General features: G+C 42.0%; 1 protein-coding gene across 1 annotated transcript; it reads right to left on the bottom strand.

Moving 5' to 3' along the window:
- Positions 1–23,757: 23,757 nt before the first annotated feature.
- Positions 23,758–35,286, bottom strand: LOC148028537 (TCP-1/cpn60 chaperonin family protein). The gene is made up of 11 exons (XM_087688819.1): positions 35,117–35,286; positions 34,940–34,996; positions 34,645–34,710; positions 34,165–34,276; positions 33,900–34,028; positions 33,524–33,595; positions 25,549–25,664; positions 25,391–25,467; positions 24,811–25,296; positions 24,171–24,486; positions 23,758–24,087 (listed from the first exon to the last, which is right to left on the bottom strand). The coding sequence occupies exons 1-11, from the start codon at positions 35,126–35,128 to the stop codon at positions 23,941–23,943; spliced, it is 1,590 nt and encodes a 529-aa protein (XP_087544945.1). The 5' UTR covers positions 35,129–35,286; the 3' UTR covers positions 23,758–23,940.
- Positions 35,287–72,089: the final 36,803 nt, after the last annotated feature.

Genomic DNA, 72,089 nt, shown 5'->3' on the forward strand with positions numbered 1-72,089 from the left:
ACCCCCTTGGCACAAATGGGGTCCTCAGGTGTGGGACATCACCCAGGATCGCCTGTGGTTAGACCCACCTCCCCATTCCACTAGCATGAGCACAATACACCAACACGCTGAGGAAAGCACTCCCCTTAAGTAGAGTGCCGCACCTTGTCCTTCAGGCACCCCAAAAGCGCCAAACCACCAACATCGGAGGCCCTCGTCCACCCATGACATCCAGTTAGCTGCTTCAACAAACATCATTCTTAAGCTTCCACAAGCACCTGAGTTTATAGGTGGCCATCATCCTTAAACCAACCCAACACCGAAGTGCTATGGGATTGGCACCCGTTTAGGAGGGGGTAATGTTAACCCCAAATCGAGATGGCCCTAGGTCGAGATGGCAGAAAGAGGAAGAAAAAAGCAGATAAACATGGAAAAAGAGCAAAGACACGCAAGCAACCTCCAAAACCAAGCCAGGGCAAAAAAGCGCAATTTTAAATGAAGAGCGCCTCAAAAAGCGCGGAAAACTCTTGTAAAAGAGCGCCAAGCTCCCTCTTGCGCCAATCGAAATGGAAAAAAGGACCTTGCCACAATGGCCGGTCATGTAAAAAAGGGATGGGTGCCCATGGGATTTTAGGGTTTGTATATATAAAGTTCAAAAAGTGAATGAGAGCTCATTCTTTGGTGTGTGGCAATAAGAGTCTCCTTCTTCTTCTCTCCTTCTCATCTCTTTGCTTGTGTGTGCTCTTGAGAGAGGGAGTGTGAGAGTGTGAGGGAGTGAGTGTGTGAGAGTGAGGGATCAAGAGGGTGAAGCTCTTCACCATATTCTCTTCTCTTCTTCTCTTCTCTTCTCTCTTCTTGTGCGCACGGCTATGGAGGATGAAGCTTGGAGGTGGAGGAGGCTTGAGGATGTTTGAGCTTGCATCTAGGATCGTGGAGCTACCAGAGTGTGTGAGAGAGGAGGCAACTCATATCGGCATCAAGGTAAGGTCACTACACTCATAGGATCGATGACGCGTCGGCTAGGTGAGAGATAGCCATTAGAGCTCGCTTGGAATGCTTGAAACAATAAGCGGTCCATAGGTCTTGGCGGTAGAGCGAAAGCTCCCACACATGTGTATCAAGGTTGTAGTTAACAACATGCCTTCGTGGGTAGGGTAAATGCACAGGATCTGCTCTTTCCTTAGGCAATGCTCCATAGAAGGCCATCTATGCCTCATCACTCTCCTCAAGATAGTATGTTCCTAAGCTGGCTATAACTCAAAGCCAAGCACAAGTCTAGGTTTTTCAAACATCTTATTCTACTAGTACCTTGCCTCCTCTCCTAGACATGAGTCAGGATCTTGTAGCTTTTGATCAAACCAACACTGCCCTAATCTCAGTCACCTACTTAATGATGTTCATCGAGAGTATCTGCTTGAGCTTTGCCATTCTATTGAAAACAAAGGTCATCGGTGCGTTCCATGACTCCATTCTTTCTAGATCTAAGAGCTCCTAGTGTATGCTGACTTCTTGTGGTTTTCTTGAGAAGGACACATCTAGCACTTGTTGTGGCTCCATCCTAAGATTTAGCTTTCCACTTCACCTAATTGTTTTTGCTTCCGCTACTTTGGGTCTCCAAGTGCACCTAAAGAGGATGACTCTTTGGGTGAGCACTCTAGCTATTGTTGTGTAAGGGATGGTTCAGAGCATCTTGCACATCCCAATCAATTGGTGGCAATGAAGGGTTGGACTCCTTATGAATCACAAATCCCAATCTTACTAATTGCTCCCTTGTGAGGCCTTCTTGTTCAAGCTACTAGGGCTCGTACTCTGGTAGTTGTGGTAGTGGATCCAAGGTGTTCTAGAGGGCTTCCCTGGCCACTTGGAGTTTTCTCTTCAATCCCTCCATTGTGTCCTCTTCTTTTGGGTTGGTGACTTCTATGAGAGTCTTTACAAAAATATTCTATTGGATTCTCATTATCTTTTTTGCTATCTTTGCTCAATCTTCTGCTACTTTGTCATGCTTAGTCTTTGCAAGTTTGCAAGCAAGGTCTTGCATAGCCTTGAGATTCCTTCCTCACATTGGTTGATCTTTTTCCTTGCTTGCTCTGTTGGAGGTGCTCCTTCTCCTGGGTCAACATGGCTATAGTCCCCTTGAGATCTTCCTATCCTTTAGTGTATTTCTCCCATTGCTCTACCAATTTGAGGGTTCTCTCCTTCATCTACTTCACTTCTTCATCATCTAGCCGTAATTGTACAATTTGCTGGTCTTGCTCCCTCAGCCTCTCTTCCATATTTGCCATCATTTTTGCGGTTTCCTCATGGAGGGATTTTTCCTTTTTCCTTTTCCCTATTCTCTTTCTCTTGTCTATATTGTGTGAGTAACTCCTTATACCTGCCATTATCCATTGTTTCTCTAGCCAAGGTGGCTAGCTCTATTCTGAGAGTGTAAACCTTCCTAGTGTATTGCTACTTAAGCATTACATAAACTTCCTTTTCCCATTCCAGGGCTAATACAATCTGCTTCCTTTCATCTTCCTTCTAGTCCCTTTGCTCTTCCAAAGTCTTGAGAAGGTCATCAAAGTCCTGTCCATTTTCTTGAGTGATATGGGGAACCTGAAACAAGGTGTCCTCAAGCCATGGCACCTTCTTCATCCTCCTTTTTGGTTTAATTTCTTATACTACTGCAATCCTCTTTGACCCCATAAGGGAAGATCTCAAAGACATTCTTAAGCATATGATAAGGCCGAGAAATCATGCCTTCGAACCTATCTGCAACCATTTGCCATGCAAGTTTGACATCATTCACCAATGCATTTCTAATATCCTCAAAGTCAAATTTCAATATCACTGAAGCATCCACTTCAACTTCAACATTGCTCAAAATTTGATTTTCAACTTCCTTCAATGGCTGAAATCTCTCCAACAACATTTGATAATCAACTTGAAGTTGAACATGTTTCCCCATAAAAGACTGCATCTCCTCCAAGCATTTAGTCTTAAGTTCACTAGTCCATTCTTCAAAAAGTGCAGTAGACATTTTGTTTTCATCCAACATCTATTGCATATCTACAATTTTACCCCTAAGATCCAATTCTAATGCATCATACGCTGACTACTTGTGATGCAGCTCTTTTGACTCAAGTCCGCAATTGCCTTCTGCCTACATATCAATAATCCGAACAGCAGTCTGGGCAGTCCGCTTATCATAATCCTGAAAGTATGCCATGAGTTTCTACATAACTCCAACAGCATCAAAAAGACTATCAAAATTATCATCATGCATCCTAGAACTAGGTAAAACCAAAGGTATTTCTGCTGAACCTTCATTCACCTGTTGATCACCAAAGACATTGTCAAGATGATTCCGAGCATCAAGATTAGCATCTTGCTTCTTCTCTTGTGATATAGACCTACTCCTCAACCATATTTTCCCAATTTTCTTCTTTTTCTTTGCATAAAGATTGCCATCCACTTTAAAAGAATCCCCATCACCCTGCTTACCAACATGAAGTGCATCTTTAATACCTACACCTTTATGATCTCCCTTAACAAATTCGAAATCAACCTGCTTGGCATATGCCTCATCATATCCAACCTATTTCAAGTCACAATAAATAGCTTATTTTGCAGCATCGCCATCAAACATATCATGAGCATCATTGACATTTTTAACCTCATGAGAAACATCAACCTTATGATCAGTTTCCAATGCATCTTCGACCAAAGAAGTAACATCCATTTTCAGCAAATACTCAGTTGTAAGCTTTGGATACAAGACCTGTGCGCATACTCATACAAACCTACTAGAAAGCAACCCATTCGAGATTTTTGAAAGATCTTTTTAGTTTTGGAAATTTTTATCTCAGCCTTTAGCCTATTAAATCCCCAAATGCTCTGCATAGTTGTCACCTCAACATCATGGTATTTAGACCATTCACACATGTAACTACCAATAACTGATTTTGTTGTCCCATTTTGAATGATAGCATGAACATTTGATTAATAAAGTTGTACTAACCTCTTAAGCCTAAATCCATTCACTGCAGGGTGTAAAACCTTCCCTTGCAAGTCCTGCAAGTACCCTGACCCATGTCTTTGAAAATGACAAAGGGACCTGCATACCTGAGTTTCAACTTACCAGGAAACTTGCCAAGGCAAGAGTTATAAACTCCATAGGAACTATCGCTTCCAAACCATAAACCATCCTAAAAGGTGTAAGCCATGTTGCAACTTTATATGCTATCCTGAAAGCCCACAATGCTGAATCAAGTTTAATATCCCAATCTTCTCGATTATCTTCAACAATTTTTTTCAAGATATGAATCAAAATCTTGTTGGAACTTTCAACTTGACCATTAGCCTAAGGATGATAAGGAGTAGAGTTCTTGTGTAGAATCATATGCTTGATAGTGAGTTCTCTGATCACTTGATTCAGAAAATGCTTGCCCCGATCACTGATCAGCTCAATAGGATAGCCAAATATGGTCATAACATTAGAATACAAAAACTTTGCCACGCTTGCTGCTTTATTATCCTTTAATGCTTGGGCTTCTACCCATTTAGTAGCATAATCGATGCAAACCAAAATGTATATGTTACCTGTCCTTTTTGCAGTTGGTTTGATGGGACCAACGAAGTCAATCCCCCACTTTTGAAACGGCTCAAGTGGCAACACAAGATGATCTTGCATCCTATCCCGGTCAAGTGGTTGACCTTCCTTGAGACACTGCAAACACTCTTTAGCATACTGATGAGCATCTTTCAACACAGTAGGCCACCATAACCCTGCTTGCAGTATTTTCTTGCCTGTAATCTCTCGTGAAAAATGACCTCCTGATAGTCCGGCATGAGCTTCATATATCACTGCTGGTTGCTCAAACTCGAGGACACACCTTCTCAAGACATTAACAACTCCCCTCCTGTACAGTGTGTTCATAATAACCTGAAACATTCTGCTCTTCAGTGCCAACCTTCTCAGATCTGCTAAAAGGTGTGTAGGCATAATTCCTAACTTTAGGAAGTGTAGCATCTGGTCATAATATGAATCAGGATCAAGGACCTAAACCTCAAAAAGTTTAGCATCATGTAACTGATCAAAAACTCCAACTTCAAACTCATCATTTTCCAACCTACTTAAATAATCAGCTATAGCATGCTCTTTCCCAGGGGTATGCACAATCTTGAAGTCAAACTCCTGTAACAGCAACATCCATCTTGCCAATCTACCTATCAATTGAGGCTTATTTATCAAGAACAAGAGTGCTTGACGGTCGACATGAAAAATGAATTGATTTCCCAGCAAATAATGTCTAAATTTCTGCACTAAAAAAATCATTCCAAGTTCTTCTCTTTCAATTATTGAATAGTTCTTTTCAGCATTGCTTTATCTCCTGCTTGCATAATAGATTTGTCTATACCAACTAGATACCTTATCCTACATTAGAACAGCTCCCACAGTCAAGTCAGATGCATCAACAAAAATCTAGAAAGGTAAATCCCATGCTGGAGGTTGCAAGATTGGAGCCACCACTAACATTTTCTTGAGAATACTAAAGGCTCTCTCCTGATCTTCCCTCCACACAAACTATATCCCTTTCTTAGTGAGAGTTGTAAGAGGAGAACAAATATGTGATAGGTACCTTAAATACTTGCTATGCCACTTAACTTGGCCCACAAACCACATGACTTCCTGCACATTACTTGGAGCTTTAGCTTTTTGAACAGCTGCAATATTTCTGGGATCAATACTCATGCCTTCTTTTAACAAGATATGACCTAACAACACACCCCTTTTGGCAGCAAACACTGACTTAAAAGGATTTAAAGACATGCCAAACATTCTGCATCTTTGAAAGCAGAGTCTAAGGTGTTTTAAATGTTCTCTCCTGCTACCAAACACACAAAAATCATCAATAAAGACCCTCATAAAAGTTGTTAGATAAGGCTCAAATGTCTCAACCCAAAGTTCATAACTGTGCCAACATAAGCTCCCCACTCTGTGATAAAAGCTATCTTATCCATGTCTTCCGAATGCATCCTAATTTGATTGTATCCTAAAAACCCATCCAAAAAACTATATATCTCATGGCCTACCACATCATCTAGGAGAGAATCAGTAAAAGGAATCGGGAAAGGATCAGTAATAGTAGCTGCATTTAATTTCCTGTAATCAACACAAACTCTAATCTTCCCATTCTTCTTTGGCACTATAACAATAGGAGATAACCAAGTAACCTCATTGACTGGTTTAATGAACCCCACTCTCAAGAGCTTGTCAATTTCTTCCTTGACCTATTTGGCATAGTTAGGATTCATTCTATATCTCTTCTGAACAATAGGCTTAACATCTTTCTTCAAGTTTATCCTGTGCTGACACACAGTTGGATCAAATCCTTTCATATCTGTATAATCCTAGGCAAAAATATCTTGAAACTCTCTGCACAACTGAATTAGATCCTGCTTGAGATCGGTCCTCAACAAAAATACTGACCTTGATGGGTTTAAGCTCTCCTCCAATATTCAAGTTAAGCTCCTGAACCTCATCTTCAACAACTCTTGCAGATCTTCTCATTGTATGCTCATACCTTAATTCTACACAATGGCTTTCTGCCCTTCATCATCCAGTACACTTGAACTATCGATGAAACTGTCCATACCAATTTGCTGTTTTTCACGTCCTTCTTGCTGCAAAGCTTCAGGATGAGTAGTGCCTTGGTCCTAAAATAATTTATCATGTTCATTCCGTGACCTGTCCTGAGATTCAGGATACTCTTGACCTTCAGGAAGACCCTCTGATTGCTATCCAGAGTGATTTTAACCTACAGTTTCAACAGCTTGATGCTCCAAAAGTTCATTTCTAGCCACATTGGGCTATTCTCGATTCCCTTGTATAATACCATCAACATCTATCTCAAAAATTGGAACCACGGAAGGATTTTCCTGAAGAAATAATTCATCCTCGTCATCTTCTACTTCATCTGCAAGGTTAATAGTCTGAGCTACTATAGGTCTAGCTGAACTTTTCAAGATAACCTTATTAATTGTAGATAACCTGATTTCCTTGAGTCCTCTTGGAATACACACATAATCATTTCTCCAATCCTTCTTGAGTTTGGCCAATCTAAACCATGGTCTCCCCAAAAGCATTGCATAAAAGTCTCCAATTTTTGACATTCTCAGCACAACAAAGCTCACCCTAAACTTCAAACCAGCCACTTAAATTTGTTGATTCATTAAGATACCCAAAGGTTGTAACCTCCTTTGATCTGCCATCCAGACCTAAAATGGGGCTAGTAAAAGCTCCTCTCGCTTTGTTGCCAAATATGTATGTTCAAGAAGTATATTAACTCTGAAACCCCCATCCAACAGGACATCATCATGTTTTCTTCCTGCATACTCAACTTGAATGGTGGGTACTTGGTAATCCACAACCTCATGTTGAGTTGGTATGATTGCCTAACAATTAGGAATTGCTTGATCTTAAACTGTTGTACTTTCAAGGACTTCTTGTTGCTTCTGCTTGATCTTCAGGAGTAACTTCTCCTTAAATCATGGTATCAAATCCAAATTTTGCTTCAAGGTCAACTGCAAAGAACACTTGGCCAAAGCTTGAAAACGCTCTTTTGAACCTCCTTGTTGTAATTGTCCAACAATTCTGCTATCAAGAAACTGATTCTGCTATTCAGGAACATACTCCTGATGTTCAAGAAATTGATCATGTAGTTCAGATTGTTGTATGCTTAAAGTCCCTACATCATCAACTTGATCAAATTCCAATTCTTCAGCAAGTTTTTGCAACTTTCTAACCTGTTTTGTTGTCTTTTTTCTTGTCTTTTCTTGTTCCTACCAATCAAGCTTCTTACCAGCTTGGCTTCTAGTTATTGCTAATACCATTGGTTCCTCTTAACATTCCTCTACTTCAATACAATTAGAACAATCACAATGAACATGCATACTTACAGCATTAGTGTTACCTGACACCTCCTTTGCCTCTTCATGAACCACCTCTTGTTGAATTTCCATACAACCAACAGTTCCTGTACTTTCAGGAGTCTTCCCTTTCTCATCTTGATCAGGTAACTCTATAAGTACTGCTGCAATTGGGGCAAGTGGATGTTGTTGATGAGATGCTCCTGCAGGTCTTTCTTCATTGCGGGACCTTGCTACTGGCATTCCTCTTTCAGTCCTATGCCTTTCCCAAAGCTCACATTTTGGTCCAACAAAGTGTCCTTGACCTCCACAATAGTGGCATACTCCCGTTTGTGGAGTTTCCTACTGTGCCTGAAAATTTCCCCAAGGTTGTCTAGCGTGCATTCTTCTAGGTCCTCTGAAGGGTCTCTGTGGTATGGTGTCCGGGGTACTCTAATTTACTGTAGTTGGTTGGATAGGTCTCGGTCTAGCCTGCATCACTAGCATCTGTTGTGCCATCCTGACATTAGGATTATACCAGCAAGTCCTAGTTTCATGGCCCTTTCTCTGGCATATCTCACAATGCTTTTCCTTCCTCTTACTTTTAGAAATACCCAAATATTTTAACTTATGTTTTATCATTTTATCTAACTTGCTATCCACTGACTTCTTCCTATCTTTGCTTTCTTCTTTTTGGTCTTGGATGATCCTGATTTCTTCTTCTTCTTTTTCTTATGCCTCCTTCAGCTAGAATTATCTTCATCAGAGTCACTGGAATCATCATCAGAATCCGAACTGTAATCACTACCGTCACCATCACTATTTGTTTGTGAATCTGATCCTGAATCTGCATCAGAATCTGAATCCGAAGAGTCCTCATCTTTACTGTTCTTAGATCTAGATGTACCAAGCCTTTTTTCCACTCTCATAGCTGCCCTGATCAATGTGTCCAATGTATCATTCTGGCCCATCTCAACATTGGCAATGGGATTCCGAATCTTACCTCTCAAGCCCTTCATAAAGTAGGTAATCTGCATTTCAACTGAAGGTATATCATCAACATGCAACCTATTTAACAGATTCCTAAACTTCTAGGCATAGTCCTCCACCAACATAGCCTTTTGCTTGATCTTCTTGATCTTCCTGAGAATGTCTCCCGCAGTTTTATCTTTACGGAACCTACCGAAAAATGTTGTTTTTAAAGCATCATATGAATTAAAGGCTGCCATACCAAAACTGGCAAACCAGTCCATAGCCTTTCCCTGGAAGGTGGCAACAAACTATTGCATTTTAACCTGATCCCCGTACATTTGATTGAAACCACTGGCTGTCCATCTGGTCTCAAATTGTGGCACATGGCAATCAGGGTCTTCTTTCTTCTTGCCTAAAAATTTAGATGCACGAACGTTTGGATTAACCAACTGATTCAGATTCATTTTGGGTCTCTTCTTGGGCTCCCTTGGAGGTGGTAATGGATTAAAATTCAGAACCCTCTGAGGTGGAATTCTAGCAATTCTTAACAAAAATGTTCTCACAAGACTGCATACTGTAACCTCTCAAATGCCTACCTAGGAGGAGTATCCTGCGCTGGTCAAGAGGTAATATTCCCTCATCATCTGACAAATTTGGAGAGTCTATGAAGTGGCAGGAGAATGATAGACTGTTGAGGTAGCTACAGAGGTGCGCCCTTCCAAAGAAGTCTGCCCAGCATCAATAAACTGCTCCTCATCCAGCCTATCCAAACCTTCTGATCCACCCCTATCATCTAGCCCTGCAACCTGGTGTTGCTATCTTGTCAAAACCTCCCTGATTTCCCAAGACCTGCTCCTGGTAAGGATAGGATTGGATAAATAAGGGTAATTGGCAGACATAAATATGGCCCATAGAAGGCACCTTACCCAATCCCAATGCCATCGGCATTTCTGTCCCCTGAATCTCTTAGGACTTGATTCCAGAACTGCACCTAAATCAAGAAATTATTTTCCTGAACTTGGAAGGGGTCGCCAAAGTGTTATGGCCTTTCAACATGCCATAACAGTCACCAAACATCATTCTGCCTGAATACATAACAGTGTTGTAAAGGAACTTCCTGAATGTATTTCTAGCCATCAACACTACATTATGTTCAAGAAATACATTCAAACCCAAACCAAACATCATACTCAACAACATAGAATTGTTGTTCATCAAGTGCGACATTGTTTTCTATCACCATAATCATTATCGATTAAACAATGTGAAAGAGAATAACACCAACACACAAGAAACAATTAAAAAATAATGGGATCAAACATCAGCAGCCATTTCTGGGGTTTGTGATCAGGAAACAACTGCTGGAATACAACTACCTGACGTTTTTGACTTGCGCCCTCACTTTTAGGTGACACATCATATGAAGTATAAGGACTGCTTTACATAGGCTGATCCATAAGACTACATGCATACTTATACTAAGGTATGAAATAGTACTAAATAGACGGTGAAGTTCAAGTCTTAACAGGTACACAGTGTGATATTTCAAGAGGAGCCTCCTATTACTATACACCATGCAAAGTAGTGGTTGATGCTCTAATGGCCTAGGTCCCTGATGCTCCACAGGATGTCCAAGTCCCCCTAGCCTATTTTGAGGTGGTCTACTAGAGATAGATGATAGTCTGTGTGGTTTAAGCTCTCTATGGGTTATGTTATGGTGACAGATGATTTTAGCCTCTTACTTATGATGAGGCCATGCACAGAGATGATAGTCACTCTTGGGAGAGGGCTATGCAGTCAAATTATGACTCACTACAAAAAAATCGTACATGGAATTTGGTTCCTTTGCTAGTGGGAAGCATACTTTGCCATGCAAGTGGTGTACAAGTTGAAAAGTACCCCTAAGTGCCCCAAGCGGACATACAAGGCTAGATTGGTTGCTAAGGGTTTCAAGTATGAGCATGGTGTGGACTTTGATGAAATATTTTTTGTTGTTATGCAGATGACTACCCTATGTTTGGTACCGGCTTTGGTTGCTCAGCTTGACTTGGATCTTTATCAAATGGATGTCAAAACATCTTTTCTTCATGGGGACTTGCATGATGAGATTTACATGGAGCAGCCTAAGGGCTTTGCAGAACTTGGCAGGGGGACTACCTAGTGTGCAAATTGAGAAATAGCCTTTATGGCCTTAACAGGAACCTAGGGAATGGTACCACAAGTTTGATGCTTTTTTGCATTCACAGGGATATTCCCACAGTGATACAGATCTATGTTTATACATAAAGAAGGCTTGTGATGACATCCTTACGATTTTGATTCTCTATGTGGATGATATGCTGATTGTTGGGAGTGCTCATGATAAGTTGGATGCCTTGAACAATCAGCTCAAGAAGAGCTTTGAGATGAAGGACATGGGACAGGCCTCACATATTGTTGGGATACACATTATGCACAATCGCTCTAAGGGGATCCTTTACTTGTCACAAAAGGAGTACATCTAGAATGTCCTTGAGCGATTTCATCTCCACGATTTTAAGCCTATCGGTTGTCCTTTACCTTCTCATGTGAAGGTTACCCAAGCCAATTATCTGCAGTCTAATGAGCAAAAGGTCAAGTTGGACAATCTCCCTTATGCATTCGCAGTGGGTAATTTGATGTATATCATAATAGCCACTCACCCTAACATAGCATTTGTAATGGGAGTTGTGGTATGCTATATGGCTACACCTAGCCGACGGAATTGGGATGCCATCAAGGGTATCATGAGGTACGTGAAGGGTATAGTAGCTATGTGCATCAATTATAGTGGCCAAGATACAGAAGTCATGGGTTACATTAACTCTGATTATGCAGAACATGCGAACAGTAGGAATTCCACCTCTAACAATGTATTCACCTTTGCTAGAGGTGTTATTTCTTGGATGTCCAGGGTGCAAAAATGCACTACCCTCTCAGAGGCAGAGTATGTTGCACGGCTTGCAAGAAAAAGTCTCTTTGGTTAGGCCCATCAAACCTTGGCATTACTGATGTGGTCCCTACATTGCATTCGGATTCTATGAGTGCTATTTAGTTGGCCAAGAATCCAATCGTCCATGCGAAGACGAAGCACATCGAGGTGTGTTACCACTTTATTCGAGAGGTCATTAAGGACAAGTCGATTGAGCTTTTCAAGATCTCAACTGACTAAAATCCTACAAATCTGCTTACTAAAAGTCTCTCAATGGAGCACTTTACCTTCCTTAGAACGATGGGCATTGGATGAGATGACATTTTTCCTCATCCTATTGTACTTATGTACATTTGTACTTTGTCACTATTTTATTGTTCTCTCCTCACTAGGGGCACATTTTCCTTTAAGTGGGAGGTTGTTGAGGGTAAAGGCACCTATGCCTAGTCGCCCGTGTATTAGTTACACACTGACAATAACCACACCATGTATTAGTTACCCACACACAAGTACATTACTGCAAGTGGCAAGCACCCATCATTGTCACTTTATTCTTTATTCTTCCGATGACATTTGAATGAAGGAAAGGCCGGTCACACATTGTGACTGTTGGAGTTCCCACATCTTGTGTCTCTCTCTCTCTTGCTCTTACTCGTTTCACCATAGCTCTTACTTTCACTCCATGCTTCCACTTCAAGGCTCACCCCCTTCATAGACTAGCTTCAAGGTACAGTAAACTCACCAACTTATCTTCTTGCATTATAGTCCAAAAGCTTGAAGACTCAAGAACAGCCTAAGCTACCCAATCTAATGTCGTCACTCCTTTGCATCCACCACTTAAGTACACCAACAAAGAGAGAAGAAAATAGAGAATAAGAAAGAGAGATAGAAGATTTAGAAGAGCTTCATCTCACTAGATTTCTCACAATCTCACATCCAACTTTAAACTCAAACATTTTACCATAGATGGGAAGAAGAGGAAGAAACGAAAGAAGAATATGTAGAGCTTTACTATCCCAAGTCTCTCACTCAACACACCTCTTACTCTCAACAATGGAGACAAGATAATAGAATAAAATAAGTGAATGGAAAGGTTCAATAATTGCATTGATAACGCTTCTATAGTATGGATGCACCAAAACAGTAAATACAAACTTCCCACCCTTATATAAACTAAGATTAGGGTTAGGGTTAGATCACTCCTCTAGAAGGTGGTATCCCATTTGCATTTTAGAGTTTATGCCCTTATGATTAGGATTTTCATCTCACTTTGTGTTTTATGGTTTCCATAACTTTGAATTAAGATTTCCACCTCTATTGCAGATCCTATCCACTTTGTGGAAGCTAAACCGGTCAATCTTTAAAGTATGCTTGTACTAAGCCTAATTAGACCTAGCCTATGTTATTTATTACATATGCATGGTGGCTCTTACAAAATAGTACATACATGATAAGAACATGTCCCTAAAGTACCACAAGTATCCCAATATAATATCCTAAAGCTTTGAAAAATAATATTCTTTCAAAAATAATTATGTCGTTTGTACTTTAACCTTGCAACGTTACTTTTAATTGTCTTTGACTTTCCTTGACTTTGCCTTTGAGTGTAGCCTTCCATATTTCATGTTAACATTATCTCCTTCCGAGACAAGTGCCACTCCCATGGCACTCCGTCAAAGGTAGATGTGCAATACTAGGACGGTGGATGAGGTAGTAGTCTTGGTGAAGAAGTAATGTGTGTTATTAATGAATAGCTAGTTCCAACGAAGAAAGTGATGTTGTTCCTAATAGTATAGATGACCGATATGTTGGCAAATGGTGTTTGATGTTGTTGTAGATGAGTGGTATGCTAGCACATGGTGGTTGATGTTGTTGAATTGCAATTGTTAATGTCAATACTCTTAAGATTTTTTATTCTTCTTATTATTGGATAAAGTTTGAATGGCTAGGGAGAAGGAATAAGAGGTTGCAAGAGATGGGAGATTTGGTTGTCATTAACAAGTAATGGCTCATGGTTCTTCACGAATTTTTATACTTGCAAAGTCAAACCTTACATGCATTTACTTTCTAGGGGAAAGTGCTAGTCGTTTATCTTGTGCACGTGACATACAATGTTGTTGGTTTGGGAAATGGGTCACAAGCCTAAAGTGTTGTCCCACACTTGAGGAACCAAAACTATATATAGATTATGGTGCAAATAATATGTGATTGTATGTGCTTACATAGGCTAGTACTTACTTAGAAGTTTACTCCATGGGGTGTTCTGATGATTAGGGTGCTTTACGATGCCAAAAAGTTTGAATTAAGAAGGATTGGAAGAATTTTTGTTGAAAGAAAGGGGGGGGGGGGGGGGGGGCGGGGGGGATGAAAAAGGAGGATGAACCAAAGCTAGATTCCAATCCTATGAAGTGCATGGTTCTTTGATGGATCAACCACTATTGGAAGAATTAGTGTTGTTGAAAGAAAAGGGTATTGTTGAAGAAGATCTTGGGGGGGGGGGGGGGGGGGGGGGGGGGTCAAGAATCGCGTGGTGGAGGGGGTTGCTCAAGATGTTGCGCCGAACACACACAGAATGCACAAGGAGAAGCTCACTCAAGAGACAAGAAGAGAGGTGGAGGCCAAAACGTTTTCTTGCTGATTTCTTCTTCTTCTTTTACACACTTCACAATGTACACAAAGTATAGATAAGATACAAGATAAAAGGAAAGTGGCCTACTAAGTCAAACAATGCATAACCGACTACACTAGTCTACTGGCGCTATAACTATGCCAGCTGTAAATAGGTGTAACAACCTGAATATAATAAGTAATGAGTCAATGGCCATGTGAGAGTCATAATGACCACCGACGTGCTAAGTGTAGACGTGTGGACCCATCTAACCAGGCGGTCCATCATCAATGTCCACATGTGTTGAGCTTGTCATCTCAACACTCCCCCTCAAGCTCAACTGCATCTCTGCAACTCCAAGTAAGCTTCGAAACTTTTGAAGCTTCTCTGTACCCAATGCCTTCGTGAAGATGTCAGCTATCTGATCCTGTGTGCTGACATACACCAAGTCAATCTCACCTGCTAGTACCTTCTCTCTCACAAAGTGGTAGTGTACCTCAATATGTTTTGTCCTGGCATGGAACACAGGGTTCCTAGCCAACTGTATACTGCTCATGTTGTCACAATAAATGACAACTGGACCTTCCACCTGCACATCCAAATCAGCCAATAACTTTTGCAGCCATACTACCTCACATGCTGCAACAGCAGCACCTCTATACTCAGCCTCTGTACTCGACAAAGCAACTGTAGATTGCTTTTTGCTGCTCCAAGCAACTGCTGCACTACCAAGAGAGAACATGTATCCGCTGGTAGATCTTCTATCCGACATACTACCAGCCCAATCTGCATCTGTGTATCCAAACACATGTACGTCTGTACCTGCCTCATAGAAAAGTCCATAATGTAATGTGGACTTGACATATCTCAATATGCGTCTCACTGCATCCAAGTGTGGTTTTCTAGGTACTTGCATAAATTGACTCACAAGACCAACAGCGTAGCTCAAGTCTGGCCTTGTAATAGTCATGTAAATCAAACTCCCCACTATCCTCCTGAACATAGTAGGGTCTTCTATCTCATCCCCAACATCAGCACTCAGCTTTACATTCTGCTCCAAGGGGACTGAAAGTGGTTTGCATGCTGTTATACCATACTTGGACAACATATCCAAGCCATACTGTCTTTGGGACAGCCATATACCATCATCACATCTGATCACCTCAATGCCAAGGAAGTACCTTAGCTCACCTAGATCCTTCATCTCAAACTTCATCTTCAAACAACCCTTGACTTCAGCAATCCCACTATCACTATCACCTGTAATAATCAAGTCATCCACATAGATGACTATGATGACCAAACCTGCATCTCCTTTTCTCACATAAAGTGAGTGATCAGCATCAGAAACATAAAAACCAATATTGACAAGATACTCTCTAATCTTGTCAGACCATGCTCTAGGTGCTTGCTTGAGCCCATAGAGTGCCTTCTTCAATTTGCACACATACGTGGGATGCTCTAAATCTTCATAACCTGCTGGCTGATCCATATACACTTCTTCCTGCAAATCACCATGCAAGAAGGCATTCTTTACATCCATTTGCTGCAACCTCCAACCTTTGGCTGCTGCCAAAGCAATCACACATCTGACAGTTGCCATCCTAGCAACTGGACTGAAGGTTTCATCATAATCTATGCCATATGTCTGGGCATAGCCTTTTGCAACCAGCCTAGCTTTGTACCTGCTAATAGAACCATCTGCATTGTGCTTAATCTTATAAACCCACTTACATCCAATAGCTTTCTTTCCCTTCGGCAATGATACTAGATCCCAAGTCTTATTAGCCTCTAATGCAGCCATCTCCTCATCCATTGCTGCATCCCAATGAGCATGACCAACAGCCTCCTCAAAACATGTAGGCTCAACATCCTCAACTAGTTTCACCATATAAGCATAATGGTGAGCTGCATAACCTTCAAAACCAAATCTTTTAACAGGGTATCTCACCCTGCTAGACCTGCGTACCACTGGATCACTCAATGGAGTCTTTGCATTAGCCCGTGCTCTCTGCACACCTGGAGTTCTCACTGAAGGATTGCCAAGCTCATCATCTAAGCTCTCTGAGCCACTGGAGTCTCCATCAAGAACTGCATCAATGCCTTCTGACACTTTATTCTTTCCTTTGTCTTTACCTGTAGTGCTACTAGATGCACCTGAAGATGTAGAGGTACTCCTTAGTCTCCCAGACCAAGGACTACTAGATGATGTCTCTGGTCCACTAAGAGTCCGTGATTCTTGCTTTTCAGCCTGCACATGAGTGTCATGATCATCATCAACATCCAATGCATCACCACTAGATGCATACCAGCTGCTCATTTCATCAAAGATGACATCCCTGCTCACTCTGAACTTACATGTGACAGGGTTGTAACAGCGATACCCTTTCTGCTCTAAAGAGTATCCAATAAAGACACACTTTTCAGCCTTTGGATCCAGTTTCTTCCGCAACTCATCTGGCACATGAACATACGCAATGCAGCCAAATACTTTCAAGTGTGAAACATCAGGCTTCTTACCTGTAAAACATTCTTCGGGGGTCATACCATGAACTGCAGCTGTGGGAGTTCTGTTCATAATATAAACAACAGTATGAACAGCCTCAGACCAAAAATGCTTAGGCATATTCTTTTCAGCCATCAAGGCGCGTGCAACTTCTGCAATATGCCTGTTTTTCCTTTCTGCAACCCCATTTTGCTGTGGGGTATACCTGCATGTGAAATGTCTCTTTATCCCATGAGACTTCAAAAAATCACTGAACTCATTTGAGAGGTACTCTCCCCCTCCATCTGACCTCAGGCACTTTACTTTCAAGCATGTTTCTCTTTCAACTACAGCCTTGAAAGTTCTAAAGTGCTCAAACGCTTCACTCTTTTCCTTCATAAAATATATCCACAGCTTTCTAGAACAATCATCAATGAATGTGACAAAGTATGAACTGCCTCCAAGAGATACATTTTGTGTAGGCCCCCAAATGTCTGTATGTACAACATCAAGAATATTTCTGCTTACATCTCTATCATGTGAAAAAGGTTGTCTTGCCTGCTTACCAAACTGACATGCTTCACATACCTTCTGAAATTCTGCAACTCTAAATGTAGGAAAACCTGTAACCAACCCTTTGGACTGCATTAGTTTCAGCCTTTGTACATTTGCATGTCCAATGCGTTTGTGCCAAATTTCAATGTCTGCAACAACACCTTTTCCTTTGGCATACATAGCAGCATTCATAGTAGGAATTTCGGCATCTAGAGTGAACATACGTCCAACTCTACTTCCCTTTGCTACCAACCTGCACTTGTCATTGAAGTCTTCTACAAAGCAGCCCTTTGCATTAAATCTGACTTGCAGCCCTTGCTCTACCATTTGACCGACTGACACCAAATTCTTTGTAATAGATGGCACATGTAATACATCTGAAAGACTCTTTGTCTTACCATCATGCAAGGACAAGGGAACTTTTCCAATGTGTGAAATTGGGTGGCATGAGTCATCACCCGTCTACACATAACCTGCATTCTGCAAATCCTGCATCTCCCCAAACCATTCTGCATGGCTGGTCATATGATTGGATGCACCTGAATCAACATACCAAACATCTTCATGTGTTCTCTTTCCTGTAACAGCATTCAGCATATGCTGCATAACAAACAAACGTTCATTTTTGTCTTTATTCTGTCGTGAAGACGATGCATAGTTTCCTTGCTGCAACTTACCACTCCGAATATCATCTTTCTTGGCATAACATTGGGCTGCAATATGACCTGTTTTGCCACAGTAGTGGCACACAATACCAGAGTTGTTAGAACCTCTGTTCTGCCATCCACCTCTTCCTCTAAAGCTCCCCCTGCCTCTAAAGTTACCACGACCTCCTGAAACCTGCATATCGCCAAATTGCTGATTCAATCTGTTTTGCTGGTTGTCACTACCACGTCCTGTACCACGGCCTCTTGAAGAGAACCTGCCACGTCCCCTTCCTGAACTGGAGTAGAAAGCCTGGACCTGTTCACCACTTCTTTCAGATGTCTCACTCTGCATGTTGATTTCTTCAGTGATCATTAGAGAGACCAACTCATCAAAATCTGGAAATGGCTTTCTGACATATACGGAAGTTACAAAAGACTTCCAAGCCTTTTCATTGTTAAGTCCACCCAAGGTAGACGACACCAAATCATCATCATCGGGCATTGCATCAATCGCTGCCAATGCATCTGCAATGCTCCTTACCTTCAATGCATACTCATTGATAGACATCTTCCCTTTCTTCAATGTATTCAACTCTTGCTTGAGTTGAATCTTTCGTGCCTTTGTATTTACAGAAAACATACTTTCAAGTATGGTCCAAGCTGCATATGCATTCTCTGCATTTCTAATGTGTCCCAACATATTATTGTCAATTACTGCAGACAACCAATACATGACCTTCTTGTCTTTTGCATTCCATTCCTTTCGTGCCTTTATCTCTTCTGCAGTTGGAGGATCACTCACCTCCGGCTCCTTTTCTTCACCTGAAACGAACTCGTAGAGGCCTTTTCCAATAAGAAAGTTCGTGACACGGAACTTCCATGAAGGGTAGTTGTTCTTGTCAAGCTTCTCAATGATGGGGCTTCCACTGTTCTCTGCCATTATCACAAGAATAATACCAAACAGCAAGCAAAACTTCTGCAATCCTCGACCTGTAGTGCACAGCAATACACTAGACAGCCTATTTCACTGTCTGCTCAACAATACATGCAATCTGCAACTTGTTTGCAGATAAACCTCGTGTTTACTCACTGGTAAACACCTTTAATCTTACAGATCTGAAATCTGTAACCTGTGCACCCACTGTCGGTCGATACAGCTGAAGTCACAGCGTACCCTGAAACTGCTGTCCGCAACTTGCGGCTCTAAAACGGGCCCTGAAACGGCCTCAAATGCCCAAAATAACTGCGGGAAAGCCCTAAAGGGCTAATCTGCAGAATATACAGTGCTCTTCGCGCACACCAAATCTCACTGCAATCTGAGATTTTTGCTCTGCCCTGCTTCCGGTGCCTCCACAGGCACTATCCAAGAGAAAGAGTGGAAGGATGGGAGAGCTTCTTACCCGTGGCTTGCTTGCTTGAACCTTGCTTCTTCCCCTTTGCTTCAACCTTCGAAATCAGCCTCTCTCAGTGGTGCGGCTCTGGTACCATGTCAAGAATCGCGTGGTGGAGGGGGTTGCTCAAGATGCTGCACCGAACACACACAGAATGCACAAGGAGAAGCTCACTCAAGAGACAAGAAGAGAGATAGAGGCCAAAACGTTTTCTTGCTGATTTCTTCTTCTTCTTTTACACACTTCACAATGTACACAAAGTATAGATAAGATACAAGATAAAAGGAAAGTGGCCTACTAAGTCAAACAATGCATAACCGACTACACTAGTCTACTGGCGCTATAACTATGCCAGCTGTAAATAGGTGTAACAACCTGAATATAATAAGTAATGAGTCAGTGGCCATGTGAGAGTCATAATGACCACCGACGTGCTAAGTGTAGACGTGTGGACCCATCTAACCAGGCGGTCCATCATCAATGTCCACATGTGTTGAGCTTGTCATCTCAACAAGGGGGGGGGGGGGGGGGGGGGGCGGGTGGAGGGGGGGAAATGATAAAGGAGGATGAACCAAAGCTAGATTCCAATCCTAATAACTCTTGAAGTGCATGGTTCTTTGATGGATCAACCACTTGTGGTAGTTGATGTGATTAATCTCTTTGTGCTTGAAGTATCCTTGCCATAAGCTGATGAAGGTAACTTAGGGAGACATGTATAACCTAAGTAAGCTAAGGCTCCCTATGTATGTCTTGACACTGATGTGCCCTAAGTAAATGTGTAGGAAATTAGGAAAAAGGCTAGGGGATTAGAGACAAAGTTGGTTTGAGGACCAAGGTCACCCGATGCATCCAACTTGAGGAACCCCAAGTGTGGTGCAGTGCTTGTAAGTGAATATTTCTTTTTCTCTCTTTTTTCTTGTGTTTTTTTTTTTGCATTTTTACTCTCTTCTTTTCTTTGAAATTTCTCTTTTTTCCTTTGATTTTTCTTTTTCTCCTACTACGAGTAATCACATGCCCATACAACTAGGAGTGCAATCTTATAAAGACAAATAGATCTATGAAATATCTAATGGCTAACTACACATTAACAGAGTTTACCCGAAGAGTGAAGTTGTAGCACTAAAGTATGCATGTTAAGGATTGAATACTAAGCCTTGACATTAAAAGCACAATGCCTCGTTATTATTGAAGTTAATTTTTGAAGAATGATCAAATTGTTAATGCCTTGTTATTTTTTAAGTTATTTTTGAAGAAGAATTGAACTATTGATAAAGCAATTTGCTACTTCTCATCTGGAAATGGAGGATCATTGGATATTGTCATCAAGATATGTCATGGTTGAAGATATTGGGATGTCGTTGTCAATGGCTCTCTGATGTCTTTGTCTCTTGTTGGAATCTCTCAGATGATCTTGGTAGCTTAATGTCATGATGATAGATACTTCCGAGACTTGAGATTTTGAAGAAATTTTTTTGTGCTAGTACCATCTTCAAGTCTTGGACGTTCACTGATCTATCATGTTTCTACATTCACTTTGTGAAACTTTGCAAGTACTTACAGCGAAAAAGATAAAAGTGATGACAACTTGTGTTTTACCATCATAGATACAACAAAAGTTTAGAGCATGTATCTTTGATCTTGCCTCACATAAGATGTAGCATTGTTCCAAAAGTTGGAGGGACTTTGGCTCTTACCAATGCAACACATTGAGCAAAATAAAAAAATATGTACAAGGTTAACTAGCGTTAGTTGCGTACAAGAGTCGGTGTTCTATTGATTTGAAAATCCACCAGTTGTAGAAATTCAGATTATACTCCAATTCAATAAAAGCATCCAAGTCAATTGGTTTGGTAGCCAATTCACAAAGGTAAATAATTAAAATACTAAGCAATGAAGGTCCTACAAAGTGACTAGCTATATATAATTCCTCTTCCGTCAGAATCTTATCAATCAATCGATGATATTGTAGTTGTGATAGCATGTCTAGATTCTGAGCCAAGTTGATAGAACATAGTGAAGTGGTTCTATAACAAGTTGAGTCAGATTAAAGAGTATTGACATTGTACATCATTGCTCAAATGTTTTCATGAGACCACTATCGTGAGCAAGCTCAAGTTGATGTTAATGAGAAAACTACTTTTATGCAAATGGGCTCAAGGAATGGCAATTTTTCTCAAGTTGAGCAGATAATGAGTGGTATTTGATTTTAGTCACAGAATCATAAGAAGAGATAAGTCGACATGACTACAATTACTTCTGAGAGAGGGTCTTATCATACTCAACCAACTCAACCAAGAGACTTTTGTCAAAGAGGTGTTCACTCTCCTCCCAAATGGAACCCCAAGTGAAAGGGACTTGAATCACCTCATTGTCCACAAGGCCTAAATCAATAATTGTAAACAATGACATAAGTAGTGAATGCATAGTTAAATTGGAGTAGTCATTCTACTTTAGAGTAATTATCATTTGCCAAATCAACAACCATGCTATTCAAAGATTGGCTGACTAGCAAAGATTTCATATGAGCAAGCAGATCAAGTTTTGTGACATTGATCTATAGGTGAGTCTAAGTAACCCCATCTGAAATGTTTTGGGATTCACTTAGCTCAATTTGGATTTAGTAGGAACATCAATAGCTTTGGACTTGGAGTCAAGAGTCTGAAGTGTACTACTTTATACTACTATATCATTAGTTCAAGGTTTATATACATCACTCTATTCCACAATATTCAATGAAGATGCATTCCACAAGATAACAGAAATAAAGAAAAAATTTAGTTTTGTGTCGCTCAACCTTGGAACAAACCAATCATTAGAGGTTGAGATTACATTAAAGTGGTGGAGCATACTCAAGTATGGTACTTTGCACAACAAAAATGTGTATACAATAACACCAAGTACAATACTCTCTTGGCTTATCCTACTAATAATGTACAATTCTTCCTCCATGACAAAGCCTTCGACTGATTCAATAAGCTTAAAATCTCATACAGTTACAAACACTTTGAGGAAAGTAGGAGCTACATATGTAAGATCATGCATTAAAGTCTAGAGCACCCTTCTTTGTTCGACTGTCCTTGTTAGTCAATAGTCAATTCTACTACTAAATAGCAACTAGAACACCATTTCTATCCAAACATGCTTTGTCTCTCCCGCCTCTGTGCCAATGCTTCAACTTTTTCCTTGTCACTACATTGTATTAGTGAGCTTCCATTTTCATACTTTTACTATCAAATTGAATTTTTCAAGCTTTTTAGCAAGAAATTTGTTTCATCACATGAATACTATGCTTTACAATACAAGTTGAACAGTCACAAACACCATGTTTTATTGCTACTCACTCTCCTTAGCTATTGTTCACTTCCCTTCTCAAGGATCTGCTATTGCCTAAAACCCCTAAACCCTATATCCTTCATTCAACTGCCTAATCCTTTTCCTTTCATATCCACACTATTTGCAATTATTTTCCCTTAAATTCGCCATCATGCTTCATTTTTTCTAATAAGCAATAAAGTTCTCCCTTTTTGAAGTCTGTATAACGTAAGTAAAATGATAATGAATAAGATCTCACTGCTAGCATCATCATTCATGCCATACTGCTATCTTTTATCTCAAGTCACGAGTCCTAATCTTGAAAGTTTTTGACTCCTGGATTGTGACTTCACAATCTTATTGCATTTGGTTACCGATAGAATCATGTATACTCATCAAATCGTTTCTAACATTACATGTATACTCTATATTGCTGAGGAATTCAAGTGTTTGAAAGTTTTTCGACTCATGGATTGTGATTGTACAATCTCATTGTCTTTGGTTACTGGTAGAAGAGTTCTGATCGGGACGTCTTTCAATTATGCTGTAACGTTTAGGATACAAATAGCATACAAATATAAAGGCTTGTATCAATCTCTGCACTGAATTCTCGCTATGCTATTCAAGAAAATTCCTATGATGCACCAGGGTTGCACACGTCAATACTTGTGTGCATCGTCTCTCCCAAAAAACGTCCTTGTACCTTGCACATCGTCTCTCGATAAGCCTACTACATATAAGCATATGTAGCAGAATTCTTGAAAAAACATGATTCAGCTTGTTCGTCAACCCAGTGTATTGTGTGCAACCATAGCCGAGCCTCTTAAACTCTGCAGGAAGGAACCTAAAAGCTGCACCTGCCATTTTCTATCAGAGTTGCAAACAGCTAAGCAGAGACGCAAAACTATGAAAATGAGAGTGAGAAAAAACACTTGTACGTTTTCTTCAGGACTAATGCAGCCAGCTGCTAACCATCAAAAAACTGAATATTTGTACTCCATTTCATCTATTAACCTTACAAAATTGTCAAGATCTACCAGGAAAGGGTATTTCCTCAAAGTTCCTCTCTGAATTGGCAGATCCACGAAACATGCACAGAAAGGAAACGTCTCTCATTAGGGCAGCTTCTGATCTTTGATTCCGATACAACTTTACATTCTATCCTCCCTTTGTCTGGGAGCACATTTAATAATCTCATCGACTCTCAAGATCATTTCTGCAGCTTCAGTTGCAGAAAGCAGCACAGCCTGCTTCACTTTGAACGATTCAAAAATACCAAGCTGGTCCATGTTGCCAACCTACAAGGCAAGTGAAGAACCCTTAAAACAATTGATTCTGTACCCAGTAAATGCTGAATAATACAAGTGAGAAAAGCACTTACAGCTCCTGTAATGACGTCTATCCCTGCAGTACTATCCACTTTGTGATGCTCAGCCCTAAGCTGAGCTACAAGGTCGGCACTATCGAGCCCAGCATTGTCTGCAATGATAGTAGGTATTGCTCGGAGAGCTGTTGCAAAAGATTCAATGGCAAGGGATTTCTTTCCAGGGGTCTTCCTGGCCAATTCATCCACATGACTGGCCATGAGCATTTCTGGCCATCCCCCTCCTAAAACAACACGGCTATCAGCAACAGTTTGTTGAAGCACACACAACGCGTCATGTAACGATCGCTCTGCCTCATCCAAAACATGTGAACTGCCATCAAGATAATATTAGCTGTAGAAGCGAGTTGCATTGCACCTCTAATTAGCACGACCATTCAATCATGTGCTGAAGGTTTATGAAACAAGTTAGATCAATCACATGCTGAAGGTTTATGAAACAGGTTTAAAGTTGAATATGTACACTCAACTTACAGATCTTTCTACTAAAGAATGCAAGCAAAGAGGTGGAGCATGTTAGGAGTCACATAGCAACAAAATATTACAAATCAGAGAGCCCCATCGAGCATACAAGATGCATGGTAAGTTTTGCCTGCAAAGCTAATCTGATATTCTGTTGCAGAGTAAGTCAGCATACCTTGCACCCCGGAGGACAATGGTACAGGCCTGTCCCAGTTCAACCCCTGAGAAATGTATCAACTTATCTTCTCCAATCATGATCTCCTCAATCAATTTACAATGACCCAGCTTTACACTCTCTGGGTTGTCAAAAGTTGAGGCAATTTCACCACCTGTAACTAAAGCTAGCCGCTCTATACCATCAAAATCTGCATGTTCAATGGCTAAAATGCCTGCATCTGCAAAGAGCTCCTCTGGGAAGTTGTATATTAGCTGTCTATTAACAAAACAATTGATGCCATGTGCTATTATTTTCTGCACCTTTTTTCTCATCTTGTCCTTCTCTGCAGCTTCTATCTCCCCAACTTTTGCCATTGAGTCAACCCTGACACGGGCACCATAGATCTTGATTTTATCAGTGTCCATGGCTGTATTTGCTACCAAAATATTTGCATTTTCTATCCGTTTTGGCTGTCCAATACCAATCTTCTTGTCCAAAATGAACCTACATGAATAAAACAGATGTTTTATTATCTCTATACATCACTAATGCCACAAAACTAGAAGAAACTGATAGCAACTAATATAAAAAGGTTTACCCTTCATCCAAGAAAGAATCTTTTAAGGATCCACCGGCCTTTTTGATAATCTGTATAGCTTCCAGATTGCCACTTCCCTACATAACTAGATCACTGTTAAAATCTGACCGAATAAACCTACCATAACCGTTAATGCAGCTACAGAACATAAAGAATACCTTCAGGCGCATGATTGCATCAACTGCCAGATTTGCAAAATGGATTTTCTCCTGTGATAAAATCTTGGAGCTTAGAGTTGTCATCGCAATGTTGAGTAGATCCATATGAAAATGGTCTGCCAAGAAAAATTATCACAGCAGATAAGGTATAAGGATGATCAACAGACACAATAAAAGAAAAGCCAAAGATTTGCTATGTTCCTGCCATTAAAAAAATAAAGAGTAAAAATATACCGTGAACAAACAAGAAATATTACAAATAAAACAAGCATTGAATGAAAAAGAAGGTGCACAAGAAGACATTATATGAAAGAGGCATTGAATGCACGACCTTGTATCTAAGAAATGATTGTAATTATTCTATTAATCTTTAGCCAAATAAGCAAACAATGTAAGCAAATAACCACAAGGGGAAGCCAAGAAATCTTGCATGTAAGAAATGATTGTATTCATTCTATTAATCTTTAGCAAAAAGCAAAAAACCACAAAGACAAGCCCAGAAATCATGATATATGTTAATCTTCGCCTCTGGAACAACCAATGTTGCAATTGAAGAACCATTTAAACACTAATCTCTACTTACATCAATGGCATTCACTTAAAGCATGCCAAAAGCCCTCTACACTGAGCTGATGTCAGATGTTCACGTGCCATAAAACATTTTTTAGAAAGGAAGCCGTCAATTGTCATCCTACTTTAGCAATAAAAATAAAGCCCACAAGACAACTTCAACTAGTAAAGTTTTAGTTTCGGACCACCTCAACAAAACATCCTAATTCTAGCATTTTCCCTTATTAAGATGTATAGAATTTTGGATTGGCACATATCAACTGTTCATGATGCAAATAAGGCCTAAGTCCATACTCCGAAGTGCATGAGGAGGACTAGTGGTGAGTATATGAAAGAGGGTTGGCAGTACCTCTAAAGCCTACCCAATCGATTTCCTCTAGCCTCTACATAGTCTTAATGCAACTATTTCATAATCGCAATGTTCAAACCCAATGGTAAGCTTCTTGACTTGGTCATGATTCCTCAGCTCTAGCATGAAGAAACCAATTACTATGCAATACACCCCAAAGGGACCTCTATGGCAATATTTTTTGCTAGACAGTATTCTGAATCATGCAATGACCATCTGAAACAGCTACCTGTTATGTAAGTGGAAACTGGAACATGAATTAGCACCCTACTCAAGAGTTTGAATTGTGGTCTAAGGGTGGCCTTCAAACCCAAGTCCTTAAACAAACACAAAATTGAATGAAAAATACTAACAAAGCAACAGATGGATTATCCAACAGATGAGACTGCAATAAAGACAAAGGAGAGTCCTTAAATGTCATCAACCTAATCCGATGCCCTCACTAACACCTTCGACTGCATCCAAGAACTGATCAGTCTTCTTTACATCCAATGTTCTTTTGGAGTTCAGTGTAGATTTTCTCCTTACATTCTTTCTTTCATTACAACCTCTCTCTTCTCTTCTCTTCATGTTCGTGTTTGCCCTTCTGTTGCACACTCTCACATGGTATCATCACCAAAGTGTGGGCTCACATTTCACAAAGAGAAGGCACGCTTAGCTTACTATCTAGAGCAGGTCTTTCAAAAAGAACACAGTTTCTATCTTGTTCAAGCTTTCTACAGCCTAACACCAAAACACGAGTTTTTTGTATGTTTGCAGCTCTATTTGAAGAGTTATGGAGTAACTACTTGATAGACTTGATGATACCAATGTGGAAGCCATTATTCCTTCGCTAGGCAGTCCCATCAATTAAACAATCATAGAGCGTGCGAAGATTGACATTTGGAGCCTCGTTCTCCTTCTAATAAATCAAATAATTGATACGGTCTCCATCCCATCTTGGTATGCTGCCATAACACGTACTTCCTTCTCTCCCCAAAGAAGATCAACTTGATGGTGCAAACTACTCCCTTGGGGATACAAAGTGGAGTGTATCCTTGACACCTTTGACTTGTGGAACTTTGTTACTACCCCAATCCCTTGTCCCATGGAGAATCCCTGCATGAGGACCAAGCAACCCTTTGGGATCATCTCAATTCTAGAGCATGATTTTTTCCTCTTCATGAGTATAGGATTTTGTCCTTTTGCATGTGCGCCAGTTTTTGGGCCACAACGAAGGCGTGGACGAAGCTCTTTTCTTTGTTTTTGTTTTTGTTTTTTGAGCCGGGTGCCTAAACAGACTCAAAGGCGAAACCCTGTGCCACTAGCTTATGATTTCGCTACTTCCTTCAGAACCAAGGTCCTTGGAAGCTCTTTTCTCTCTACCATTAGAAGATCTTTGCCCACCATAGAGAAAAAAAATTTGAATACTTATTGATGATTTCTCTTCTATGCAAGATCACATCAACAAGATGGACATGTAGGACGAGCTTGTATCCCTTGACACAATGATCTCATCAAAGCACATGACGATGATTCTCATTACTTAGTTGCCATCTCCCAAGTATAATGTCTTCTACACCATCTAAGGTCCGAGAAAGTCTTCTATGGGAAGAGCTAACTCCGCTTGTTTTGGAGCACGAAGAGTATTGGGTAAGGAGCTCACGAGTGACCAATATGCTACAGTGGATGGAACTCCATGGAGGTGTGAGAGAGAGAGAGAGAGAGTACTCTTGCATGCACATTTACAAACTAAAAGATAGATTGATAATGATAAATAAGTGAGATGTAAGTACAAGTGATAGGACCTGAATACAAAGACTAGGCTATGTAGCTAACCCTTTGACCCTTATTTAATGCTAAGTGGTATAAAAGGTGTTCACACCTAAACACGCACTTTTACACACAACAATGTGTGTTCACACACGAGAATAAATAAAGCTAACAAACCTCCCTTTAAGTCATGGGTGACTAAACCCATGACACCAAACATATGAAAAAGTAAAAGGAAAGGTCTTACCTTGAAGAGATAGTGTCTAATCTCATACAATGATTCTGGAAAAGGAGATACATAAATGAGAGGTGCAACATAAGGATGATCACTATATGGTCTACCAAGAAGCTCAAGGACCCAAAGAAAGACATGGTTCAAAGTTGTGTGTGCATGGCTCAGAGACTGATCAAAAGCCAACATGGCTCAAAGGCGCTAGGCACATGACCAAAGGTCAAATACATGGGTATAGCTCTCAGGATCAACTCAAAGGTCACACAAGAAGCGGTTATAATCCCCCTTAAAATATAGCTCCATTGTGAATTGAAAGAAAGAAAAATAAAAAGAAACACAACTCATTTTGGATTAAAATCTGAGCAAAGAATCCCACACAAGTATTTATTGAGGGATCAAAAGGTCTTGATACATGCGTGTGCATGGCCAATGTCTAATTCCAATTACCTAATTTTTATTTTTATTTTTATTTTATGTTCTTTCATTCTTTTTAATTTTAAAAATTGTTTGTCGATATAAAAATTCCCTTTGATGTAGATGTCAAGGATATCGCAATCAACATTGATCACTTGCAACAGCGTTGCAAGCACTAGATACTTGGCATGTCAATTTTTTACTAATGTCAAAGGTGAGTATATAGGTGGTCTTCAACAAATTGATGGAAGTTGTGATTTGATGGCCGAGTGCTCAAACATGAAAAGCCCCAACATTTGATAAAGAAATTTGGAGAAATTTCACTTTAAGTTAAAAATCCTTAAATTGTGTGCAAATTGCCTCTTAGAAGCCAATGTTTGAACTTAACTAATTAAAGTTTAATTGATTAAACTTTCATTTTAGTTACATGGTCAATGATCAACCAACAGATAGTCTTATAAGTAGCACATGTAGCTACGCTACAAGCAAGGATAAGCAAGTGGGAATCAATGAACAAATAGCAACCGTGCAAGGCCAACAACTATAAGATGTGTTGTTGCACAAGCAAGGCAAGTCGATTGGCGAGAGCAAGGTAACTGGCGAGCACAAGGCAAGTGCATGTTCTTTTAAAGGTAAATAATAGTTACCCTAAGTGCCGCCTCATTAAATTTTGATGACGTGGCTTGTAAGTGTAGGCATCGATAATCATATGCGATACAAGATTTGGTATGATAGAGGACATCTAACGACAGGTAATCACTAGGGAGTGCGCAAGTCTAACAAGGTACAAGGCACGCGAGCAAACATGAAACACCATACTTCACTTCCTTCTCTTCTTCTTCTTCTTCTTCTTCTTCTTCTTCTTCTATTGCCGCTCTTCTTCTTCATTAGGGATGGGATGGGGGGAACTCTTGCACATATACAAACTAAAAGATAGATTGATAATGATAGATAAAATAAGTGAGATGTAAGTACAAGTGATCCCAATGAAAAAGATATAGTGCACTCAAAACATGTAGACTCATCCTCATCAAAAGCATATGCTTCCTTATGGTCCAAAATGTGCTCCCCTTACATTTCTAGCATCCTAACATGTACATTGAGGCAAGGTAACCGCAAAGTGTTTCACCCTTGAAACGTTGCGTTTCACCCCAAAACATTTTACCTTCGGCAAATCCCAAGCAAAACGCCTAGTGAAACGAATAAATAATACATATGAGGTAACTTTTTTGCAAACAATCAGTTTCAACTTACACATTTATACCATGCAAATTCTCTTATCAACAAATAATGTTTTTTTCATGAACATTGAATCAATAAGGATGGGATCCTATAAACAGAGTGTGCAAAAAATCCTCGAAAAATCAAGAAAATATATTTTTTCCCAACTTAAAAATCATGTTTCAATCAACTGTTTCACTCAGGGCGTTTCACATTTCAATGAAACATTTCAAGCACTCTATGTGCCAACACTAGTTAAACGTGTTTCACAGTTAACATGCACCAAGGCAAAGGAGCAAATATCACTTCTTTTAAGACTCTGCAACCACCACCTAAGGACTATTTTGGTTATATGTATAGCAGCCCTTTCACGCACAACTGCCTAGTTGACTAACCTAAGAAAGACTCCATCAACTAAAGGCTAATTTGAGGCAAAGTGAGGCAAATTCAGCACGTTGTGATTGTTGATTTATTGCATGATCATCAACTTCTGAATTAGTAGCATACGAAAGAAAACCCTCAAATACATCCAAAGAGTCTAATGTGGTTGGCATTTCAAATTCAACATGCATATGTGTTGAATTTTCAAAGAATATACCATCTCTCCTCACGAAAATATTGCATGTGAAAGAGTTATACAACCACTACCCTTTGCTTCCCACACATTGCCCAACAAAAATGCATTTTATTGCCTTGTCACCAAGCTTTTCACAAAGCTCTTTGGATACATGTGCATATGCAACACAACCAAAAGCAAGAAAATAATCCACACTAAGCTTCTTGCCATACATGCCTCATATGGTGTGATTGTCTTCAATGCCTTTGTAGGAGCACGATTCAAAACATGATTTGCACACATCAAGCCTTCAAGCCAAAATCTTAGGCAACCCTTTGCTCTTCAACATGCATCTAGTCATTTCCATAAAAGTGTGGTTCTTGTGTTCTACTAACCCATTTTGTGGACAAGTCATCCTCACTGTAAATTGATGTGCAATGCCATTGTCCAACAAACAAGCCTCAAAGGCTTTAGACACGTACTTCCCTCCTCTAATTGTAGGAAGAGTCTTCACTTTCAACCCAATTTTAGTTTCCAATTTGGCAACCAAGTGTTTAAAATGGATAAACACATCCAATTTGACCTTCAAGCCATACACCCAAGTATTCCCAAGTAGTCATCAATGCAAGACAAAATCAAGATCACCCCCAAGAGCATAGGTTTACATTATCATTGTGTATAAGCTCTAATTTTTAGACAGCAAGCATTGCACTATCCTTTTTAAAGCCAAATCAATGCATTTTGCCACGAATGTAACCCTCAAAGCATGCAAAGGTGGAGTATCGAAACTAAGCAAAGTATTGACCATCTAGCGCCTCTAAAGAGTCATGAGATTGCCAAAGCTCATGTGCTCATATCTAGTGTCCCACAACTACACATTTTTTATTGCAAGAGTAAGTGTAGCAACTAAAAATGCATTGTTTGATCTCTTTACATAATCATCCAAAAGAAAGAGACCTTTATATAAAGTGCCAAAAACCCTCAATGCAACATCATCCTCTCTCTCACGCACAACGCATTTGTCATCCTCGAAGATGAACTAGAATCTACTTCTATTGAAAGTAAACAATAGAAGTAGAAAGTAGACACTAAAAGCAAGTTCTTTAGAATCCCTAGCACATATAAAATATCCAAAAGTCAAAAATTGCACAAGGAAGTTTTAAATCACGAAAATCTGAAGCAATATTCAATTTGTATGCACTACTGAAGATGCCAAGAACATCATTGATATTCCCTATCACTCCTAAATAAAAGCCCCACATTTTTTGCGCAACTATTGATAAAATTGCACAACTTTGGCGTTTCAACTGCAATTTTATCATTTCGATGATGATGCATGCAAAGGACCTCGTATATATGGGAGATGTGTTAGAAGGTCAAAGACAAGCTAAGAGTGATAGGCAAACCATGAGCACCACTAGGACAAGATGGCAATGTTGCTAAGTAACCAAGCAGTGTTGGTGAAGCAAGAGCCACCCACTATTCTCCAACAACAAGGTCCAACAAAGTAGGAGGGCATCTTGGCGGCAACAATGACATGCAAAAGCTAATGACAAAGGTGCAATGGCAAAGAAGATCCAAGTAATGCGCAATTCAATGAAAAACTAGCAAAGCAAAGCCAATTGCACATGCACTAGTGGTGTACACAAGACTAGGATGCTTCTTGGAATAGGAGATATAGTGAGCAACAAGCGACATGGTGGGCAAACAACTTGTGGTGGCACAATGGGCAAACAATAGGCGATGAAATAATGGGTATAATTGTTCTTCAACAACTTCTCCAAAACCTATGGCTCCTCTCTCTCAAGCTGCACAAGTGGAGCTAAGCTAGCAACAACATGGACTACAAGCAAATAGCACCAATTAAGCAATAACAAGACAAAACCCATTGTATGAAGCTCTAATACCAATTGTTGGATATGGAGGGGTGTGTAAAGAGAGAAAGAGAGAGAGAGAGAGTTTGTATATGTGTGTGTGAACACAAGATAATGCAAAAAAGCGAGTAACAATTTCATGCTAAAAGCTATAAGTATTGGAATCAATGAATGAAAGTACAATAGATCTAAAGCAAGTTAGACCTATACCTAACTCAACTAGAGTCAAACTGACTCTAGAGATACTAACACAACCAACTTAGTTTTATCTATACAACACACTTAAACATAGGGTGTTGTCCAAAATATGCAAATTCTAACATGAATCATCTATACCGCTAAAACAAACCACGATTCAATGTGCTTTTGAGGAATTGCAAGATCCTTATAGTTGTATATTGCTTATGAGTTTTTCTAGGTTCACTTATAAACCCTGTAAGAAGGGCAACCAAAAAGCATAGATCTAGTATTGTATTAAGAGGCCAAATGAAAAAACCCACTAGCCTTTGATAACTCAAAGTATCCACAACCTCTGAATCTCTGAACCAAGAACACCAATATCATATGCATAATCGAGTTGTGAAACAATTCTATAACAATTGCTAAAGGATAGAAGCAAATGTTGAAACAAGGCCTACGTAACCATGTATGATGATACCAAAGCAATTTGTCAAAAAGATGAGAAATGGGGTTGCAAATTTCCAACCATTCAATCAATAACTTGGAGCAACAAAAACAAAGCCATTGGGCAAGTTTTGTGATAGAACTATCCTCCAAATATGTTCACAATTGAATATACAAAAAAGTAACAAAAACTACAGTTTTAAGTTCCCAAGGCTAGATAGCCACATAGACTCCACCAACAATGCTTGTAGCAGCAATAGCAATCCTCAACAACATCACACAAAAACCAAAATAGTAAACAAATGCCTAAAGTGATGATGATTTTGTATCTTTGAAGTGACATTCAAAATAAAAAGACACAAATACATCGAGAAAAAATATACCAGGATTTGCCTTGTTGTCACGAACTCGCTTCGCAAGAATGTCACGAGCACACTCAGCAGCCACTCTATATCCTAATTCAAAAGATAGACAAAAAAAAAGAATTAGACAACATTATCATACATTTCTCATCTTTCAAGCACACTTGGGAGCAAAGTAAGGTGTCTAATGGTTTGAAGATACAAGTGAAAAGTATGCTTTGGACTAGGAAGCAATTGATCACTTTGTTGTGAAGATTCTATTTTATTAATTATCACGGGAGTCAATGTGCAACAAGAACTCAAGTAATGCTTGTAACAAGGATTCCTTTTGACTTCATAGAAAGAACTCACATTGATGTATCATTAAACACCATGCCAAAGGAAAATCAAAATTTACCGTCTATTATAGTCATAGGATGGATGTTCTTAGCCACAAGTTTCTCAGCTTCTCTCAATAGTTCACCAGCTAAAACCACAACAGAAGTAGTGCCATCCCCCACTTCATCATCTTGAACCTTCGAAATATCTACAATATAGACATATGCAGATTTTAGGCAAACGTATGTCCTAAAGGAATGATCTTTTCTAGTTGGTATTACATGAACTAATGCATCATATCCAAGAGCCAATATAGCAAAAAAGTATCGTTCAGAAGGTTATACCAACTAAAACCTTTGCAGCAGGATTGTCAACATGAAGCGCCTTTAAAATCGTGGCACCATCATTTGTTACAGTTACACTGTGACCTCTTCCGGTTGATTGCAAAATTTTATCCTACACAATATAATACATCGAACTGAAAGTAAAAACATGACATTGAAAAGCTCATAAATGTAAGCAACAAAATCTGGTTAGATGATTGTGGTATCCCGACAAGGGGTAATTTATAGATGCTTTGTACTCTTGAAATTCCCATTTACATGATAGGAGAAATTATGTTACCAATTATGATTGAGAAGACGTTAGTCCATTTGAAGCAGCCGGATAGTAATTGCCTTGAACTTTTGACCATTCATAATTATTACAAAAGGGATCATATAAGCAATTTGATCGAGTTAAGTCCTTAAGAGTAGTGTTCGAGTACACCAAGTTCATTTTCCTCAATAACCTCATACATCAAAACGAGATTCTGCGGCACTGACCATTCCTTTTGGTCCTAACGTTGTCTTCACCAGATCTGCAATGGCGATGGCACCAATAAACGATGCCTGCACGGAAAATGCGGCAACCAACAGTTAGCAAAAGCAGGAAGCAAAGACTGCTGTTTCCTGCGCTCTAGCTAGTATTTCTCTAGAGGACGTAAACACGTCCGAAAAATAGAACTCCACACTGAGCAACCAAGTTTGCCATAGCCACAACCGATGCAGACTTTTACTCCCACATGAACACAGACCATATGCAGGAGCTTTGATAATGAATTTTTTATCAGGATCTTACCATCCTGGCTCGCTCTCCCTTCTCTTCAGAGGCCTCATCTTTGAATAGCCTGTCTCCCTGATAAGAGCACATCGACAGGTAGTACAGTGAGTGCGGCGAAGCTACTTGACAGACATAACTGCCGAGGTTAGCATGGACAGGAAATATCAAAGGTAAGCGAATAGAAGAGACACATACCCCTACGGCCATGGCAAGACGACGAAAGCAACTGCGTGTCTGCTGCTATGTGCTATCGCCTCTGTCTCTTTCGTTCTCTCGAAGGGGCGGGAAGAAGAGAGCAAGATCTTGTAGTGGCCGAAGACACCAGTAGCACAAAGAGGCATAGGTCTTGTTCGTTGGCTCATATGTCATAAGGTAGAAATGATACCAAAATTTTAAATGTTTGCTAGGGTAAAGGGCCAAGAGAGTGTCATATGACAATCCCCCCAATAAATTTTCTTTTCCAACCGAGTTACATAAGTATTTTCTAATAATCAAACTATACGTATCATAGGGAGCTCAATACCAAAACTTTAAGGTATTTTGACATTTTTATCAAGTAGATCTAGTTATAAATGAATGGTTTTAAAAAGAGCGACAGTGAGGGACAAATAGAGTGACACTCAAGGATGCATTGTTTTACAGTTCCACAAAATCCAATATATAAACAAAATTACGTGGCTCAATTGTTTGACTCGCACATAAGGTTATATGTAATATGAAAAAAAAATCGTTGTAACAAGAAGTGGCTAAAAAAGTTGCACCTTTTTTGTAAAACTATCACTAAATTAGGGTGGGGTACATTTCGCTTTTGGGAGATGTCACTTTATTGGCCCCTGAATTGATTATCTCTTTGTTCTTCTTTTTCTTTTAATGATTTTTGCATTGACATCCAATGGCATATCACAATTTGCAATGAAACATTCTTATGTCCACCATTTTGGCATTACACTTGCCCATTTTTTGCCTTCTACATGCAACTAACTTTAGTAATTTGCCTTATCTTTTTTTTTTCTTCAGGCCTTGATTGTGTTCAATCTCAAGTAAGAACAATCATTTTGTTTCTTATCATTTTGTTGAACCTCGTGTGGCTAGTCCAATTCCCTTAGATATTCTATTCATCCCTTCTAACAAAACTAGAAATGAAAGGGCCCCACACTCTTAGTGAGCTTCACACGCAACATTGTAGTCTCCATCATGCAACCCCCTGGCTTCAGTGGGCATGTTTTTCTCATGTTGGCTCAAAAGGATGTCCTTATATGAACAATAATATTAGTCAATGGGTCCAACACAAAAGGCTCCAGTATGATTGCTTCTTGCATGCCCTACATGTCCTGGTCTAGTCAACAAAGCATACGAAGCTCAAGGACAACATCACACTAAACATCAATAAGATGGTGCTACCTAACACGAGGATGTTGTTGCTCCCCCTAATTGCCCTTTAATGAAATCAAAAGTTGAGTCCAACCATTGAGTGTAATTGAGGTTTGCTCATGTTAAATAAGATGTCATTCTATGTCTTAAACACAAAATAGTGGTAAAGCCCTAAGTCTACTATTGCAACCTCTTAATTTTATTGTACACTATAGGATAGTTTAGGAATGTATTACAATTTAGTAAGTATGAGCTGGGATTTTTTATTCATGTCAAAACATTAACTAGAAGCCCTCACTCTCACCTTGTTGTGAATCAATATCCTCAATCTACATATAGAATAGCAAAGAGTATGACTATGTGTATGAAATGACATATATTATGATGTGATACATGATATCCAAAACAATAGGCCTTTATGTGCAACTGAAAATAATACCTCATGCGAAGATTAGGGGGCAATGAGACGTGTTAGAAAATGAAATGATGTGATGATACATGTACCACATTACAACTTACTAATAATAGAATATCTAATGTCATATGTGTTACTATTTTTCTCATGTTTGAGCTAACGCATTATGTTTCCCAATGAATTGGCTCTATCAATCATAAGCTGACTAAGACATGACAAAACCACAGTCCTATCTAGCCTCCATTCATTCATTGTGTCACTTTGAATTTTAATGTTGTGTTTGTTATAGAATCCGAGATACACGCTCGACTTTCTTATATACTGAATATATATATGGCGAATATTATGTTGGCACGGAGGGAGAATAGATGAGAGAAAAGAAAGATGTAGAGAGAGAGGTAGAGAAATTGGCAACACACTAGGGACTAGGGAAGATGGGCCAGTCCCCCCGCCCCCCCCCCCCCCTTGTGGAGTTATATTATTGACAAGGAGCAAGCTCCTTCGTTACACATAAGCCAGTTCTTACTTGTAGATCTTGGAATCAAGATCACAGTTCCTTGCACGGTATACAACTGGCTAACACTTGCACAACTTGGAAGTTGGCACCTTTTGATCCTTCTTGAGTCTCCTTCTCTCCTACACAATATGTGTAGGGCTCTCCTCTTGGCGCTTCATTTCAACAGAGCTTCCGTAGCACTTACACCTTCTCTTCTCCTCTTGGAACTTGATTTCAGCAGAGCTTCCGCATCACTTGTACCTTCTCTTCTCCTCTCAAATACATGCAAAGTGATGCTTCCTTCACCTCTCTCTTACACCCAAGCAGAGCCTCCTCTTTTATAGGCTTTCAAGAGCTTCTCTTGGCGAGAGAGTTGAGTTGATCTTCATGCAAGATGTGGTTGTTCCACTCTGCAGCACTAATTTTGAGATATCTCTTTGTGCGTTGTTTGGATGAAAAAATGTCCAATACAAAAGTTGTAGATCTCGTTGTTTTCAATAACCTTTATGACCCGTTTTTAGAGATCGTTTTTCTATTGCAATATATTTTCAAAATGAATTTTCCAAAAAAATAGCTTTTTAAGTTGTACTCTTAACTTGTGGTCCATGCAACCACCTTGAGTCATAGATAAGGAGAGTTCATTAGATTGCCTTGGGGCTCAACCTTAAGATTGAATTCCACACAAAATCTTGTGTCATTTTAGGCCTTAGAAAGAGAAAATCACTTCTCTCCTCACTTCCAGAGGATCATGTCTCTCGTCTTTCTTAGTGAGAGAATTCCCTCTCTCATCTTTCTTAATGAAAAAAAAGACCTTAAACCTTGACTTGTAGGGAAGAGGATGACCCCAAATGAATGCAATGCTCATTACACACAAGTAAACATTCCCAAGCGTCCCTGGATGCACACATAAATACATATACACAATCCTAATGCACTTCCTCTTCTTAGAACTCAATCCATCTTCATTTATGTGTAACTCCTTGGTTCTTGTGTACACTCTTACACTTGGCAGACACTTCTTTTCCCCTTCATAACTTGTACTGCCTGTACCAGATATCCCCGTCACAGTGCTCTAATCACCCCATTAAGTGATGCACTAGGAATACCGGTCTCTAAATGGTCTCATGCCCATGTTAGATCATCATCAACACTTAAAGAAAAGTGAGTCATTAATTTATTGACATGAATTTATTAAATAGAGAATGCATAATAAGCAATCAATTTAGTGACAGTGTTACTTTGTGCGCATCTAGTGCCTCTTACATAGGTAAATACAAGTTGGATGGTGACATCATTGATTATTTCATTCTTGTGGTTCCATAAGCAGCTATGTCACAATTGTTCTCTATGTAAAGATGAGTTCACGTGAGCTTATTAGGAGGGCCATATTTTAAACCTACCTTAGCTCCTCAAGTGTACCTTTAAGCTAGAAATGCCCATGCATAATTGAGCACAACACTCAGTATACAGTTAGACCTTGATAGGGACCCTTAAATCTCTCATAGGTACCTGAGTCTTAAAATAATAACACTTTGCACTTCATGATTATTCATAAGCTAGGAACCTAGGGCACACGTCATTAACCCATATCATCCCTATAGTGAGAGATGGACTTTGAGGCACACTTTACGGGATTTTAGAGCATTTTTTGTAGATTTGTAAGGCATTTTTAGTGGAAATGAGGATTTAAAGCTTCCAAGTGGTTGTTGGGTGAAAAGTGTTTGAGGCACACGATGCGGGTCAATTTAAAGCTAAAGGCAAAGTGGAGCACACAATCAAGTCTACAAATAAGAAGCGTCCAGCCATCATTTGGACATTAATTCCACATGTTTGAGGCATAATTTCATATTGAGAGACCTTAATTTATGGAGGAACATTAAGTGGGTAGGCGACGAGTTGAAAAAGGGCCAAGATTTGAAGAGGTGGACCAATTTTGAGGAAACATGGGTCAAAGGGAAAGGGCACATTAATGTAAGCAATTTTTTGATGAAGGAATCGTGGAGAGAGAGAAGAAGATTAGAAAAAAGGGTGCTAACATTTCATGCTTTTGTCGATTCCTGTGTGTGATGTATGCACTATTTGTCATATAGAATATTATAAATGGATCCTCCTCTCCATCCTCTATGCACTCGTATAAATTTTATGGCTTTATATGGTGCACAAATATGATGATGTATGCGTATTAGCAAGCGTCGGAAGGTTCCTAAGAACAAAAAACTCTACTTTTTGCTCAAAATCCAAGAGAATAGACTTGCACGACATGAAGCAAAAAGACCAATTGGGCACAATCTCCCCCCATGCCTTATGTGAGCGCTCCACAAAGCATGTATTTAATATTTTATTCATCTTCAATCTCAAAAATAGCCCAAATTTACAATTAACATGCTTTAGATTTTGTGTTTGCTTTTGTCCAAATAAAGAATAAAGCGGTTGGGCGTCCCAAGTCAAGCTGTGCCCAAATACAATGACCAATAATGAATATTTAAATCGTGTGCCCATGCATACACAAAATAATAAATATATGTCAAGCGCTTCAATAAATAAATGCGTCAAAATAAATATTGGCACCATGCCTAAGATGCGCGTCTATCAAAAATGATAATTTATTCTAAATAACTTGAATATACGATATCGCCTAGTACTTCCCAATGCCACCGTCGCTTGCTCTACACATCAACTGAAGCATTCACAATTGTTAGAAAATAATAAAATTAAACCAACAAAAGTGAATACCTAGCAGTCTTCAACTACAAAATAGATAAATAGGTTGGAACTGTTGAGATATCGAGCTCCACTCGTGATATGCCAGGGTGACCATTGTGCATTTATGTCACCGACTTGTCAGTTGTAGACGCGGTTAGTACACCGCCCATGAATAATAGCTAGATGACAGCTATCCTTATCTACTCTAGTTCGTGGCTTGGTTAGTATGCCACCTTAGTTAGTTGAGTTTGGTTTGAGACCCATATATAGGGTTATTCTATTTCTTTGTACGAGAGTTCTTTTGGCTTACACAACTAAGAAGAAAAAACTGTTTTCAGCCTCCACCCTTGTGTGTATTCCCCCATTGTGCAAGCAAGAAAGCTACAAGTGAGACTCCTTCCTTCTCTCCCACAATCTTGACATGGTATCAGAGCCTTGCTCGTGGTAAGGAGCTCAAGAAAGCAAGCCAAGCTCGCGGTGTTCTAGTAAGAGGAGCAGTGTTGCTTTCATTTTCTGTTTTGGGAGCAGATCTCTGCAGGTAGCACAGTCGAAAATTGCAAGAGTGCATTGTCTCAGGTTGAGACACCCTTCGCGGTGAAGCAAGAGGGTAGTATATGTTGCGGGTGAGGGCTTTAGCCCTCGGCGACCCTGTTTTTTTTATTTGAGGCCATTTCGGGGCCTGTTTTGGAGGCGGAAGTTTTTTGCACGCACTCAGGAAAAGGCCCAGTTTTATGCTGTGCAGCCACTGTTCTACATGTCGGTGAAAAGTTACTGTAGAAATTGCATCGTATGCTTGTGCGCAGAGACATTGGGAGTTACAGAATCATCCTTGTTGCCTGTTGATGTAAAATCGTCACTAGGAAGTGACTGTGTGGTCCAATACCACTTTCGTCAGTTTTTGCAGATTTGGCTTTGTGAGGCTGAAGCTGTGTTCTTTGCAGTGACAGAATTTTTTGCAGTGTTCTGTAATGGCGTCTGATTCTCTCTCACAGATTGTCACTGAAAAGCTTGACAAGAACAACTTCCAAGCATGGAAGTTTAGAATGACGAATTTCCTTATGGGAAAAGGATATTGGGAATTTGTTGCAGGAAATGAAGAAGAACCAGTTCTTCTTGATGTTCCCAATCAACAGCAAATGCAGGCATTCAAAGCATGGCATGAGAGAGCTAGGAAAGTTATGTACTAGCTGTTTATCAGTATTTCAGACTCTATGATTGTGCATATTCAGGATGCAAGTACGCCAAAGGAGGCATGGGATACTTTGTCAAAAATGTATAGCACAAATACGCAAGCCAGGAAAATGCAGCTCAAGCAAGAGTTGCATAATGTGCAAAGAGAAAATATGAGCATCAATGACTACCACATGAAGGTGAAGAAGATTGCAGATGCACTTGCTTCCATTGGGTCGCCAGTGGAAGATGATGATTTAGTTTCTGTGACCTTGAATGGTCTAGGAAAGGATTATGCATAGTTTCGGACATCCATTTCAGTTCGTGAAAGATTTTCTGATTTTGAGGAGTTGATTGCTCTTCTAATTTCTGAGGAGCAGAGAAATGGTGATGCATCTTCTTCAGGAGGAACTTCAAAAGAAGCTGTCTTCTACTCAAATGCTGGAAGAGGTAGAGGCAGAGGTAGAGGAGGCCGATTTGGAGGCCGTGGTAGAAATCAGAATATGCACCAAACTCAAGAAAACCAGTCCTATGGAGGAGGACATGGTAACTCTAGAGGCAGGGGGAGCCAAAGAGGTCGTGGTGGATGGCAAAGAGGCCAAAATGCAAACAGTAATGTTGAATGCTACTACTGTGGTAAAATGGGTCATATGGCTAAAGACTGCTATAAAAAGAAGAATGACATCATGAATGGAAAACTGCAACAAGGAAATTATGTATCTTCTAGTAGACAGGGTGATGACAGAAATGAGCATTTGTTTATGGTGCAGCACATGAACAATTCTGTGACAAGTGCAGAAGAAAGCAACGATGTGTGGTATGTTGACTTAGGTGCATCAAACCACATGACAGGTCATGCAGAATGCATGGAGGATGCAAGGAAAATGGAAAAACCAGGATTTGTGGAGACTGGTGATGATACTGTACATCCTATTGTGCAGATTGGAAAAATTCATTTGTCTATGCAAGATGGGAAAAAGAAATACATGTCCGATGTATTTCATGTCCCGAATATCATCAAAAATCCGGTTTCTGTTGGTCAAATGGTTGAGCAGGGCTTGCAGGTCAGATTTAATCCTCATGAATGCTTTGTTGAGGATATGAAAAATAAAGGTCGCTTGATAGCAAAAGGAAAGAAGAAGGGCAGAATGTTTACGTTGGATGCAGACATGTCTGAATTGAGTGCAGCAATGTTTGCACATGGGACCGGTGTAGTTGCAGATATTGATATCTGGCATAAACGCATTGGTCATGTTAATGTACAGCGACTTAAATCAATGCAGGCCCAAAATATTGTTGCAGGATTGGCTAAATTCAAGGTTGCAGAAATGTATAAGGTATGTGAAGCCTGTCAGTTTGGAAAACATGCAAGGAAACCATTTCCTAAACATGTTCAAGAGAGTAAGAAGCCATTGGAATTAATCCACTTTGATGTGTGGACTACTAAAGCTGCGTCTCTTGGAGGCTGTCATTATTTTGTCACTTTTATTGATGACTATAGCAGAAAAGTTTGGGTGTATTTTATAAAGAAGAAAAGTGAAGTATTTGGGCATTTCAAAACTCTTAAAGCTATGGTTGAAAAAGAAACAGGTCTGCAAATAAAATGCCTAAGGTCAGATGGAGGGGAAGAGTACCTCTCAAATGAGTTTGCAAGGTTCCTGCAGGAGCATGGCATAAAGCAGCAATATTCATGCAGTCATACCCCACAACAAAATGGAGTTGCAGAAAGGAAAAACAGGCATATTGGAGAGGTATCTCGTGCCATGCTCAACGAAAAAGACTTGCCAGATTTTTACTGGGCTGAAGCAGTTGCTACAGCAGTCTACATAATGAACAGGACTCCCACTGCAGCAATACATAGGATGACTCCAGAGGAGAGGTATACTGGTAGGAAACCAGATATTTCTCATTTGAAAATTTTTGGTTGCATTGCCTATGTACACGTGCCAGATGAGTTGAGATCCAAGTTAGATCCAAAAGCTGAGAAGTGCATCTTTATTGGTTACTCTCTGCAGCAAAAAGGGTATAGATGCTATAACCCTTCTACTCGTAAGTTTACAGTGAGCAGAGATGTTGTTTTTGATGAGATGAGTAGTTGGTATAAACCAGTAAATGTGATTGATGATGTAGATGCAGAAAATGGTAATGCTGCACAGAATTCACAGCAGCAGTCACAAAATATTAGTGGACCTGGAGCGTCCTCTAACAGTGGTTCATATTCTTCGCCATGGACAGGCAGATTGAGATCAGGAGAATCTTCTCAAAGCAATGCAGATAGTGGTATGCAGGTTTCACGAAAAGGAAAAGAGAAGGTAGATCAGCCCATGTTTGATGTGAATGCAGATCACTCTTATGTGGATGGTGAATCCAGTGGCTCAGAACAGAGCATTGATGATGAGTTGGGTATCCCCTCTATTGTTACACCTAGAGTAAGGAAGACCAGGGATTTTTTGAGAGCACCTGGGAGTGAACCTATTTTGCGCAGGTCTACGAGAGCTAGGTATCCTGTGGATAGGCTGAAATATGATGGATTTACAGCCATTCACTATGCATATATGGTCAAAGTGATACATGAACCAGAACCCACTTCTTTTGAGCAAGCCATGGGAAAAGAAAAATGGGAGAAAGCCATGGATGAAGAAATGGATGCCTTGGAAGCAAATGCTACATGGGAGTTGGTACCTTTGCCTAAAGGTAAGAATGCAATTGGCTGTAAGTGGGTTTATAAGGTGAAGCACAATGCAGATGGTTCTGTGAACAGATACAAGGCAAGATTAGTAGTCAAGGGGTATGCACAAACATATGGCATTGACTATGAAGAAACATTCAGTCCGGTTGCAAGGATGGCAACCGTAAGAGTAGTCATTGCTATGGCTGCATCAAAGGGATGGTCTTTACATCAGATGGATGTAAAGAATGCCTTCTTGCATGGTGATTTGCAAGAAGAGGTCTATATGGAGCAGCCACCAGGTTATGTGCATGCTGTTCATCCTGAGTTTGTTTGCAGGTTGAAGAAAGCCTTGTATGGCTTGAAGCAAGCACCTAGAGCAAGGTCTGACAAGATAGGACAGTATCTTATCACTATTGGCTTTCAGATTTCCAAGGCAGATTTCTCACTTTATGTGAGAAAAACAGAGAAAGGTATTATGCTACTTGTCATTTATGTTGATGATTTGATTATGACAGGTGACAGTGATGAAGATATCCTTCATGTGAAAATGCTATTGAAGCAGAAGTTTGAGATGAAGGATTTGGGAGAGCTGCGTTATTTCTTGGGCATTGAGGTGATTAGATCACCAAGTGGGATACAACTCTTGCAGAGGCAGTATGGATTGGACATGCTGTCCAAATATGGGATGACAGGCTGTAAGCCTATTTCAGTTCCTTTGGAGCAGAATGTGAAGCTGAGCGCAGATGCAGGTGAGCTTCTGGAAGACCCTACTATGTACAGACGCATAGTAGAAAGTTTGATTTATATGACTATTACCAGGCCAGATTTGAGCTATGCTGTTGGATTGGTAAGTCAGTTTATGCAGGCTCCAAGGAAACCGCATTTGGATGCGGCTAGACGCATACTCAGGTATGTGAAGTCTACATTGCAGTATGGACTATTTTATGAGACTGGGGTTCAGATACAGTTACATGGATACACTGATGCTGATTGGGCTGGTAGTATTTCTGATAGACGATCTACCAGTGGATATGTGTTCTCTTTTGGGAGTGCTGCAGTCACTTGGAGCAGCAAGAAACAGCCTACAGTTGCCTTGTCGAGCACAGAGGCCGAGTACAGGGGTGCAGCAATGGCTGCATGTGAGGTAGCTTGGTTGCATAAGCTACTTTATGATATGAATCAGTCTACAGATGGGCCAGTTGTCATGTATTTTGACAATATGAGCAGTATACACTTGGCAAATAACCCAGTCTATCATGCTAGAACAAAGGACATTGAGGTGCATTATCACTATGTGCGGGAGATGGTTTTACTAGGTCTTATTGATCTAGTTTATGTTAGCACAGAGGATCAGGTAGCTGACATATTCACGAAGGCATTGGGCGTAGAGAAGCTGCACAAGTTTAGAGACCTGCTTGGTGTGCAGGAATTGGGATTGAGCTCGAGGGGGAGTGTTGAGATATCGAGCTCCACTTGTGATATGCCAGGGTGACCGTTGTGCATTTATGTCACCGACTTGTCAGTTGTAGACGTGATTGGTACACCGCCCATGAATAATAGCTAGATGACAGCTATCCTTATCTACTCTAGTTCGTGGCTTGGTTAGTATGCCACCTTAGTTAGTTGAGTTTGGTTTGAGACCCATATATAGGGTTCTTCTATTTCTTTGTACGAGAGTTCTTTTGGCTTACACAACTAAGAAGAAAAAACTGTTTTCAGCCTCCACCTTGTGTGTATTCCCCCATTGTGGAAGCAAGAAAGCTACAAGTGAGACTCCTTCCTTCTCTCCCACAATCTTGACAGGAACTCTGTCCTAACCTTAATTTAATACGAGTGCGCACTCTAAACTCATAAACGTCCATTAATTCAAATATGTATTTTGCGAAATCACTCGCTATGGAATCACCCACTTGCACATTAAATTAACGTGACACCCGAAAGGACAAGCATCCCCATCAACTTTTCGCATAAGAAATCCACCTTGTGTACGAGCCTCGACAAATAAATATAATTTTACGGAATCTACCGCAAAACATCACGGAATCCACAGTGGAATATGCCTCCTGGCATCATGATATGAAGGACTAATAATGCTAGGTTTTTATTATTTCTCCCTCCTTTACATTTCAATCTTTCTCCCCCCTCCCTTCCTACACACATAATGGTAATTCTTATGAGAGGAAGGGGATTGGGTGCGAGAGAGGGAGAGGGAGAGGGAGAGATGGTTGAAGCGCAATAAAGATTGATCATGGAGCACTATTGGAACACATGAGGAGGTTTTCAAGAGTGTAAGTGACTTTGTATAGTGTCAAACGACCTTGGCCTTCACATGAGACGTTACAGAGTCACGATAGTGGAAGCAGTCTAAGCGTAAGTGCTTTAATTTTCATAACAAAAAAACCCCTCTAGTGGTGGACAAAGGAAGGCTTGATTTTAATTTTTAGCACTTCATATTCAATGTCTATTGTTTTTTAATTTATTATAAAATAAATAGCCAAAATGTAATAAAAATAATAAATAATAATTAGTTATCAATAATTAGTTATACGATTTGAATTATCTAAAAATCCAACAAATTAAAAAAGTCCCACATTCATTCAAAAAATATCAAAAAATAAGGGTTTTTATATCTGAATATGGCGATTTAGTAGCACAAGGTTGGAGGCCCTGATATTGTCCATTGATTCTAAGTGTGCCAAACGGTTAACATTCTGATAAATATTGCTTAAATGGATCAAATTCTGATGCACATCATGTATAGATCATTCTTGTGGTATCTATTTACTTGAGGGTAGCATGAGTTGGAATACTCAATCTATACAAGTTTGTGTAGCAACACTGCATATCATTAGAGTATATTCATGAGAAAATATTGAAAGATTGTTTGCTACATATACACATTATTTTCTACATTAATAATGCTTGTGTGCCTTCCATTCACTTTATGTGTGTGCAAGCATTATTTCGCACACATCAATGCATCACACTTGTCTTCCTATTGACCGAGTGTGTGAGAAAACTCAAGCTATCAAGATATAAGGGTTCAATGTGATCTAAGTGATATTGAGCTAAGAAAATGCATCGATTTGTGATAAGAAATGAGGATCGATGGGCCAATCCCTAACCGAGTCAGTACACTCATGAGAGTAGAGGCCATGGTAATCAACCAAGGTTTATGACTCTTCACTTAAAAGTGGAGAAATAGCTATTAAGGCAAAAACAGAAGCATAGGCTACAGATCTCTCAAATTTAATGAGAGCATCGTGAAGAACAACTAAGGAGATACACAAATTTTTTTTGCAAATACTCCTTAGACCGTACTAGTCTTCTATGCCTTCAAGTCAAGGGGCTTATAGCCCCCTCATAGTAAGAGCAATCCCAACATACACAAAAGTGGTAGTTTACTCTTAACACCTAAAGTTGGGCGGTCTACTCCTTCGAGGACTTGCCAAAGTGGTGGATCAATCCCACCACCTAGTGGTGCCATTAGTAGCACCATAGTTGTTCTTTCTAAGCCTATTCCTATACCCACAAGGATGGCACAACCACACTTAATACCCCCTCGAGCAATTCAAATCCTAGCCGACACGATGGCTCTACTTGCATTAGGGTATGTGTTTCTTATCTTTAGGTGGAAGTCCAAACAAAGACATGGAATTACATATCAAAGACTTCTAAAAGCTTATGTTTAATGTGGGAGCTTTCGCTCAACTGCCAAGACCCACGGACCGCTTATTGTTTCAAGCATTCCAAGCCGAGCACTAATGGCTACCTCTCACATAGTCGACGCGCCATCCATATCTACGGGTGTAGTGAGCTTACTTCCATGCCGATCGAGTTACCTCCTCTCCCGCGCACTCCGGTAGCTCCATGATCCAAGTGCAAGATTCAAGCAAGCTCCATCCTCAAGCTCCATAGCCACGAACAAGACAAGAGAAGAGAAGAAGAGAGGGGAAGATGGAGAGCTTCTCCTCCTCAGTCCCTCACCCTCACATACTCACTCCCTCACACTCTCACACTCCCTCTCTCAAGCACAAGCTCAAGCAAGCAAGCAAGCAAGAAGAATAAGAAGAAGAAGAAGAAGAAGAAGAGAGCCACTTTTGGCCACACACAAGAATGAGCTTCTCATTCACTTTTCAACTTTATATACAAAACCCTAAATCCCTTTTGGGCGGTCATCCCTTTATCCCCTTTTTTTACATGGCCGGTAGGCCCTTTTTTCCATTGTCCTTCTATCTTCCTAGCTTCCTTTCCACCGCCCATCTATATTTACAAATTGCACGGGTGAGAGCCTAGCGCTCCTTAAATTAAATCAGGATGCGCTTGTGCTCTTTTACAAAAGTATTGACTTGCGCTTTTCCTTGTGCGTCTTTTCCCTTATTTGGGACTTTTCTGCGCCTCTTGTGTTTCTAGATTTTTCTTGCCGCGCCTTTGTCTTCCATTTCACTTTGCCTTGGCCTTTGTCTTCTGCTTCAGCTTTTTCAGATTTTCCACCTTGTTCATCTAACGGTTAACATTATCCCCCTCCTAGATGAGTGCCAGTCCCATGGCGCTGTGGTGGGGAGTAGTGGGGTAGTTGGGGTTGTTGCTAAGTGGAACTAGTGGGTAGATGACCACAATCAAAAGGTGCTATTGTGAATGAGAGGTGATGGAGTTTGATTAACGATGACCGAAAGAGATTCCAGCGTGCTTTAGACTTAATGAAGATGCTCGACATTTCTCACACAGTTGTAGCTCCCATTCTGCGACGGCTGAGAAAGGTTTTGCATGGGCATCTCTAATCATTTGAAGAATATGAGGTTTCAAAATCTATGCCAATGGTGGGTCCATCACCGAGTTTTCCTTCTGCTTGATTTGGTTCAGTCATGGTAGCCATCAACAGGCAGATGGTCGGCTACATCAAGCATGTTGGTCCATCCAACCATCGGAGTATGCAAAAGCTCCCGAAGCTACTGTAGTGGTGTCCTATCCGACTCAGGGAAAAATTCTTGGTCATTAGCGGATGTCGTGGATGATCTTCTTTAGCTGGGTAGCCATTCACTGAGTCACGATCATAGCCTGCAAGAGAAAGTTGTGCACTCCCTAAGGGGTGTGTTTATCTCACGGTGTGGTGTAAATGCATGTGTAGTGAAACTGGGAGATGGGTCTAACCTTGGGTAAGCCCTTGGTAATGTCCCACATTTGAGGACCCAGTTCGTATGTTGTTGGAGGTGCAGTGCAAAACTTAGGGTGACAGGTCTGGAAGTCCTACCCTTGATGTGCCCTAAGCGTGAAGTGGGGGAGGGGCTAGGTGTAAACCCTAGGTGTAGTAAGTGAAGTGAGCCCTCATGCTTTTTTCTTTTCTCTTTTTCTTTTTCTTCTCCTTTTTTTTTGAAGAATTGCATACAAGGAAGATGTCCTGGCTAATGCCTATCACCTTCAGCTAGATTACAAGCCGGTCGCAGGGAAGCAGGGTTGCCCTCATCATTAGTCTAGTCATGGCTCTACTATCTATCCCTAGGTTGATATAAAAAAAGAGTGGAGGGAGGTGGGCTTCCTCGGCTGTGGGTCTCTGCATTAGTAGGAACTTGATAAGCCTAAGATAATTATAGGTAGTTAAGAAGGCTGGATCTGGGCAAGAAGAAAAATCTGTGAGGAAGCGGTTGATATAGATGGGAGGAGATCCTCTAACTTAAAGACTAGGCATTCCTCGGGGCTCCGGGCATTAACATTATATATCTTAGGAAAGTCAAAATCCCCATGAATATTTTGATCATAGTCAACTCCATGCCTAAGAGGGTAGGGCATGTAGATGGGGTCGTTGCGTTCTTCAGGAAGTGAGCTACAGAAGGTGGTCCATGCGTAAAAATTGGTATCCCAAATCCTCCTCCACTACTTCGACTGTGCCTCGTAGCCGTGGACGGTTTTGGGAACCCTGTTTACCTTGTCTTGCCAGTAGTCTTCAAGCTCTTGCCTCCAACTTGTTATGATGAGGCTTCTTTCCTTTATCCACCTGTTTGCAAGATCATTAGCTAGATCCTTGATCTTGGCTAGAATACCTAGAGGCAAAGCACGGTCCTGAGAGTGTGGATAAGCAAATGAAAGTTCAAACGGCCTCGTCTGGAACTCCTGTTGACGCCATATGACCAATTCCTGAGGCCAATCGATAGGATGAGAATCCCCCCGTAGTGACACAGGCCCTTCAAGGAATTGTCTTGGCAATGATCGTGCTCTGTGTTGGGCTTCCTTTGCTAGTTCTTGTCTTCTTCTTTTGGCTACCACAATGCGCTCGAGCATATGGGCATCTTCGGGCTCTTCAGGCGGGATGTCTGGTAGAGGCGGACTGGGCATTCTTTATTGCAGTTCTTCAGCATCCTGCTCAAAGTCCGGACCCTCTTCGACATTATGCTTGACAACTGATGGAACCGCTTGTGGTGGTGGTGGTGGCTGTTCATGCTCTTCAAACCCAAGTTTCTTAAGCTCAACAGTGGAGAGGCCGACACGGCGTAGCTAGTGAAATTGCTGCTCTTTTGTGATTCGTGTACTTGTTGGAAGCTCCCGTTCTTGAAGGCCATACTTTAGTGCTCGGGTGGTCAGTTCTAGCTTCATTTTTACCTTCTCCACTGAATCATTGCCCTTTGCCTGGGTGACATGTAGTACTGTGCTGAGGAAGGCTTGCCTTTGTGTGTTGGCACATACATCAGCAGCTTTTGCCCTGGACTCCGCAAGCACTCTTTTGCACTCAGCCACCACCAAGCGTTCTATTAAATCCCTAACTCTTTCAAAATTATTTCTTTCCCACTCACTGGCTCTCTCGTCCATCTTCTTTCTTCCCTCCTCCAGCTCACTTGCCAAGGTTGTCACAACCTGTTGTTGCTGCTCATTCGTTAAGAGCCAGAGTTGGTTCCTTTCCCTAGATTTTCGAGCCAGTTGTTCTTCAGCAATTTCTTTTGCCTGATTTGCAATGCTGAATCTTTTTTCTGCCTCAGCAAATAGCTCTGACTTTTCTTGCACAAGCTGCTCGTGACTTTGGATCTCTGCAAAGTGCAATCTTCTTTGGGTGGAAGCCATGACCATGAGGGCCTCTATGTCTCCCTTGGTAATCTCCAATGCATCTTGTAGTCGTTGTGCCTCATTCTGCAGCCTTTGTGCTTTTGCTGCGGGAACTCCCGCGGCCTTTCCTGCTCTAGGAACTCTATTTGCCTCTCCAATCTGTCTTGTTCTTCAAGTTCATACCATAGCCGAAAAGCTATGGCATCTTCTTGTTGCTCACTTGGCTCGCCCTCCTGAGCTTCTATCTGTCTGTACCTTTCCATTTCGGCAATTCTCTGTTCCAAGTCAGCATATTGTTGCACTAGTAACTTCAAGCTTCGTTGTTCTACCACCAGTTTTTGCTCTTCATCTTCCAGCCTTTGTCTTAGGTGGCTCTCATTGTCCTGGGCTTCATTGGTCTTTGTTTCCAGCTGATCTTGTAGAGTTTTCACTTCCCTTCTTCGGTCGGCTCCTTGCTTTGAAACTTCTAGCCTTAAGCCTGTCGAAGTTTCCTTTTCTTTCTCTAACTCCACCAGGGCTATCTTCTTTTCTTCTTTTGCCTTGTCCAATTGTGCTAGAAGCTCAACCACATAAGCGTCATAGTCGACACCAAATGGCATGGGAGTAGGGGCTGTAGTGGTTGATGTCTCTAGCTTCTGTCGTTTTGGATCTTGCCTAGACTCGACATCTACGGCAGCGGGCCTTTTTGTTCCGCCTTCTGATGCAATTTCAGCCACTTTACTGACAAGTAGCTGCATCATGTTCATCAATTGGGCCGTGTCTAGAGAGGGCGTGGGTTGCGGGGTGGTTATGGTTGTGGTGTCGGTTAGTATTGGCATAAAGGAGGAAGGCAAGGGGTGCAGCAGGGACTTGCCCTTGCCTACAACTACTAGGGCCATTTCCACACTGTCACGTGCTTCAGCTTCATGGCAGGGGCTCAAAGGATCGATCTCTCCTCCCCCATGGGTTTCTTCGACAGATCTACGAGTGGCCTTTTGCCAACTCAGCAAGTTCTTTCATTCTTAGTTCTTCAACTTCCTCCTCTGCCCTTCTTTGCCTCTCTTCTTCTGCCCTCTTTGATTCTTCTCTAATTTTTTCGAGTTCTTCCTCTTCTTTTTTCCTTCATTCCTCCTCCACCCTTCTTGACTCTCTTTGAGCCCTCTTCATCTCAACTCGCTCTTCTTTGCTCAGTCTTTCTTTCTTCTTCTTCTGGCTCTTGTCACTCTTCTTTTGCTCCCAAGGTTTAGCCGCTTGAGTAGGTGGTACCTCCGGCTTTCCTTTGTCGCTTATTGTCCTTTCACTCGAGCCTTCTTCCTCACAGTGAGGTGAGCTTTTATGCACAGCTTGCTCTTCATCTACAACATCATCCTTGATAGCCTTATGGATGATTGCCGTTAGGACACCGCTATATATGATTGTGGAGGCTTTCGAGGCAGGCTTTTTCCTTGCGGATCGTGTAGTAGAAGCAGGAGACTTCCCACCAGCTGGTGCTGCGCGGTTGGAGCCAGGAGCGCGGCTGAACTCTTGATAGTTTTCTGCACAAAACTGTTCCAATCCACCTCCTCTAGAACTCCTGCAGCGATGCTCTCTAGTAATGGCACCTCGATTCTGTTTATTAAAGCATTGTATCTCTGTCCTGAGAAAAGGGCGTGGACCATTTTAGCTTGCATATTTGTTGGGGGTCTAGAATATCAACCAAACTGATTCCATCCACTGTGTGCACGTCATCTTTTTTGACTCCCATCATAGTATATACATCTCTTCTTGGGCGCCTCTCCTTCTTGGACACAAACCCCAGGGCTTTCTCGACGATAGCTACATTAAGGGGCACTTGCACCATTCTTTCCTGGTCACTAGTCCTTACTGTGACCATGCCACAGCTCCTACCTTCATCAAAGCTCCTTAAAAAGTCATCGCACATGCTGTAATCTACAGCCTATCTGACCTTTTCCACATACTTTCGGAGGTTGCATTTATCCACCAACTCCTTCACTGCCGACTCTTCCAGGATGGCATCGTCTAAATTCAGGGTATGTTTGAACATGAACTGGCTAAATCCACGTGTCTCAATACTGATTTCATACTTTGTCAACTCCTCTTCACTGAATGGAAGTTTATCCCCCTTTTCTTGTCCTGCCATGGTAGGTGCCTGTCATTACATTATGCCAATATTAGTGTTATGAATTGATTCATCACTAACAAAAACCCAAGAAAGAATGCGTGTGACAATTTGTCATGCTGCTTCAGAGGTATGAAACTTGGAAATAATTCAAAAGCAACATCTATTTCCTCCTTGCATTCTTTCCTATTTAAATTCAGTTGATCATTTTCATCCATCACTACACCTTGCTACATCACTTGGCTCTCACTTTGCTCCCCCCCCCCCCCCCTTAAGTTTTAAACGAATCCTTCCTAGGATTAGCAAGGGAAGAAGGAGGACTTACATGGACTTTGTGGGGTGAGTTACTTGGCCAAGAGCGAAGTATAGAGGTTAGGGTTATATTCAAGTTGGGCATGACGATCAAGTTCACATGGTCGTATGGAAGCTTGGGTGATATAGGTCAAGACATCATGAAAGATGTCCCCGGAGTTGAGGCGGCTAGCAATGTGCAGTTCCTCTTCCGTAAGGAATTGGTCAATGTAAGGGTGGGATAACACATGATCATCTAAGTATATGTTGCGTGTAATGGCCAAAACCCTAAATGAAAGAGGTGCCACATAAGTAGGGTCATGTTCAATTGCTTTGATTGCCCTTCTTTGCTCGGCATTGGTCATGATGCGGCAATCTTTTTTCTCCCATTGGAGTCACAAGGCATACCACACAAGAAGAATCAGAGCTGGCAAGCTGCGTGAGCTCCTCCAGTTCTTGTTCAGGTGGTGAGAGCGAGCAGGCTTGTGGTACGAGGTAATTAGTCTTCTGAGAATGGCTTGCTCCTTTGAGATTTCTCCATTAGCGATTAATTCGGTGGCAATTTTGGGGAATTTGATGGTCATAAATTCGTAGTCTTCCCAAGTGCATGGAAATGCACAAACATCAGGGGTTCATCGAGAAGTCCTAGGTCAAGCCTCTCATAGCTCCTAGCGAATGTGGTGAAGGTGTTATCTAACTCCTTGATGCATGTCACTACGTCATCTCCCGAGGTCTCAGCAAGATCCTTGGCCACTGAAAGGAAAGATCGTCTTTCATACGAAGACCTAAGACCTATTGGTGGTAATGGTGCAATTGGGCTGGATAGTGGTGACTCCATTGATGGCGTCACAGATGGGACTTTGCACTCAGAAGCACTTTGAGATGCTACAGGGGGCTCCAGTGGCATAGGAGGTGTGCTGCATTCTATCTGAGCTGGCATGGGGGTGCTCAACTCCTCTGACTTGAATAATTCTAGGGCATCTAGCTTTGGATGATAAATGTGTTGGGATTCATTAATCACAACTGGTGTTGGTCCAGCTTGCTTTGTAGCCTGGGCTCCCTATGTGCAAGCCTCTCTAGCTGGAGTGAGGTTACTTAGAGTTGAGCCTCTTGAATGTCCACTCTTAGGCACCCATATCCAGGGGTTGCCCTCATAGTATCCTTATGCTCGCAAGAGATTTTTGGGGATCCATCATGGCATGGTCGTGTGCCTACGTCGATAGCGTATGAGCTGCCTCTTAGGCTGTGACTGATAGTTTTTGCGTTTAGAAGCACGTTTTTGCGGTTTACAAGGAGGTGGCCCTTGTCGCTTTGGCACCCATATGAGCGTGGACTCCTTGGCCTTGTGAAAGGCCTTGGTGGGCTTGGTTCTAGTAGTTTGAGCGTGGGGTGAGATATCGCAGCCCTTCTCCCTAGGCTTGGTCATAGGCGTGGTCGTAGGGGTCTCTATCGGTGGCTTTGCAATTATAGAAGGATCAAGATAACCCTTGCTAAAAGTAGTCACTATGCGCACATTGCCTATAGCAAGATGGATGCGATCTAGGTTATAGTCCACATTGCAGTTCGTCTGCTTTTTAAAAGTGCGACCTAGTAGTGATTGGCAACACATAAAAGAAGACTGGTATACTTTCAGACTCGATAGAGACAGTCACTTTGCATTTTCCTAAGAGTGAGTAAGTGTTGCCCCCAAATGGACTGAATTTAGCGTTTGTGGACTGTAATTTAGGTTGACCAATGCGTGTCCAATGGTCATGTGTTAAGATATTATAGTCGGCACCTTCGTTGATCAAGGCATCAAAAGAATACGTCCGTTCTGTAGTGACCGTGATTCGTAGGTAGGTGGGTGCCACTGCTTCTTCATCTTAATCTGTCAGTTCGGTAATAGTGGCCATGCAGATGTTGACAGGGGCTTCAAGCATAGGTGGCTCGTGCAACGGATAGGAAAGAGGATAGTACTTTTTCATGCGATTGCCATTGAAAAAGCCTATTCCTTCACCTTCGAGTGTCTCTAATTCAACATTGCCTGTTCTACTAATTGTACGTACTCGGAAAGGTCCTAGTCCTTGAAATTTCATTTTCTGTTTGTGACCCTTCACAGAGTTTGACATGCTTGTCAAACCACATCTTTCTTTGTGCCTTCTCACAAATCAGAGTGTGGGTGGCTAAGAGTCCAGTCTCCGTGAGATGCTCTAACTCCACTAAGCGGTTGGTCCAAGCCTCTCTTCTCTCCCAATGCTCCTAGGCTACTATCCTTAAGCTACGGACAAAGAACTCTAAGGGTAGAATGGCCTCCATTCCATAAGTCAGCCTAAAGGGCGTCTGTCCTACAGTCATCTTATAAGCTATATGATAGGCCCACAAGGCCGCCATTAATTTGTTATCCCAGTCACTTCATGATGTGGATACCACCTTCGTAAGCACGTTGACTAGGATTTTATTCGTGGATTTTGCTTGGCCATTTTCTTGAGGGTAGTAGGGTGAGGACCTTTTATGAATAATTAGGAAGGTCGAGAGCAGGTGGGATATCACTTCATTAATGAAGTGCATGCCCTGATCACTTACTAGTTCAATTGGACAACCAAAACACGAAAGGACCTGCTCCCACAAGAACTTCGCAGTGGTTCTAGCATCATTCTTCCTAGTGGCTCTTGCCTCTGTCCACTTCGTCAGGTAATCAGTTGTTGCCACAATGATGTAGCGTGCCTGGGAGTACTGTGCCGCAAGGCTGATAGGTCCAATGAAGTTAATGCCCCATTTCTCGAAGGGCTATCGTGCTATTACGGGGGTCAACTCCATCTTATCCTTACGCACAGGCGCCTTAGTCCTCTGGCACTCATCACAGTTTTTTACAAATTTAACATCATCACAGAATAGGGTGGACCACCATAGTTGGGATTGTAGCACCTTACGGGCTGTTGTATCCCCATTAAAGTATCCTCTAGCTATTCCACCATGCGCTTCTCTCAATACATCATGCATCTCGTTCTCACACATACATCTACGCAACAAACTGTATTGTCCTAGCCTATAGAGTTGGCTGGCAATCAGTTGTTAGTATGGTTGGATCTTTAAGATAAGTCTCCTTAGTCTGGCTTTCTCAATAGGTCTCTCAGGTAGACCGTTCTCTAGCACTTGAAATACATCATCCGCCCAATATGACGTTAGATTGGCTCTAAATAAGTCTCTTTCACTAGACATGCCAAAGAGATGAGCATCCGGTAGGTCGTCAGGTATGCCTTGTCCAGCAGCTTCTCCTGTGGGTATGCGGGACATGTGATCAGCCATGTAGTGTTGCTTTTCCTTACTTACAACCACAGAGAAATCAAATTCCAACAAGAGAAGTAACCATCTAGCTATGTGACCTATAGCACATGGCTTGTTCACGAGATAAAGCAAGGCTTGATGGTCAACAAAAAAGACGAAGGGGGTGGCCAACAGATAATGCCTAAATTTCTTTACAGCAAACACCATGGCTAACCCTTCCCTTTCTATAGTGGAATAGTTAATTTTCGTTTCAGTGAGCTGCCTGTTGGGACAACTCACGAGGTAATTTAGGTTATGCTCACCACGCTGGCATAGAACAACTCCAATAGCAAACTTAGAGGCATCTATGTGTACATGAAACGTTATGCTCCAATCTGGGGCTCGTAAGATTGGTGCAGTGGTGAGAGCCTTATTCAACTCTTCATATGCACACTGGCATTCCTCAGTCCACTTGAATACGATCATCAACTTGTACAATGGTGTAGCAATCAGCGCGTAATTCAGTACAAAGCGTCAATAGTATCCCGTATGGCCTAAGAAACAATGAACGCCCTTGTAGTTAATGGGTGGTGGTAGGTTGACAATGACCCTGACTTTTGAGAAGTCAGTGGCAATGCCGTTCCTTGACACTACATGCCCTAGGATACATCCGTGCTTCACCCGAAACTGGCACTTTAAGGGGTTCAATGAGAGGTTGTATAATCGACACTGTTCAAAGACAGCTCTCAACTTTTATAAGTGTTCGGCCCAACTAGAGTGTACGCATAAGTCGTTTACGAACACCTCTAGCTCGCGTCTAAGCATATCCTTGAAGATGATGCACATTAATCGTTAAAAGGTTGCAGGCGCATTCATTAGCCCAAAGGGCATAACGATGTAGGCAAATACACCCCACTCCGTGGCGAAGGCAGTCTTGTGCCTGTCATTAGGATGCACTTGCACTTGATTATAGCTAGAGAAGCCATCCAGGAAGCTGTAGGCTTCTTTGCTTGCTACCCTCTCCAGTATGTGCTCGGTATACGGTAAGGGGTAGTTGTCCCTCTTCGTAGCGGCATTAACTTTCTTGTAATTGACGCACACTTGAATTTTACCATTATTTTTCATAATGATCACTATAGGTGATACCCAATTCGTGTGCTCAATCTCATATATAAATCTCGCCTTCAGGAGCTTATCGATTTCCTCCTTCATTGCATAGGCGTGTTTGGGATTCATAAGGTAAGGTCGTTGCTTTGTTGGCACTGCATCTGGAACCATTGGGATATTATGGGTCACAACCCTAGGATCGACTCCTTTAAGTTCCTCCAAGGACCAGGCAAACATGTTGACATACTCTCGTAGGAGAGTAACAAGTTTAGCCTCCTCATCCTTGGTCAAGTCGTCAGCAATGAACACAGGTCGAGGCTTCTCACCTTCCCCTGCCAAGTTGACTTCCTTGACCTTGGCGGGTCCCTCAATTGGCTCACTGGTTTGCCCTTGTCTCTTTGCTCCTAGTAGAATCACCACTCTATCACCCTTCTTAAACTTTGTGAAGCGTTTGGGGAGATCTTGCGGCTTCTTTTGCCTCTCTGCTTCCAAGTTCTTAGTTTCGCTTCCTGGCCTCCTCTTTTAGCCGTCTACGCCTTAGGTGGATTGGCAAGTCCCCTTTGGTGCGTATGACCTTAGAGGGTTGGGGTATTTCGGGATCACTCTCCGTACTGACTTCTGACTCCGAGTTAAACTCACATCCCTCGCTTGAGGAAGGAGTTTCGCCAGGGGGTCGTAATTCAATAGGTGTATCCGTCTTAAGCACTGGAACTACCAATGGTTGCGCCACTCCTGCCTACTCGTAATCCATGGCTCCTATGTGCTCCAACCAAAATTTATCACACTCCATCCGCATGACTCCTCTTTCATTCCAGCGTGCCCTTTCCCTTCTAGGCCTAGAGTTTGCTTTGATCCGTTCGATTGTTCTCCCTTTAGTGTCTAACTCTTCTTCACTCTCGTCTCCAATAGAGCGGCAGTCCTCGTACTCCTCATCATCAGAGTCTTGCCCCTCTGACTGCTCGTCATCCCCCAGGCTTTCCTCTCCAATCTCCTTTTTGTCAATGAGTAAAGCCCAATTGTATAATAGGTTTAGATCGTGAATTTTGGTCCATTTCCACTCAGGCTTAGCCAAAAGATCACTTAGGGGTTTTAGATTGGCAGCCATGTTGCCCTTCAGTTCATCGGTTAGATACTCTATGATTTCCTAAAGCTCGAGCTTGTTGGTGGGGATATGGAATGAGACCGGTTTCCCTGGGTTACGTGAGCTTCCTGCCATCATGCAGAGTGGCACGATGGGCTCCCTTGCTGGCATGCTTGGGGATTTAGCAGCTTGCCTATATAGCTCTTTCTCATCTGAGAACAGTAGGTCAATGATTGCCAAGACGTACATCCAATCCCACTCGTCCTCAGGGCAAGGGATGTACTTGGTCAATGACCCATAGGGTTTGCTTGCCTGTGCATCACCTTTTAGCATGGTTGAGATAACATCAAGGTCGCTGGGGTAGTCTTCTAGGTATCCATCTCAACCCTTACTGCTTCTGTTCTATTTGCCAAGAAGATGAGATTGTTACATCAAGGTCGGCTGGGGTACTCTTTCAGGTATCCATCTCAACCCTTACCGCTTCTGTTCTATTCCCCAAGAAGATGAGATTGTTACCCCAATCTTTAATAACTCAACCATTTCTCATCCAGGGTCGACCTAGCAGTATGTCGTAGTCCACTCCCTTCATGATAATGAAGTTCATGGAAAACTGCACCCCTGCGACCTTCGCTGGCCAGCTCTTTAGGACCCCGAATGGTCTGACCTTCATTCCATTGGCCAATGTGACATTGAACCTAGCCGTTTCCACAGGTGGGTTTCCCCAGGCCTGTAGAACTGCATGGCTCAAGACATTGACACCGGCGCCAGTGTCTACGATTCCTTTTCGTGTTACATCCCCCAAGGCTAAGATAGGTAAGATTGCATGCATCTCAGTGCCTTCCCAGAAAGCATTGACGTGCAGTGACCTTGGAACTGAGTGTAGTGTTAGGCTTGGAATCTGCGTGATTGTGTCCTGCTCTTGCAAGTCAGCGACAGTGTGCTCCTCTTTTCCCTCCACCCAGTACTTTAATTCTTGCCATAAGGAAGGGTGCTGCTGAAGCAGGTCTCCTAGGCTCAAGGTTACTGGCGTGGTTACTAAAGTGGTGAGGAGGTTGCTGGGTGGTTGCCTTCCTCCTTGGTTAGCACTCTTTGGCCATATGCCTTGGTTAGCTTGCTGACATGCTTCTTCTTGGTCTTGCCTCTGTGGCATCTCATGTGGTGTGGGTGCATTCCCTGATTGAGGTCGCGACAGTGAAACGAGTGTACTCACACCAGAGAGGTCTTCAATTTGGTCTTCCAGTATGGGCTCTACGTCCTTAAGGTGTTCCTGGGTATCCTTGACCCACTCCTTGACTTTGGCTATAGACTTGAGTTGCCATTTGGGGTGGGGGTATTCCCCTACCTTGGCACTCCCTAGTTCTGTTGTCTGAGGTCTCTGCCTCTGCATCAATGACCCTCTTTCTTGTCACTAGCATTGTAGCTTCCTCAGTCTTACGGGTAATCTTTACGTCTGTTCTCTTTCTCCTTCTCCTCCGGCTTTTCTTTCCCAATGAGGCTGCATCCAGGTTACTTGGCCCAGGCAATGAGATGCATGCTTGTTTTGTCTGTGCTCGCATCATGACATGTAGTGGACGGGCGTATCCTCACTGTCAAAGGTCTCCACACCGAATAGCCCCAAGGGTACTGAGGGCATGTTGGCAGAACTACTTGATGGCTTCTGTCTAGGACAGTCATGAAATAGGTGTGTGATTCCACACTCGGTGCATCGAAGGTCAGCATTGTCCTTTTTTTCCTGTTCCCTTTCCGGGCAGCGTGATGAAATATGGCCTGGATGACCGCAAGTCCATCATGAGATTGGATCTTGGCTTGGTCCTCCAAAGCCTCTGCCTCTTCCTCTACCTAGCGCCATCACCAGTACTGGTCGGTAGTCCATCAGGACTGGATTGCCTTCCTCATCATAGGATATGTATGGGTTCACATAGGTCTCCTCTTCACTAGGTTCTTTCACATATAGTGAACATGAGCGTCACTCGGTGGATGGGTTACATAGGGCCCTGGTGGTCTGGGTATGCTTATTGGGTTCATCTCTAGCCTAGGGATGGCCGGTCTTATGTCATTTGGTGCTGGAAGCGCCAATTGGGCTCCCCTACCAAAGAGGTAAGGTGGCCTGTTACCTAAGTATGGAGGGTTGTATTGCTGCACATATGGGAATCTCCTTGGCAGTCTGCAATGTAATGCGTCATGACCGAACCTACCGTAGTTTGAGCATGTCCTAGATCTAGGATCTTGGCACTCGGCTGGGAGGTGGTTACCACCATAGTGTATACACTGCACATGCAATCGCACAGGTTTCCTCATTTGGTCTTGCAATCGTGCAAGCTTCATTCTCACCTCAGCCAGCCCCTAGCCTTGGTCAACACTCTTTCCCTTATCTTGTATGCTAGAGTTCTCTCTCTCTCCTGAAATTGTTGACTGCTCTGGAGCTCTCTGACTTGTACTGTCCCGATTGGTGTTCCTCATGCTTCGCTCCCTAAGCTGATCGTCCACCCTTATTGCCTCTTCAAAGAATCTAGCTAACACGTCTCGGTGTAGAGTGGAGCTACTAGCCAAAGCCTTGTAGAGCTCCTCGCTTCGAATTCCATTTATAAATACGGTAGACACAGCCTTCTCGTTAGGTCGCTCATTTGCAGGGATCTACGCACATGAGTAACATAGTCCCTTACGTCTTCCTTTTCCCTCTGACTGACATTTATCAACCGGACGATGAGATTGTCAAAGTACCCTGCCTCAGAGAATCTCTTGATAAAGAGGTCCTTAAGACGGGCAAAGTTCGTGCACTCAACTACATCTAGACTAGTATACCAAATTCTCCCCTTATCACCTAAGCACAGACCAAAGGCTTGAGAGCGTTGTGCAAGGTCCGTGAGACTGTTTGCTTCGCAAACTTGTTCAAATTGCTCCACAAAGCTATATGGGTCATTGCTAGGTTCAAACTTGTCTAGTTGCTTTGCTACAATAGGGATTCTAGATTGCCCCTTTGCCCCTTGCGTGACCCCTAATCCCGAGAGTAATGCGGTGGCTAAGGCTGTTACACTTTGCTCAGCGGACGTATTGTCCATGAGCCGCTTGGCTACGAGTTCACTCAATGATAAGTCAGCCTCTGTTAATTGTTCTCTCTCTCTATTTGGCCCTGCTTTGGCTACACTAGCCAAGGTTAGCACACGCCAGGCCTCGTACATGTCTACATCTTGTTGGAGTTTCCTAGCCTTTTGCTCGTGGTTATAGGCAATTATGCTCTCTAGCGCCTTTCTAATCGCCTTTCTTTCCTCTTTTAGGCTTGGTACAACTTCCTCTATTGGTCTACCTTGAACTACTGTCTTAGTCAACAAGTCGTACTCATTGACTAACTCCTACACTAAGACTGTGAATTCTCCCAAGTCTAGTCAGTCCTCTCCTTGTCGGCCTGATCCTGACAATGCTTCCACTTCCAGCTCTAGAAGGTCGTCGATCAATTTGAGTAGCTCTGGTATCGTCCGATCCTCTATGTTGTCACCTTCTGGATCTTCGTGTCTTCTTAAGGTCCTACTGATGGGGCTCTCAGGCACCCAACTATGTTTTGGGATCTTCTCCTAATAGTGGGTTCCTTGATGTTATTATATCTCCTGATGAGTTCCTTGTTATGAAAGCAGTTGTCAATCTTATTCACAAGTTGTGCTTCGTGCTTTCTAGTGCTCAGTGCGAAAACAGGCTTTTTCTTTTCTTATAGTGTACCTTTGGTGATAAAATCAAAAGTGAGGTGTAGATGCAGGAAACGCTCAATGCAAACTCCACTCTTCCCCTCACATTCGTAGCCTAATATGGCTCTAAGCGCAGGTTCTAGCTGATCTAAGGTCTTACTAAAAGTCCATGCTGCGTTCTCTATTCTGCTTCAGGGTTGGTTGGTTGGTTACCGAAAGTCAAGTCAAGTTCTAAATTCGGTCTGCTCAATGTCTAGCTGTTTGGGATGAATCCTCGGTTATCTTGTCTGGTCTCTGGCTTCTAAGGGCTAAATTGGGTTTCCAAGGGGGTCAAAGATGTGAATAGGGTGGCTAGGACTGTCAAGCAGGTTCAAAAGCCCTCTATTTTAAGTTCTGGTGAAGTGGTCCGATTGTGGGACTCGGGCAGGGTGGTTCGATTGTGGGACTCGGATAGGGTGGTCAGATTGTGGGAATCGGACGGATTGGTCTGATTGTGAAAATCAGACAGGGTGGTCCAATTCTCACACTAGGAAAAGTGGTCCAATCCTTGCAGTTGGTCCGATTTTGGGACTAGGACACGTGGTCCGATTTTGGCACTAGGTCCGATTCTCGCAGTCAGACGGGGTGGTCCGATTCTTGCAGTCGGACGGGGTGGTCCGATTCTCACAGTCGGACGGTCCGACTCCAGAAATCGGGTGGTCTGATTCTAGGAATCGGACGAGTTGGTCCAACTGCATAGACGACAGCCCGGGGTTGCGTGTGATGACTCAAGCTCAGCACCTACTCCATGCCAAGGTCCTCTTTTTCTATTCCCTTCCCTTTACCTTATCCATTCACCTATGCTCGTCTAGATTTTACAATTTGCACAGGAGGGAGTCTAGTGCTCTTTTACAAAATTTCAGGGGCGTCTTTCATTTAAAATTGCATCGTCCATCTTTTGCATTTTTTTGAGATTGCTTTTGCACCTTTTGTTTTTTCTCCTTCTTTTGACTTCATTGGGTCCGCATTTCGGAATTTTCTTGGATTTATTTTTGCTTTCCTTTTTTCTTATCATGCACTGGGGTTAACATTGCCCCCCTCCTAGTTGAGTGCCAATCCCATGGAACTCACGGTTCCTTGTGGATGAGGACTGGGTGAGTTGAAGAGTGGTCATGTGGGTTGATGATGGGGCCTTGTGGGGATTGGTCATGGGAGAGAAGCTTTGTTGAATGATTGAGGTGGTGGAGGCCAACGGTATGTCGAGTCAAGGATATGGCCTTTGAGGTTAGTGGTTGGTCACCTTCATCGTTACCTGAAAGGAGAAGAAAAGTGCACGGTCTAAGGGGTGTTTCTACTTTATCATGCAGTATAATGTGCTCGTGCTAGTGGAACTGGAAGCTAGGTCATCTAGGTGTTGTCCCACTCTTGAGGACCTAGATTGTGCATAAGGGTGGTGCTATGGGTGAAGCTTAGGGAGGTAGGACTTAACCATAGGCAAGTGTGATCTCCCTAGGTATGTCCTGCCCTTGATGTGCCCTAAGCGTGAAGTGGAGAATCAAAAAGAGGCTAAGGGGTTAGGTACGAAACTGGCCTCGACTGAGGCCACCGAGCACACCTAACTTGAGAACCCCTAGATGTAGTGATTGTGGCGCTCATGTAGTGAGTTTCCTACATTTTCTTGTGATTTTGCTATGTTTTCTTACTCTTTTCTTTTATTTTCTTTCTCCCCCTCCCCCCTTTTTTTTTTGAAAGAAACAAAGAACTAATCTTTATCATCATGGTCATGAGAAGAAGGGAGCCTAAGAGACTTGGTAAGGAAGGCTTTTTCCTGAATATAACTTTTTAGGTTGATTCTAACTTGGAGAGGATTTGTGGACAAAAATGGGTGGTTACACCTAGTGAAGCAATTGTTGTTCATGTCCTCTAAGAGGACCATGTAAAAAAATGGTAAGAGAGCAACTTGCATCATCAACTTGGCCATGGCACAGCTATTTATATCGGCATTGAGATCAAAAAATAGGGGTAGGAGGTGGTACTCCTGTGGCGTAGGATCCTGTCTAAGTAGTATCCTAAGTAATCTAAGATAATTACAAGTAGTGATAAAGACGAGATCTAGGCAAAAAGTGAACTCGTTGTTGAGAAAATGGGCAATTGAGTCCCATAGGTTGCTCTCAGAGAAGGTCAAGGAATCCTCTGGCTTGGTGGCATTTACGTTGTATATCTTGGGGGAATCATATATGTCATGGATGTCAGGGTTGAAGTCCACCCTTACCCTTCTTGGATATGGCATATATGTGGGGTTATTTCTCTCGAAGGGTAATGTGTTGCAAAACGACATCTAGGCATCCATGTTGTCGTCCCATATTCTCCTTCTCCACTTTGGTTGGGACTCATAACCTTTCACTATCCTAGGCACCTCCAGCCTCCTCCACCACTTTTGTCGATAACACTCTGTATAGGGTGGAGGGGAATTCGAAAGTGAAGTCGAAGGGTTGGCAACCATTTTCTTTTTGCTGCCACACTATGAGCTCCGCATTCCAATCCACTCGGAAGCAATCTGCTCGTGGTGGAATGGGTGCTTTCGAGGCTATTATTGGTTGGGCTTTTAATATTCTCCTTGCTTGCTCTAACATCCTTACTTTTTTCTTCTTGAGTTCTACTTTTCTCTCGGTGGTGGTGTCCAACTCTTGCTGTGTTTTTGGTCATGGAAAGGGAGGTTGCGGTACTAGTTTCTCATTTGGATGTCTCATTTCAAATTCTAATCTTGATTTTGGAAGTGGCCTCTGCATTTTAGCTTCATTCCTGGGCTCTTGTGGTTCTCCTTCCTTGAAGCCTAGTAGGTCCACATCTTTGACTGTTAGCGCTGCCCTTAGAAAGTAATCTCTTTGATCTTGTCAGCTTAGGCTTGGTGATCTCTAGATTTTTCTTTAGTGATTCAACGGCCTCCTCCTCCTCTAACTGTGTGATATCCAATATAGTATTAAAGAAGGCATGCTATTGGGCTTTTAGTCTTGCCTATGCGGCCTTTGCCCTACTCTCCGCTAACACTTTATTTCCCTTTGCAAGGGCCAGTTGACTCCCCAAGGGCCTTCTTCTCTAAAAGGGCTCATGGTGGCCAACTCCTCCTCCTTGGAGCATTGCGCTCTACTGACATACGAATAGCCCTAGCCTTGCCATCATCTTCTCTCATTCTAAGCTCCTTAGCCTTTTCATCTGCCTTTCTCTTTCTCTCCTCTTCAGCCTTCTTGGACTCCTTTTGTGCCTTGAGGAAGTCAGCTTTTTCTTTCTTCTTCCTCTCTTCTTTCGCCTTCTTTTGGGGAGTCTTCTCCTTCTTCTTCTTAACCCCCCCTTGGCTAGATTATGCCTCGTGCTCTCCTTCCTTACTCACCGTCCTCTCACTGGATTGTTCTTGCTCACGGAAAGGCAACCTGTTGGGTGTCTCCCCAACTTCTTCTTCGCTTGAAACCTCTCCTACTCCCTCTTGGATTATGGTCGTCAATATCCCACCAAATCGTATGCTTGAAGCCTTGGAGGATAACTTCTTCCTTGCCTTGGAGGCTGGGGACTCTCCACTTGCTAGTCTTCCGCATGTGGCCAGTGCTTTTGCTAAGGTTTCGATCATCTTTCGTAGGAAGCTATTTAGGTTCACTTCATCTAGGGATTTGGCTGTAATGCTTTCCAACATAGGTACATCGATCCGGCTCATTAGTGCATTGCATCTACGACTGGAGAACAATGCATGCACCATCTTTGCTTGCAACCAGACTTTTGGATTTGGGATGTTAGCCCGTCATTGGTGTGGACCAAAATTTTATCCATTCCCAGCATATTATACACATCCCTTCGGGGCCCTCTCTCAACCTTGTTGGCTAGGCCCAACACTCTCTCCACCACCAACTCAGAGCTAAGCTCAACCTCCACCTCGTGGGTTTCCTCTTCTTGTTGTACAGTTACGGTGCCACAGCTCCTGTTGAAGGTTTGAAGGAAATTTGCATAGTTTTCGTAGTCCACAGCTTGCCCGACTTTCTCTAGATACTTCTCTAGATTTCATTATTTCACAATATGCTTCATGTCGCCTATTCTTCCATGGCTACCTCCTCCAAGTTCAGGACATGCATGAATTTGAACTGGTTGAAGGCCCTTCTCTCTACTGACAGCCTTGTTCCTCTTCTCAAGAACAGAAGTTTGTTGCTTTTCTCCTGACGTAGCATTGTGGGTCCCTGTCATAACACCATAGCTTACCATTAGTTTTCTTAAGATGATTCCTTGTTGCATGAAGATGAGTAGAGAATGATTGTGCACTTTTAGAAACATGAAATGCTGAAGTAGAGAGTGAATTTTTCTTCAAGAAATCCGCACAATCCAATAAAAATCCATGACAATTTTCTTAAATTATGTTTTTCCACCTTACCCCCTCCCCCCTTGGAAATGAGAAGAATCCTTCCGAGGATTAGAGGGTGAAGGGTTAAGGGTAGTCCGCACGCATTCATGATGTGTTACTTTTGCATAAGCCAAGTGTAAAACTTCGAGTTGTATTCCAAGTAGGCGTGGCAGTCCATGTCAAAAGGTTGAATGTTGATGCATGCTATGTATGTTAGGACATCTGTTAGAAAGTCACTAGAGGAGATTCAACTAGCAATATGTAATTCCTCCTTTGTCAGGACGCGGTCTAGGTAGGGATGGGCGAGTTTGTGGTCACCATCTAAAGTCCGACAGCGAGTGATGGCTAAGACTATGAATGAGGTAGGAGCCACATAAGTTAGATCATACTTTGATGTTTTAATTGCATGTCTTTGCTCTGTGTTGGTCATGATGAGGCAGCCCTATTGTTCCCATTGGAGTCAGAGAGCATACCATTTATGTAAGAATGTAGACTTAGTGGGCATTTAATGCTTTAATATCCTATGTCATGGTAGAGATCATGTGCGTGTCATAAGATGCGATGAGTTGTTGTTTGCGTACTTGCTCATGAGAGATTTCGTTTTGTTAATTAACTATTCAGCTACCTTGGGAACCTTAACAAATATGAATTCAGATTCCTCCCAAGAGCAAGGTAGTGTGTGCACTTCAGTTGCTAAAGTCTCATCTAAAAGACCTAAGTCTAATTGGTCATAGCTTTTAGCAAGCATGGTGGATGTAGCATCTAAGCGTTCAATGCAAGTGACTAAGTCATCCTCCGTATTCTCAGCTAATTCCAAGGCCAAGGTAAGGATAGATCGCCACTCGTAAGAGGGTTTAAGGCTGGTAGGAGGTTGGGGTTTAGCACAACTGATGGTTGCAGCTTCTGTGGGGTTGGCAGGGTCAATTTTGATTCTTCGGCAATGGGTATGGTTTGCAACTTTGTTGTTGTGCTGCTAGGTGCTTGTGAGGCTCTTGAAACACTAGCAATGCTAGGTTGAGGCAGTTTGGAGGCAGCAAGCTGCATGTTCGGTTGATAGACTTGTTGAGGCTTTGCAGGCTTTGTGGGGTTGGGCTCTACAGGCTTTGTAGCTTGAGTCTTTTGTGGCTTGAGCTCCTTAACTATCATGCTGGTCTATTTAGACAAGTTGGAGGGTTGTGCTTGAGGAGTGCCCTTGGTAGTCTTGGCTTTAGGCACCCACATCCAAGTATTGCCCTCATAATAGCCTTATGCTTGCAATAGGATTTTGGAAACCCATTGTGGCTTGACCATGCGTCGATGCCTATAGTGCCTTTTTTGCCTCCTAGGTCTTGAGTATGAGTTTCTAGCATTGCATAATCGTGTTTGCAAATTTTTAGGTGGTAGTCCTAGGTGTTTAGGTACTCATTTGAATATGGGCTCATTGGCTTTGATCACACTTTCAATCGCGCACTGGCGTTGAGGCTTGGTGGGTTGTGACAAGTCATGAACCCCCTTCTTAGATTTGATTATAGGCTTCTCTATTGGTGGCAATATGGGCTTTGGTGTGGCTGTGATGCCCTTGTTGAAAGTTGTCACTATGTGTACATTGCTAATGGCAAGGTGAATGCATTGTGATTCGTAATCAACATTGCAATGTGTTTGAGTCTTAGATGTGCATCAAAATAGCATTTCCCTATCGGCATCCTTTGTGTTTGGCAACACATAAAATACCATGGGTACGCTCTCAGACTTGATAGAGACTACGAATTTGCACTTTTCCAAAAGTGTGTACGATTGACCCCCAAATGGGCTAAGTCTAGCATTTGTGGGTTATAGTTGCAGTTGACCAATTTTAGCCCAATGATAGTGAGTTAGGATATTAAAATCGACTCCCTCATTGATCAAGGCATCGGAGGTATGCATTTGTGGGGCAGTGACCATTATGCATAGTTAAGCAAGTGCTACTGCTTCTTGATCTTTGTCCTCAATTAGTGTGATCGTGGCAACTTGCACATTCATAAGGGACTCTAGCACATCGAAGGCTCGTGTGATGGATGTGTGGGAGGGTAACACTTCTTTATGCAGTTACCATTGAAAAAGCCTATGCCCTCGCCGTTTAGGGTTTCGAGCTCAACATTGCCAGTTCGATCGATGGTGTGGACTTTGAAAGGCCTTAATCCCCTAAACTTTATATTCTATTTATGGCATTTCATTAAGTGTAATAACATTAGGTCACCCTGGTTGAAGTCTCGCTACTTGACGTGCTTGTCAAACTAGCTCTTATGTTGCGCCTTTTTGCAAATCAACGCATGAGTTATTAGAAGTCGACAGGCATTCTAGCTTGACTAGGAGTTCCGTCCATGCCTCCTTTCCATCCCATCTCTCTTGGATGGCCACTCTTAGGCTAGGGACAAATAATTCTACTCGTATGATGGCTTTGGATCCATAGGCTAACTTAAAGGGAGTTTGTCCCACAGTCGTTTAGGCTCATGAATTTACCATCAGCTTGTTGTCCCGGTCACACTGCGAGAAGTAGAGATTACCTTGGCTAGGACATTCACTAAGATCTTATTCATGGACTTAGCCTGGCCATTAGCTTGAGGGTAGTAGGGTGAAGATTTCCTATGGATGATCAGGAAGGTAGACAAGAGGTGGGCAATCACTTCATTGATGAAGTGAGTGCCTTGATCACACTGACTAGTTCAATGGGGCAGTCGGATCGTGAGATTACTTGCTCCCAAAGGAACTTGGCCATGGTCCGAGCATCATTTTTTCTCGTGGCTCATGCTTCTGACCACTTTGTGAGGTAGCCTGTGGGCAACTATGATGTAATTTGCCTGCAAATATTGTGTTGTAGGACTAATCGATCCAATGAAGTCAATCCCCCATTTTTTGAATGGCTGTCTTGCAATGATTGGGGTGAGCTTCATCTTGTCATTGCAAACTGGGACTTTGGTCCATTGGCACCATCACAATGCTTCATGAATCATGTTGTATCATGGAAAAGAGTGGGCCACCACAGTTGGGACTACAACACATTGTGTGTTGTTGTATCTCCACTAAAGTGTCCTCCCACGATTCCACCATGTGCCTCCGCAAGTACATCATGCATCTCATGTTTGCACACACATCGAGGATAAGTCGCCTAAGCCAGGCCTTCTAATAGGTCTTTTGGGTAGTCTGTGCTCTAGTACTTGGACTATGTCATCCTCCCAATATGGCATCAAGTCGGCTCTAAACAAGTCCTTTTCACTAGACATGTTGAAAAGATGCGCATCTGATAAGTCGTCTACTATACCCTATCCAATGACTTCTCCCGTGGTATGCAAGACATGTGATTAGCCATGTAGTGCTACTTTTCCTCCACCACGGAGAAGTCGAACTCTAAAAGTAGAAGTAACCATTAAGCAATGCATCTTGTAATGCAAGGTTTATTTACAAGACAAAGCAAGGTTTAATGGTCAACAAAGATGGCGAAAGGCGTTGCCAAAAGATAATGTTGGAATTTCTTTACGGCAAAGTCCATGGCCAAACACTCTCTCTCAGTTGTGAAATAGTTCATCTCAGTATCCGTGAGTTGTCTACTAGAGTAAAACTCACAAGATCGTCTAAGTTGTGTTCTCTAGGTTGACACAAAACAGTTCCCATGGCAAACTTCGAGGAGTCAATATGTACGTGGAAGGTGATGGTCTAGTCTGGGGCTCGTAGAATGGGTGCAGCTGTCAGAGTCTTTTTCAACTCTTTGTATGTGCATTGGTATTCCTTAGTCCATTCGAATATTATCAACAGTTTGTAGAGCGGTCTAGCGACTAACACATAGTTTAACACGAATCACCGATAGTATCTCGTATGTCCTAGGAAGCATTGAACTCCCTTTTAGTTGGTTGGTGATGGAAGATCGACAACAACCTTGACTTTTGATAAGTCGATGGCAATGCCGTTCTTGGACACCATGTGCCCTAGGAGGGAGCCATGTTTCACCTAGAATTGGCACTTAAGGGGGTTGAACAATACAATCTGCATCGTTGAAAGACTGCATGGAGTTTGTCTAGGTGTTCCCTCCAACTTGAGTGAGCACACATGTTGTCAACGAACACTTCTGACTCTCTCCTAAGTATGTCCTTGAAGATAGCACACATGTGTTGAGATATCGAGCTCCACTCATGATATGCCAGGGTGACCGTTGTGCATTTATGTCATCGACGTGTCAGTTGCAGATGCGGTTGGTACACCGCCCATGAATAATAGCTAGATGACAGCTATCCTTATCTACTCTAGTTCGTGGCTCAGTTAGTATGCCACCTTAGTTAGTTGAGTTTGGTTTGAGACCCATATATAGGGCTCTTCTATTTCTTTGTATAAGAGTTCTTTTGGCTTACACAACTAAGAAGAGGAAAACTGTTTTCAGCCTCCACCTCTGTGTGTATTCCCCCATTGTGCAAGCAAGAAAGCTACAAGTGAGACTCCTTCCTTCTCTCCCACAATCTTGACATGGTATCAGAGCCTTGTTCGTGTAAGGAGCTCAAGAAAGCAAGCCAAGCTCGCGGTGTTCTGGTAAGAGGAGCAGTGTTGCTTTCATTTTCTGTTTTGGGAGCAGATCTCTGTAGGTAGCACAGCCGGAAATTGCAAGAGTGCATTGTCTCAGGTTGAGACGCCCTTCACGGTGAAGCCATTTCGGGGCCTGTTTTGGAGGCCATTTTGGGGCCTGTTTTGGAGGCGGAAGTTTTCTCCGCGCACTCAGGAAAAGGCCCAGTTTTATGCTGTGCGACCACTGTTCTACAGGTCGGTGAAAAGTTACTGTAGAAATTGCATCGTATGCTTGTGTGCAGAGACATTGGGAGTTACAGAATCATCCTTGTTGCCTGTTGATGCAAAATCGTCACTAGGAAGTGACTGTGTGGTCAAATACCACTTTCGTCAGTTTTGCAGATTAGCCCTTGTGAGGCTGAAGCTGTGTTCTTTGCAGTGACAGAACTTTTTGCAGTGTTTTGTAATGGTGTCTGATTCTCTCTCACAGATTGTCACTGAAAAGCTTGACAAGAACAACTTCCAAGCATGGAAGTTTAGAATGACGAATTTCCTTATGGGAAAAGGATATTGGGAATTTGTTGCAGGAAATGAAGAAGAACCAGTTCTTCCTGATGTTCCCAATCAACAGCAAATGCAGGCATTTAAAGCATGGCATGAGAGAGCCAGGAAAGTTATGTACTGGCTGTCTATCAGTATTTCAGACTCTATGATTATGCATATTCAGGATGCAAGTACGCCAAAGGAGGCATGGGATACTTTGTCAAAAATGTATAGCACAAACACGCAAGCCAGGAAAATGCAGCTCAAGCAAGAGTTGCATAATGTGCAAAGAGAAAATATGAGCATCAATGACTACCACATGAAGGTGAAGAAGATTGCAGATGCACTTGCTTCCATTGGGTCGCCAGTGGAAGATGATGATTCAGTTTCTGTGACCTTGAATG

This window comes from Lygodium microphyllum, chromosome 11 (genome assembly GCF_053477565.2).
Source record: "Lygodium microphyllum isolate KBCC chromosome 11, Lygodium_microphyllum_v1.1.10, whole genome shotgun sequence".
In the NCBI taxonomy this organism is placed as follows: domain Eukaryota; kingdom Viridiplantae; phylum Streptophyta; class Polypodiopsida; order Schizaeales; family Lygodiaceae; genus Lygodium; species Lygodium microphyllum.

Excerpts from the sequence above, each read along its gene's own strand:
- LOC148028537 (XM_087688819.1), bottom strand. Across the intron at positions 34,711-34,939 it reads AGGGAGAGCGAGCCAGGATG|GCATCGTTTATTGGTGCCAT; the intron begins GTAAGATCCTGA and ends TTTTCCGTGCAG. Across the intron at positions 24,487-24,810 it reads ATTGTCCTCCGGGGTGCAAG|TTCACATGTTTTGGATGAGG; the intron begins GTATGCTGACTT and ends TCTTGATGGCAG.